This window comes from Aquarana catesbeiana, linkage group LG04, assembly GCF_042186555.1.
Source record: "Aquarana catesbeiana isolate 2022-GZ linkage group LG04, ASM4218655v1, whole genome shotgun sequence".
Classification (NCBI taxonomy): Eukaryota; Metazoa; Chordata; class Amphibia; order Anura; family Ranidae; genus Aquarana; species Aquarana catesbeiana.
Window position 1 is genome coordinate 3,900,992 of NC_133327.1, and position 72,089 is coordinate 3,973,080.

General features: G+C 43.7%; 2 long non-coding RNA genes across 3 annotated transcripts; one reads left to right on the top strand and one right to left on the bottom strand.

Annotated features, from left to right (window-relative positions):
• Positions 1 to 16,677: 16,677 nt before the first annotated feature.
• On the top strand, positions 16,678 to 54,155 carry LOC141139014 (uncharacterized). 2 transcript variants are annotated; one of them, XR_012243702.1, is made up of 3 exons: positions 16,678 to 19,124; positions 26,703 to 26,772; positions 52,133 to 54,155. It is a non-coding gene; the product is annotated as an uncharacterized lncRNA (long non-coding RNA). The 2 variants fall into 2 exon arrangements; XR_012243701.1 differs by lacking the exon at positions 52,133 to 54,155 and adding an exon at positions 29,783 to 30,041.
• LOC141139013 (uncharacterized) lies at positions 45,715 to 57,675 on the bottom strand. Its single transcript, XR_012243700.1, has 4 exons — positions 57,571 to 57,675; positions 56,191 to 56,333; positions 47,954 to 48,094; positions 45,715 to 45,850 (listed from the first exon to the last, which is right to left on the bottom strand). It is a non-coding gene; the product is annotated as an uncharacterized lncRNA (long non-coding RNA).
• Positions 57,676 to 72,089: the final 14,414 nt, after the last annotated feature.

Genomic DNA, 72,089 nt, shown 5'->3' on the forward strand with positions numbered 1-72,089 from the left:
CACTCAGCATGTTCCATATTTCTGACCCATGCACTCTGTATATAACATACTCTTGATGCATGTTACATACTTCTGACCTGTGCACTCTAAGTATCACATACTTATGACCTCTGAACTCTAAGTATTAGCTACTCCTTACTCCCTGAACTCTGTTCACTACATACTTCTGAACCCTACACTTTTACATTACATACTTTTACAGTAAACCCTGCACTCTCTACATTACATATTCCTAACCTCTGCACTCTGCATGTTACATACCCCTGATCCACACACTCTATATATAACATACTCTTGATGTCTTCAGCCTGCATGTTACATACTCCTGACCTGTACTATCTAAGTATCATATACCCGTGACCTCTACATATTCTTGGCCCCTGAACTCTGTACATCACATACTCCTGCACTGTATATAAATATATCTATATATATATATATATATATATATATAGTGCAAAAGTCAGGAGTATGCATTGTAAATAGTGCAGTGGTCAGAAATTGTTAATACATATACTTCAGAGGACAGGAGTAGGTAAAATGTATAGTGCAGAGGTCAGGAGCATGTGATGTATAGAGTGTGGGGATCAAGGGTATATAATACAAAATGTGCAACTGTCAGGAGAATGCAGTGTACATAGTTCAAAGGTCACAAGTATGTAACACGCATAGTGACCGGGTGAGAACAATGTAACATGCTGAGTGTTTACATTAAGATTATGTAAGATACAGAAGGCAGGGGTCAAGAGTATATAACAGGCAGAGTGCAGAGGCAATGAATATATAACACATACAGAGCTGAAATCAGGAGTATGCAACATGCAGAGTGTATAAGTATGATATTACATACTAATGACTGCTGCATATTACATACTAATGACTCATGCATGCTGCATATATATCATACATACTAATGACTCCTGCACTCTGCATTTTATATACTCATGATCCCCTGCACTCTCTGTAATACAGAGATGTTTGGGGTAGCTGGAGTATTATATAGAACATTGAGTTTGTTAAATATTGTATATTTGTGGATTACTGAATGATGATCAATGAACTCCAAAAAAAAGTGGTAAGACCATCCCATGAGAAGTAAAGCATCAACCTTACATAGGATTTCAGGAAAATCTTCACTTCTATATGTAATTTTTGGCTTTATGCACAACAGTAGTACACCCATCGATTGGCTATGCTTGCCTGGGATCAGCATGACAGAGGATTTATCTGATACATATGATGGGTAGGGCAGTTGCCTGTGTTGTGAACTTGTGCTGTCCCTAGAAATTGCTACTCCATGTGTCAGTAGTACACCTGGCTACTCATCAAGAAGTCCAAGAAGCCCAGTAGGATCCTAACAGAGATTCTTTCATCTTTAACTGTAGATTTTGTTTTCCTTTCTGTCCTGCCAAAGAGATTTCTGACATTATTAACAGTAAGGATGGGCGCACGGTTTGGCCAAAGCATGAGTTTGGCCAAAGCATGAGTTAGGGTTGACCATTGGCTGTTCGCACGTCAGCTGAACAACTGAATTATCAGGGTGTTCAGCCCGCCGAACGACCGCAATGCAGTGAGCTGCCGCACAGTGCATTGAAAGCCCCAATTGGCTGAAGCAATGAAAGCTTTGCCCAATCAGGGCACAGAACACTGTCAGAGCCATGATTGGACGCTGTCATGATGACTCTATCCAATCATGGCTCATTGCTGTTAGTCCTGCCCCACACTATAAAAGTATTCTTTCAATAGCGGCCATTTTCAGTGTGAAATTTGGCGTGGAGAGAGATAGAACAGGGCTCTGTTCAGTGCTATTAGACAGTTAGTGTGCTATTCTGATTCTATTGTCAGTGTAGAATATCAATTTAGTGTGAATCTAGGGATAGTTCAGTGTGAGTGTAGTGCGACCATCATCTTTACATTAGTGTGAATGTAGGGATAGTTCAGTCAGTATGAGTGTAGTGACCGTTTAACACAGTATATTTCATTGCGTTACTGCAAGTTTAACTCCGTATATTTCAGTGCGTTATGTGCCGTTTAACACATTACATTTCTGTGCATTACTGCACGCTTAATGCAGTATATTTCAGTGCGTTACTGCAAGTTTAACGCTGTATATTTCAGTTCGTTATCTTCAGTTTAACGGCATATATTTCAGTGCGTTACGTGCCATTTAATGCAGTATATTTCAGTATGTTACTGCATGTTTAATGCTGTACAGTTCAGTGCATTACTGCAAGTTTAACACTGTATATTTCAATGCATTACGTGCCATTTAAAACAGTACAGTTCAGTGTGTTACTGCAAGTTTAACCCCGTATATTTTAGTGCGTTACGTGCCATTTAACGCAGTACATTTTTGTGTGCTAGTGCACTCTTAATGCAGTATATTTCAGTGCGGTACTGCAAGTTTAATGCCGTACAGTTCAGTGCGTTACCACAAGTTTAATGTTGTATATTTCAGTGTGTTATCTTCTGTTTAACGCAGTACAGTTCAGTGCGTTACTGCAAGTTTAACTCTGTATATTTCAGTGCATTACGTGCCCTTTAACGCAGTACCTTTCTGTGCGCTAGTGCAAGTTCAACGCAGTATATTTCAGTGTATTACTGCAAGTTTAACGCTGTACAATTCAGTGCATTACTGCAAGTTTAACACCGTATATTTAAGTGCGTTATCTTCCATTTAACACAGTACAGTTCAGTGAGGTACTGCAAGTTTAACGTTGTTGTATTTCAGTGCCTTTTCTTCTGTTTAACGCAGTACAGTTCAGTGCACGCTTAACGTAGTATATTTCAATGCCTTATCTTCCGTTTAACGCTGTATAGCTCAGTGCATTTGTGCAAGTTTAACGCCGTATATTGCAGTGTGTTAACTTCCTTTAACGCAGTACATTTCTGTGCGTTAGTGTACATTTGACGTAGTATATTACAGTGCGTCAGTGCCATTTTACTGCACTATAATATACAGTAGTGTATCAGTGGAGTGTGTCTGTGTAGTAGTAAGTACTCAAATTAAAATGCATCAAACACCACTTTCAATTGATTAAAGTGCATCCACGTTCAAATTTCCACATCTATATTACATTGTGTTAATAATCACCCCCCCACACCATATCTGGGAGATCAACAAGGAGAGGCAGACATTCCCATGGCACTGTGGGATTGCCAGCAGCGTATGTGTCCACAGGCAAAGGTGGATGTGGTCAGTCCTCAGGCAGGGCATCATTTCCTCTGTTTCGTGATGTTGCCCATGCTATCCAGCCACAGCATGCAGAGGAGGTGGTGGACTGGCTTACTAAACCATCCTCATCCTCCTTCACCCAAGCAGAGACTGGTGCACAGTCCACTGCAGCTGCCAGAGTGGCTAAACCTGCCTCCTTGTCCACAGCTATTCCTGCCATAGCCCCAGCATCAGTCACTGAGGAGTCAGCTAAATTATTTGAACACAGCATCAGCCACTTGCTCCTTGATGATGCCCAGCCATTACTTGATGTTGTTGTTCAGATGTTGGTTATGAGGTTGAGGTTGAGGAAGGCAGGAACATGAGCCTACAGAGTGGGGAGAACACTGGTACACAAACTGGCAGTCATGTTCCTCCAGCTGCAGTGTATTGCCAAGTTGTCTCCAGTGGTAATGAGGATGGAGGAGATGATGATTATGAGGTCACTGACATGAATTGGGTGCCAGATAGAGCAGAGGAGGAAAGTAAGGGTGAGGCACAACCCCAAAGAGGCAGCCATCATGGAAGAGTAGTGAGCAGCCATCCTATTCCATCAAATTGTGGAGCTGTTATCTCCCGGCCCACTTCTAGCAGCTCAGCAGTCTGTCTGGGCCTTTTTTAGCACATGTGAAGCTGATCGCACTGTTGCAATTTGCAAACTTTGTCCCAAGCGCATCACGTGTGGCAAAAACACTAACCATTTGGGTAACACATGCTTGATCTCTCACCACTCAGCCCGTTTGCAAGAGCACCTGAGAGCCACACAAAAGGGCCACAAATCCGTTCCTCCTCTTTACTCACCTCAGTCTCCCCCCGCTATACCTCATGACCTCTCAGCAGCTTCCACTAACTGGGATGATGGCATAACGCAGGGTGTCCAGGTCCTTGCAGCACATCTGCCAGCAGCACACCACCAGCTGTAGACTATAGCCGGCAAATTTCTCTGCCCCATCTGCTGCAGTGGAAAAAAAAAATACAGTTCCTGTCACCCATATGCCCAACGTCTAAATGCAAGCTTGTCAAAGCTGTTGGCTCTACAACTTCTACCTTTCCGTCTGGTGGATTCTGCCACCTTCTTTGAATTTGCAGAATGTGCTGTACCACTATGGCAGGTTCCCAGTCCCTATTTCTTTTCATGTAAGGCCATTTCAGCTCTGTGTGATCACATGGAAGGCAATATTGTGGCATTGTTGGGCATGGCAGTCAGCTGCAAAGTTCATTTTACTGCTGACATGTGGTCCAGCAAGCATGGTCAGGGACGATATATTTTGTTCACAGCACACTGGGTAACTCTGCTTGTAACTGCTTGTAACTCAGAAGGATGCAGGACAGGGCTCAGTGCTGCTTGTTGTGCCCCCACGTCTCTATACAGCTAGTGGTGATGCCAGATTTGTCAGCTCTACCCCCTCCTCCTCCACCTCCATGCCCTCCTCTGCTGAATTGTTCTATGAACCACAAGTACCCCCTAAGCGTTCAAGGGCCTATTCAATGAGTCAGGTTAAAAGGTGCCATGCAGTGCTTCAGCTGGTGTGTCTAGAGGAAAGGAACCATGCCGGAACAGGATTCTTGCAGCTCTGCAGGGACAGGCCCAGAGGTGGTACACTCCACGCCAACTGGTGCCAGGAATGGTGGTGTGTGATAATGGCACAAATCTGCTGTCTGCCCTTAGAGAGGGAAAGTTGACACATGTGCCATGCCTGGCACATGTCCTCATTTTGGTGGTGCAGCGTTTCCTAAATAGGTACCCAGGGTTGGAAAATCTGCTAAAGCAGGCCAGAAGAGTAGCCATTTCAGGCAGTCATACACAGCCAGTGCTCGGTTGGCTGAAATTCAGAGGGAGTTCAACTTGCCCATAAACTGCCTGATTTGTGACATGCCCACCAGGTGGAACTTGACTTTGGCAATGCTGCAGCGGTTGCAAAGGCAGGCTCTGCTTTTTTTCCCCACGCCAATGGCTGCTCATAAAGGATGCATGCACTGTACTGTCACCATTTGAGGAGGCCACAAAGATGGTGAGCCTTGACAATGCATGCATCAGTGACACAATCCCTGTTGTGTTCCTGCTGTTGCAGACTCTGTGTGGCAATATGGACAGGGCATTCGAGGCAGAGCAGCGGGAGGAAGAGGAGTACTTCCTTTCCTCTCAAGGCCCACTTTATGCAGACACCATTGTTCCTATGACACAGAACACACAAGATGAGAGGGAGGAGGGGGAGGATGATTCTGGTAGTGTGGAGGCATTGAAGCAGAGGAGGACATGCGTCAAACAGTAAGAGATGGTTTTCCACCCTTGGGAGTAGTACATGGTAGTACGTGGCTGGGAGGAGGCAGTTCCAGATACTATAATCCTCAGTGACCTCAAGGAGTCTGCTTCTCAATCTTCTGCAAATTTGTGGTGCATGGGGTCTCTCATGCTTCAAAGTCTGCAAAAGGACCCAAGAATATGTGCCATAAAGGAAAAGGATTACTATTGGTTGGCAACCCTCCTTGACCACCGTTACAAGTCTCAGAACTCATACCGTCCCCATAGAGAGTGCAGAAGATGAAATCTCTTGAGGACGCCTTAAGGAGGAGTTTATCTAATGCTTTTCCCGACTCTGGTAAGTTAAGTGTCATGGAAAACTTAGTTTTGAGGCTTCTGTTGATCAAGAGAGGAGTGGTGGAGAAGGCGGCTGCCTAACTGATGCATTTCACAATTGTTTTAGTTCTCGTCGTCCAGGGCTGTCAGCTTCCATATCCCATCAGCAGTGTCTGCATCACAAGGTGGACGATTATCTAGGTGCTAAAAACAGAGATGGAGAGCTTCTGGATTACTGGGTCATGAGAATAGACCACTGGCCAAAACTTTCCCAGTATGCAATTGAACTGCTGGAATCCCTGCATCCAGCATGCTTTTCGAACAGGCATTCAGTGCTACTGGAGGTTTTGTTACTGATAATAGAACGCGTCTGTCCACAGACTCGGTGGACTACCTGACATTTATCAAAATTAATCAGTCCTGGTTTATAAGTAGCTATGAAGTTCCTGATGCCGATGTCGCTGATTAAGTGTTTTTGGAATGTGGAATCTCTTCATGGCTTCTATGCTGCCTAGGGTTGTGGATGTTGATTTCATCTGAAAGATTTCTTTTGGTGTAGGTTTCAAGGCCACAATTAATACCCAAAGAAAGACCAATTTTTCCGCACCTGTCATTTTTTTTTGGCTTTATAAATGCAATTATTTCTGCAGCAGCTTTTATACATTAAAAATTAAATTTTTTACAAACTTTTTTTTCATTGATACATGTCCTCCAGGGCAGTACCCAGACCCCCATAACCATTGTATGCCCGAATACTTGCAAACAAGCCTTCAAAATGGGCACTTTTGATTTTTCACATTCGGGTCCCATAGACTTCAACAGAGTTCGTTATTTGGTTCCAAACTTTCGCAATGTTCAAAAGTTCGGGTGCGAACTGAACTGGGGATCATTCAGCTCATCCCTAATTAACAAACTGAGAGGTTCTTGAATCAGAAAGCCTAGGGAAATCTTTTCAGTGAGGACCCAGATAGCAGAGACCTTATCCCTTTCCTTCTTAAGTAAACTGAAGTGTATGAGCGCTTAAACATCAAAATCTGAAGACATTATGTACGTATATTTACTCCAATCTTCAAATAACACCTACTGTATATTCTTCTTCATGTCTTAAAGGTCTGGCAATATGACCAGATCGTGAATCTTGACTGATAGTGAGAGCAAACTATGCAGCCTTAGGGCAGACTTGTGCTAAGAGTATAACTGCGGTTATAAACAAGTTCTTGCGATTTTGCATAATGATGATAATTATATGATACTAGAAAACATGCACCCATTCCAGAACTGCCAGGTTCTTAGGTGTCAGGTGTCTTAGCAGACAGTTTTGCAAGGAGAGAAGTGTGGAGTGAATGACAGTGGGCAGTGTGTACAGGAGAGGAGTGTGGGGGTATGACAGGGGGCAGTATGTACATGAGAGGAGTGTGGAGAGTATGACAGTGGGCAGTATGTACATGAGAGGAGTGTGGAGAGTATGACAGTGGGCAGTATGTACATGAGAGGAGTGTGGAGAGTATGACAGTGGGCAGTATGTACAGGAGAGGAGTGTGGAGAATATGACAGTGAGCAGTATGTACAAGAGAGGAGTGTAGAGGGTATGACTGTGGGCAGAATGTACAGGAGAGGAGTGTAGAAGGTATAACAGTGGGCAGTATGTACAGGAGAGGAGTGTGGAGGGTATGACACTGGGCAGTGTGTGCAGGAGAGCAGCGTGGAGGGTATGACAGTGGGCAGTATGTACAGGAGAGGAGTGTGGAGGGTATTATAGTGCTCAGAATGTACAAGAGTGGAGTGCGGAGTGTATGACAGTGGGCAAAGTGTACAGGAGATAAGTGCGGAGGTTATGACAGTGGGCAGTATGTGCAGTAGAGGAGTTTGGAGGGTATGACAGTGGATAGAATGTATAGGACAGTGATGGCGAACCTTGGCACTCCAGATGTTTTGGAACTACATTTCCCATGATTCTCATACACTCTGCAGTGTAGTTGAGCATCATGGGAAATGTAGTTCCAAAACATCTGGGGTGCCAAGGTTCGCCATCACTGGTATAGGAAATAAGTATGGAGGGTATGACAGTGGGCAGTATGTGCAGGAGAGCAGCGTGGAGGGTATGACAGTGGGCAGAATGTACAGGAGAGGAGTGTGGAGTGTATGACAGTGGGCAGTATGTACAGGAGAGGAGTGTCGAGGGTATAACAGTGGGCAGAATGTACACGAGATAAGTGTGTAGGGTATAACAGTGGGCAGTATGTACAGGAGAGGATTATGGAGGGTATGACAGTGGGCAGTATGTACAGGAGAGGAGTGTGGAGGGCATGACAGTGGGCAGTATAAACAGTCAGGTCTATAAATATTGGGACATCGACAATTCTAATCTTTTTGGCTCTATACACCACCACAATGGATTTGAAATGAAACGAACAAGATGTACTTTAACTGCAGACTTTCAGCTTTAATTTGAGGGTATTTACATCCAAATCAGGTGAACAGTGTAGGGATTACAACAGTTTGTATATGTGCCTCCCACTTTTTAAGGGACCAAAAGTAATGGGACAATTGGCTGCTCAGCTGTTCCATGGCCAGGTGTGTGTTATACCCTCATTATACTATTTACAAGGAGCAGATAAAAGGTCCAGAGTTAATTTCAAGTGTGCTATTTGCATTTGGAATCTGTTGCTGTCAACTCTCAAGATGAGATCCAAAGAGCTATCAGTGAAGCAAGCCATCATTAGGCTGAAAAAACAAAACAAACCCATCAGAGAGATAGAAAAAAACAAAACATTAGGTGTGGCCAAATCAACTGTTTGGAACATCCTTAAAAAGAAAGAACGCACCGGTGAGCTCAGCAACACCAAAAGCCCCGGAAGACCACGGAAAACAACTGTGGTGGATGACCGAAAAAAATCTTTCCCTGGTGAAGAAAACACCCTTCACAACAGTTGGCCAGATCAAGAATACTCTCCAGGAGGTAGGTGTTTGTGTGTCAAAGTCAACAATCAAGAGAAGACTTCACCAGAGAGAATACAGAGGGTTCACCACAAGATGTAAACCATTGGTGAGCCTCAAAAACAGGAAGGCCAGATTAGAGTTTGCCAAACAACATCTAAAAAAGCCTTCACGGTACTGGAACAACATCCTATGGACAGATGAGACAAGATCAACTTGTACCAGAGTGATGGGAAGAGAAGAGTATGGAGAAGGAAAGGAACTGCTCATGATCCAAAGCATACCACCTCATCAGTGTAGCATGGTGGTGGTAGTGTCATGGCGTGGGTATGTATTGCTGCCAATGGAACTGGTTCTCTTGTATTTATTGATGATGTTACTGCTGACAAAAGCAGCAGGATGAATTCTGAAGTTTTTCTGGCAATATTATCTGCTCATATTCAGCAAAATGCTTCAGAACTCATTGGACGGCGCTTCACAGTGCAGATGGACAATGACCCGAAGCATACTGCGAAAGCAACCAAAGAGTTTTTTAAGGGAAAGAAGTGGAATGTTATGCAATGGCCAAGTCAATCACCTGACCTGAATCCAATTGAGCATGCATTTCACTTGCTGGAGACAAAACTGAAGGGAAAATGCCCCATGAACAAGCAGGAACTGAAGACATTTGCAGTAGAGGCCTAGCAGAGCATCACCAGGGATGAAACCCAGCGTCTGGTGATGTCTATGCGTTCCAGACTTCAGGCTGTAATTGACTGCAAAGGATTTGCAACCACGTATTAAAAAGTGAAAGTTTGATGGATGATTGTTAATCTGTCCCATTACTTTTGGTCCCTTAAAAAATGGGAGGCACATATACAAACTGTTATAATTCCTACACCATTCACCTGATTTGAATGTAAATACCCTCAAATGAAAGCTGCAGTTAAAGCACATCTTGTTCTTTTCATTTAAAATCTATTGTGGTAGTGTATAGAGCCAAAAAGATTAGAATTGTGTGGGTGTCCCAATATTTATGGACCTGACTGTACAAGAAAGGAATGTGGAGGGTATGACAGTGGGCAGTATGTAAAGGAGAGGAGTGTGGAGGGTATGCCAGTGGGCAGTATGTACAGGAGAGGAGTGTGGATATAATGATAGTGGGCAGTATTTACAGGAGAGGAGTGTGGAGGGTATGCCAGTGGGCAGTATGTACAGGAGAGGAGTGTGGATATAATGATAGTGGGCAGTATGCACAGGAGAGAAGTGCTGAAGATTTGGAAATGAGCAGTATGTACAGGATAGGAATGTGGAGGGTATGACAGTGGGCAGTATGTACAGGAGAGGAATGTGGAGGGTATGACAGTGGGATGTATGTACAGGAGAGGAGTGTGGAGGGTATCACAGTGGGCAGTATGTGCAGGAGAGCAGCGTAGAAGGTATGACAGTGGCCAGTATGTACAGGAGAGGAGTGTGGAAGGTATGACAGTGGGCAGTATATACAGGAGAGGAGTGTTGGGGGTATAACAATGGGCAGAATGTACAGGAGATAAGTGTGGAGGGTATGACAGTGGGCAGTATGTAAATGAGAGGAGTGTTCAGGGTATCACAGTAGGCAGTATGTACAGGAGAGGAGTGTGGAGGGTAAGTATGTCAGTGGGCAGTATGTACAGGAGAGGAGTGTGGAGGGTATCACAGTGGGCAGTATGTGCAGGAGAGCAGCGTAGAAGGTATGACAGTGGGCAGTATGTACAGGAGAGGAGTGTGGAAGGTATGACAGTGGGCAGTATATACAGGAGAGGAGTGTTGGGGGTATAACAATGGGCAGAATGTACAGGAGATAAGTGTGGAGGGTATGACAGTGGGCAGTATGTAAATGAGAGGAGTGTTCAGGGTATCACAGTAGGCAGTATGTACAGGAGAGGAGTGTGGAGGGTAAGTATATCAGTGGGCAGTATGTACAGGAGAGGAGTGTGGATAAAATGACATCGGGCAGTATGTACATAGGAGGAGTGCCGAAGATTTGTCAATGAGCAGTATTTACAGGAAAGGAGCGTAGAGGGTATGACAGATTATTTTTATTTTATTATCAACAAATTATTCTATTATAATATCATTGATAAAAAGTCCCCAATCTCTTGATCATTCCAGTATTTGAGACTGTAAAGTTCATCATACACAGGGTCCAATACAATCCGGTCCATCTAGAAGGTCTGAGCCAATAATACTGAATATCAACCTGATCCTAGCTGGAGAATCCTTCTGTCCATCCTTCCACTGGAGGAGACAACGGGTAAGATCCACATTTACCATGAGTGTTCACTCAAAGTTCTTTGTCTGTTTAACTGGGAAATGAAAAATGTAAAATGTTAGATCTGACATATTGTCTATTTTTTGGACAAATTTATATTGTCATTATCAACCCCCACCTTGGCCCCAGCTGCCTATCTTGCCCCCTGGCCCCCCTGTAATGTTGTGTACTCTGTATGAACCAAGTCTTTCCTGGTATAACTACAACCTGCAGCATGCCCTGCCATTCACAACCTGTATGTATGGTACTATACAACTAGCATACTGGGATTTGTATCTACGGTAGCTGGAGAACCATGGGTACGGGGTGCTGCTGCCACTGAATTACAAGTTCCAACATGCCCTGTCACCCTGTGCCATACATACAGCATCTGTATAAGGCTCTGGGATAGTGAAAAAAAAAAGCTACTGAGGTTTGGGAAATTAATGGTAAAAGTTTATTCCCTGCACTGTTGCTGTTCCCTGACAACTTTGGTCCACAGCTCTGTTCCTTAATAATGTACTGACTATGTTTGAAAAACTTCTGCTATCTATCTGTTCTTGATTTGCACATATGTTATGCTAAAATGAATGAGAGTAGGAAGGTCATGGGGGACCCCTTCAAAACATTGCTATGGAGCCCCATGATTTGTAGTTATGCCCCTTGAGAACAGAAGTCATTGGGGACCACTTCAAAACATTGCTATGGAGCCCCATGATCTGTAGTTATGCCCCTTGAGAATGGAGATCATTGGGGACCACTTCAAAACATTGCTATGGAGCCCCATGATCTGTAGTTATGCCCCCTGAGAACGGAGATCATTGGGGACCACTTCAAAACATTGCTTTGGAGCCCCATGTTCTGCAGTTATGCCCCTTGAGAATGGAGGTTATTGGGGTCCACTTCAAAACATTGCTATGGAGCCCCATGATCTGTAGTTATGCCCCTTGAGAATTGAGATCATTGGGGACCACTTCAAAACATTGCTATGGAGCCCCATGATCTGTAGTTATGCCCTTTGAGAACAGAGCTCATTGGGGACCACTTCAAAACATTGCTATGGAGCCCCATCATCTGTAGTTATGCCCCTTGAGAACAGAGGTCATTGGGGACCACTTCAAAACATTGCTATGGAGCCCCATGATCTGTAGTTATGCCCCTTGAGAATGGAGGTCATTGGGGACCACTTCAAAACATTGCTATGGAGCCCCGTGATCTGTAGTTATGCCCTTTGAGAACAGAGCTCATTGGGGACCACTTCAAAACATTGCTATGGAGCCCCATGATCTGTAGTTATGCCCCTTAAGAACTGAGGTCATTGGGGACCACTTCAAAACATTGCTATGGGGCCCCATGATCTGTAGTTATGCCCCTTGATAATGGAGGTTATTGGGGACCACTTCAAAACATTGCTATGGAGCCCCATGATGTGTAGTTATGCCCCTTGAGAATGGAGATCATTGGGAACCACTTTGAAACATTGCTATGGAGCCCCATGATCTGTAGTTATGCCCCTTGAGAACGGAGGTCATTGGGGACAATGTTAAACATTGCTATGGAGCCATATGATCTTTGGTTATGCCACCTTGACAAATGTGCAGTATTGAATAGTGGTGTCACCAGTTTCCATAGTGTGGTGGGAAGTGTAATGAGCATGTTAAAGAATGGAGAGGCTGTCAAATACAGATGGTGTCACCCCCTTATAACTTACATGGCAGTATCTGCGTGCACCGGCGCCTGCACTGGTAGCAGCATTTGTATGAGCCGGGACACTGGTCGTCTCGGTGGCACTCATGGGGTGATGGTGGCTCGCTGATACACAGGGCAGGCTCATACAAAGGACATGAGCCAGACTTCGCTATGAAAAAAAAAAAATTAATGTAGTTAGATCTGGAGAAATGACCCGAAGACACTGCAGTGAACATCAGACATGTCAGGGCCCCTGTGTCAGGACCTCTGCAAGACGAGTGCTTGATATCCACAGCTAGGCTTTCAGATAGAGCTGAACTAAAATTCATCCTACACCTTCCCTTTTCATGCTTTAAAGAAGAGTGCATGGCTAATGGAGACTCCATAGAAATCTAATGTAAAGGAAAGGGCCACTACTCCAGAAATTATAGTAAAGATTTGAGATTCATCATTTCTGGAGGGCTGGCAATTTCTTCCAGTTAGGCTCCCGGACAAGACTGCATCCTCGTATATAGAGGGACCCCATCCCAAAAAGTGCAGAGGTCATGGAAGTAGAGGAAGAGGTGTAGGGTCAACGCCATGGTCCTGGAGGGGGATGTAAAGCCACAAATTCTATTTTAACTGTTGTGTTGCACTTCACCTTTGGTAGTCACTTGGAAGCAGGGCTGGGACAAGGAGTGAGCAGGAGGGATGGCTGCCATGGGCACTGCGGTATCTTGTGAGGTCAGGGAAGGGGGGGGCACAAGGATATTGGGGAGGAAAGAGGAATTTGGGGGCGTGTTGTATTGGAAGGAGGACAGGGGGAAAAAGATTTGCGCTGGGAGGGGGGAATTTGAAGTGGGGCAAAAGATGTGTACTAGGGGGGGAAATTTTTGCGGTAGAATATTTGTGCTAGGAGGTGTGATTTTTTTTGAGGGGGGGGGGGGGCATTTGAGCTGGGGGGATTTGGTGAAGGGGGGGCAAAGATTTGTGCTGAGAGGGTGGATATCAGCAGGGAGGTTGATTTGTACTTGGGGGAGGGGGAATTTATGCTTAGGGGTAAGCATGCAGATTAATGCTCAGTATTTTTGTGGGGGGATTTCTGCTGACACATAATGCTCATATATGGTATCTTGCGGGCCGGGGGGGGGTGTTTGGCATGTTTGCTCTGAACTCTAGGTGATCTTGTCCCAGCACTGCATGAAGGAACACCTAATGCCTGTAATTTAGTAATCAGATTAGAGAGTTAGGGAGTAGTTTGAAGAATGATGGGGGGTTGACTGTGGGGCCTCAGTGTTACATCCTGCCATATGAAATATTGACTATGGTACTGGATTTACACAGCAGTCAGAGATAGGCTCTTTAATAAAGGTCATCCTTCCTCTTTCCATACCTTTGAGTGTCATGAGACATTGCCTCTTACAGCCCGAAGTGCAGCATTTTCTGCCCCCCTCACAGTCCTTGTCCATCTTACACTGGTCTTCCTCCCGTTTGGGCCCACATTTTGGGTAATCCACATCTAGAGGGCATTTAGGCGGCTCCACCACCATGTACTCTGGCTCTGCAATCACAGAACAGCTCATCAGGCCTGTTACCTTTGAAAGAGAACTCTGGATGATATACAGACGTCTACATTCAAAAAGGATCCACAGCGTCTTCTAACATTACTCAGTTTCTGAAATGATTTGCTCATTAATTACTATATTTTTTATAAGACATAAATAAATATGAGCCTTTCTGAGAGTGAGGGCCCTTCAGCAGCCTGAACTAAAAACTTGCAAATCCCAGCTGACACTTCACATCATCAACCAAGTACAGGAGGCACAAATCCCCACAATGGAACATTTCATTTCGGTGCAGATACTTTGGTGTATTGTAAATATGTACTAAAAGCTTTTTAAAACTGAATTTTTGAATGACAAATGATGGACATAACCTACAGTCTCTTTCCCAACCTGTTATACATAATCTCCAAAACCCTCCAATTCCCCCACAAATGACCTGACAAAGTTTTGGAGTAAATGGCCTTATGGCCTTTTTTAGTAAAAATTACCGTAAATTAAATTAATAACATTTTAAATAACCATTAACCAACTTTTCTATATACTTTGGGGACTTTGAGGGCAACGACACACAACTTGGTCACTGCAACCAACTTCTTTTAAACTTTAGGCCTCCAGTTGCAAGCCACCGACTCAGAGACCATACTCAACCTTCGTAGTGACCTACCTTTTACCCCTTCCTGGTTAACCCCTCGTTAACCGGAAGGTACCTGAGAACCCCATACCACAGATGCGTCACAACCATGTTATATATATATATAACAGCCATCTTCTCTTCCTCCAAAGACTCATCACTGCCAGGCTGTCCTGACAGCCCCCTTTAATACCAACCAAACCTCAGGAGGGTGGGTGGGAATCTCTTTCTCCATCGCTCTCGAATGTCGTCACTTCCCCCTTCTCCTACACTTCCTTCACACCAGCACCTCCCCGCTCCAGCCACTCCCTTTTCTTAAAGGGGACAACATTTTCTGTCTATATGCATGACTGTGCAATGTCCACCCTGTCATGCTGTCCCTCCATCCATCCCTTTTTCTCCTTTACTCCGGGACTCCCTTTATAGCAGCTAACTCTCCAAACTAACGTCTATGATCCATCGCCACTGGACACAATTTTGACCACTGTGACGCTTAGAGAAATCATTCAATGGTGGTAGAACTTTTCAGTGAGTTCACACTAGCCAAAAACTATGTTTAAAGGCTTGATGGCCCATTTTTATTTAAAACAAAAGTAAAAATTCCGTAACATAACCGATTGGCCTCACAGGGTTTTCCACCATAACTTCACATGCAAACACTGCCTCCTCCACAGTATGCAAAGGAGCCTTGGCGTAGGCACTGCGGCTTCCATATATTCACTATTTTACAAAAAGTATTGGGACGCCTGCCTTTACACGCACATGAACTATAATGGCATTCCAGTCTTAGTCTGTAGGGTTCAGTATTGAGTTGACCCACCCTTTGCAGCTATAACAGCTTCAACTCCTCTGGGAAGGCTGTCCACATAGTTTAAGAGTGTGTCTATGGGAATATTTGACCATTCTTCCAGAAGCGCATTTGTGAGGTCAGGCACTGATGTTGGTTGAGAAGTCCTGGCTTGCAGTCTCCGCTCTAATTCATCCCAAAGGTATTCTATCGGGTTGAGGTCAAGATTCTGTGCAGGGTAGTCAAGTTCCTCCACCCCAAACTTGCTCATCCATGTCTTTATGGACCTTGCCTTTTGCACTTGTCCAAATCATTTTCTTTTCACTTTTTTATTGCCAGCAATGTTTTTTTTTTATTCAGCTGTCAGCGGGGAAGCCCATTGACAGCTGTTGACTAATTTGTTGTTAAGGACTCTGCAGCCAGCTTCCCGGCCCACTCCTTAACAACCAGCTATTCACTGCACTTTGGGAAAAGCTTTGCCCAATCAAGGTTTAGAATGTACTGTGCAGTGCGCAGTGCATTGCAGGGTGTTCGGCAGGGCAAATACCCGCTGAATGCCCTGCAAATTCAGGTTTTCGCTGATTGGGCGAACAGGCGTTGTTCAAGCCAAACTTTTGCTTGGCCCAAACCGTTCGCCCAACTCTACTTGTGAGTATATTAGCATGAAAATTGGTGTCTTTAGCAATATTGCGCTATGGTCCTTCATTTTTTCCTCTGAATCTTACTGCGGAGATCTGCACTTTGCAGACAGTCAGTGGACCTGGTGGGTGTGGAGGTTGTTACCATACTCTGGTATGATTTGCATTTGGTGTATCCTGCGCTAGTGATCTCTTATAATATGGAGATCCTGGTTATCTGGTAAGGGAATTCATATATTGCTTCGGCATCAAAAACAACCACAACAATTCTCAACTGCTGAAAGCAAAGTCCTGCCCCACATACAGAGAGAGATTACAGATTGTTTTTATAACTTGTATATGTTTTTCTAAAGTAAAATGAGGAAGGTAAAGACACAAGAGTCGGAGGATGCAGCAAGATACAATCACTCACCAGACAAGTAAAGGAGTCTTTGGTCAAACAAGTTTTCAGCCTACATCGTGTAGAAGACGTAAGCGGCCAGAAAACAGACAGTTTATATCCTCCACTGCTGCTTCTTGGGCTATAAATCCCAGACATCTACCCTGCACTATTAACTGGGGACGGCACAGGAACAATGCAAGTTTCCTTGGCAGTCTTGGTAGTCAATGGGAGTAAAAGAATTAAATAGAGATAAATTCTGGATGGATGAAGGACACAGCTCTTGGATGTCATTTCTTTTTTCACCCGCCGAATGCCCTGCAAATTCAGGTTTTCGCTGAATGGGCGAACAGGCGTTCAAGCCAAACTTTTGCTCGACCCAAACCGTTCGCCCAACTCTACTTGTGAGTATATTAGCAAGAAAAATTGGTGTCTTTAGCAATATTGCACTATGGTCCTTCATTTTTTCCTCTGAATCTTACTGCGGAGACTGCACTTTCCGGACAGCCAGTGGACCTGGTGGGTGTGGAGGTTGTTACCATACTCTGGTATGATTTGCATTTGATGTATCTTGCGCTAGTTATCTCTTATAATATGGAGATCCTGGTTATCTGTTAAGCATAGGTGTGCGCAGCCTATTGCATTAAGGTGTGCACTACAAAGCTCAAACCCTCTCTTTTTCGAGACAGAGAAAAGGACTGAGGACAGAGATTCCCCAGTCCATTTCTCTGTAGGTTTAGCTGCACCGGACAGTGAATGAATGGAAAGTGCTCTGTGCTGAGCGGCTTCCTGGTCATTCACACACTGAAGAGTTCACTATTCTTCAGTTATAAATAAGCACAGTGAGTGATTGATCACTCATTCTGTTTATTTAGAAAAAGAAGGGGTCGGTAACTGATATATTTACCGGCCCCTTCCCTGCTCTCCAATCTGAAATAATACCTTGCAGCATTCATTGGGACAGGAGGGAAGCCGCACAGGGTGATTAGGGTGTGCCCAGGCACACCCGGCACACCCTGTGCGCACGCCTATGCTGGTAAGGGAATTCATATATCTGTGTCCCAGGTGGTTTAGGACTGAAGCACGTGGAGCTGTAGCATTTCATTTTTTTTTACACACAAGATTCTACAACGGCCACCTAATGAAGCCCTGAAATATTCTTTTGGGAGTGGACTTTAATTTTCACACAAGATTATTTATATTGACCCCCTAGTGGATTCCTGAATATTCCTTTGGGAGTGGACTTTCATTTTCATTATAGTTACATAGTTTCAGTCAGGCTGAAAAAAGATACAAGTCCATCTAGTTCAACCAAGGAGAAAGGAGTTGAGAATCACTGTTCTATATGGATACAAGATATTTTTTCAACTTTTGCTTGCTTTGGCATCAAAAACAACCACAACAATTCTCAACTGCTGAAAGCAAAGTCCTGACCCGCATACAGAGAGAGATTACAGATTGTTTATATAGCTTGTATATGTTTTTTTAAAGTAAAATGAGGAAGGTAAAGAGCTAAATACACATGAGTCAGGGAATGCAGCAAGATACAATCACTCACCAGACAAATACAGGAGTCTCTGGTCAGACAAGTTCTCAGCCTGTATTGTGTAGAAGACGTAAGCGGCCAGAAAACAGACAGTTTATATCCTCCACTGCTGCTTCTGGACTACAAATCCCAGACATCTACCCTGCACTATTAACTGGGGATGACACAGGAACAATGCAAGTTTACTTGGCAGTCTTGGTGGTCAATGGGAGTAAAAGAATTACATAGAGATACATTTTGGATGGATGAAGGACACAGCTGTTGGATGTCATTATACAATCTATATTAGTGCTGAACGTCAGGAGTTTATGGAGAAATCTGTATGGAGAAGATAATAATGGGAGTCAATAGGAAAAGCATTGCAGGCCCCCTTTGTCCTAGAGCCATCGGGACCCATGCCATTCTAAAGCAATAACACTAAATCACATGTTTGCCCTCTTTGTATTCCAAATGATCCCTCATTAGGTATCTTTGCCTTGATAAAACATCATACAGACAAAACACACTGCCGCAACCTCACCCAACACACTAGGGACCATTGGCCAACTACTCACCATCCAGAATAACTTTGGAGTAGACCAGAGAGGGCAGAACAGAAAGGACAAACACTGGGATAATCATCAGTGCTGTGGATGTTGCTGCAGCCCCGCAGTATATGCCACTGAGAAAGACATTCTTCCTTGTACAGGTGACACACTGACAGGAGGCCCGAGGGCCTTACAACTTTCCACCTTATAGATTCCTCAAGTAAATGTCACAGTCGGTGCAAGTGTAATGTGCCCAAAGGAAGTCTGTCACAGAACACCTGGGTGACTATGCTCTGATGGAAGCAGTCTATCCCTGTGCCCTTGTGGGCTGTTGAACATACAGTTGAAAGTGTTGGAAGAGATGGAAGCGAACAGGTGAAAAAAGGTATTTAAGTGATTGCCTTTTCATAACTAATAATCAGCAGTTACAACAATGTGCTATTCCTCCTTCACAGATCAATTGTGCACAACAAAGCACTATATATATATATATATATATATATATATATATATATATATATATATATATATATATATATATACACATTTATATATATATATATATATATATATATATATATATATATATATATATAGGGTTGTCCCGATACCACTTTTTTAGGACCAAGTACAAGTGCCGATACTTTTTTCAAGTACTCGCTGATACCGATTACCGATACTTTTTTTTTAATATCACGTGACAATGTTTTTTTTTTTTTTTTAACAGTGTTTCTTTTTTTTGGGGGGGGGGGGGGTGAACAGTGTATGTGTGTGTTTTTTTTTTTTTTATTTACAATTTTTATTTTTTACAATAATATTTTTTTTATTCTTTATTGCAATATGTGGTTTTTTTTTTTTGTTTTTTTTTAATCATCCCTGTTGGGGGGCTTTGGTGAGATATCAAGGGTCTTAACAGACCTCTGATATCTCCCCCTTGAGACAGAGAAAGAGACAGAGGATAGAGATTCCCCAGTCCCTTTCTCTGCAGCCTCAGCTGCACTGAGAATGAATGGAGAGAAGACAGCGGCTCCTCTCCATTCATAAACTGACACGTCATAATCACAGGAGATTACAATGTTTCAGTTATGTGAATGGACAGAGTCAGCTGACTCTGTCCATTCACAATGGAAGGAGGGGGAGGACGGCGGAACGGAGGGGAGAGCGGAGGGGGACAGAGAAGGAGAGGGGAAGGAGGGGACAGCGGGAGAGGAATGGAGGAGGACAGCGGAGGGGGACAGAGGAACGGTGGGGGCACGGAGGAGGATGCAGTGACAGTCAGCGGTGACCGATCACCGCTGTATGTCACTAAAGCCGCTGAAAGCCGCTGGGGGAGAATCTTGTAACTCCCCCACGCGCCGATCACAGCTGTCTTCCAGGTATCGGGGGAAGCATCGGGAGCATTTGCCCGAGTACAAGTACTCGGGCAAATGCTCGGTATCAGTGCCGATACCTATACTAGTATCGGTATCGGGACAACCCTATATATATATATATATATATATATATATATATATATATATACAGCTGTGCTCATACGTTTACATACCCTGGCAGAATTTATGATTTCTTTCCCATTTTTCAGAGCAAATGAATGATAACACAAAAACTTTTCTTTCACTCATGGTTAGTGTTTGGCTGAAGCCATTTATTATCAATCAACTGTGTTTACTCTTTTTAAATCATAATGACAACAGAAACTACCCAAATAACCCTTATCAAAAGTTAACATACCCCAGTTCTTAATGCCTTTATGTTGCCCCCTTTACCATCAATGACAGCTTGAAGTCCTTAGTGGTATTTGTGGATGAGGCTCTTTATCTTCTCAGATGGTAAAGCTGCCCATAACTCTTTTCAAAAAGCCTCCAGTTCCTGTAAATTCTTGGGCTGTCTTGCATGAACTGCACGTTTGAGATCTCCCCAGAGTGGCTCAATGATATTGAGGTCAGGAGACTGAGGTGGCCACTCCAGAACCTTCACTTTATTCTGCTGTAGCCAAAGACAGGTCAACTTGGTCTTGTGTTTTGGATCATTGTCATGTTGGAATGTCCAAGTATGTCCAATGCGCAGCTTCCTGGCTGATGAATGCAAATGTTCCTCCAGTATTTTTTGATAACATACTGCATTCATCTTGCCAACAATTTTGACCAAATTTCCTGTGCCTTTGCAGCTCACACATCCCCAAAACATCAGCGATCCAACTTCGTACCTTTCATCATAGGCCTTGTTGACTCCTCTCCAAATGTAGTGTTTATGGTTGTGGCTAAAAAGCTATATTTTGGTCTCATCACTCCAAACGACTTTGTGCCCAAAGGTTTGAGGCTTGTCTCTGTGTTGTTTGGCGTATTGTAAGTGGGATACTTTGTGGCATTTGGGTAGTAATGGCTTTCTTCTGGCGACTCGACCATGCAACCCTTTTTTCTTCAAGTGCTTCCTTATTGTGCACCTTCAAACAGCCACACCACATGTTTTCAGAGAGTCCTGTATTTCACCTGAAGTTATTTGTGGCTTTTTCTATGCATCCCGAACAATTTTCCTGGCAGTTGTGGCTGAAACATTAGTTGGTCTACCTGACCGTGGTTTGATTTCAACAGAACCCCTCATTTTCCACTTCTTGATTAGAGTTTGAACACTGCTGATTGGCATTCTCAATTCCTTGGATATCTTTGTATATCCCTTTCCTTTTTTTACAGTTCAACTACCTTTTCCCGTAGACCCTTTGACAATTCTTTTGCTTTCCCCATGACTCAGAATCCAGAAACATCAGTGCAGCACTGGATGAAAGATGCAAAGGTCTGTCAGGAGTTCAGAAACTGTTTGACCTTTTAGACACACACACACTAATTACAAGCATACAGATCACAGGTGAGGATGGTTACCCTTAATAGCCATTCAAACCCCTTTGTGTCAATTTGTGTGCATGTTATCAGGCCAAAATCACCAGGGTATGTAAACTTTTAATCAGGGTCATTAGATTTAGAAGGAGTAAATACAGTTTTTTGATAATAAATGGCTTCAACCAAACACTAACCATGAGTGAAAGAAATGTTTTGTGTTATCATTTATATTCTCTGATAAACGGCCAAGAACTCATAAATTCTGCCAGGGTATGTAAACTTATGAGCACAACTGTATATATACAGTATCTCACAAAAGTGAGTACATCCCTCACATTTTTGTAAATATTTCATTATATCTTCTTATGTGACAACACTGAAGAAATGAAACGTTGCTACAATGTAAAGTAGTGAGTGTACAGCTTGTATAACAGTGTAAATTTGCTGTCCCCTCAAAATAACTCAACACACAGCCATTAATGTCTAAACCACTGGCAACAAAAGTGAGTACACCCCTAAGTGAAAATGACCAAACTGGGTCCAATTAGCCATTTTTCCTCCCCAGTGTCATGTGACTCATTAGTGTTAGGAAGTCTCAGGTGTGAATGGGGAGCAGTTGTGTTAAACTTGGTGTTATCGCTCTCACTCTCTCATACTGGTCACTGGATGTTCAACATGGCACCTCATGGCAAAGAACTCTCTGAGAATCTGAAAAAAAAATAGTTGTTGCTCTACATAAAGATGGCCTAGGCTATAGGAAGATTGCCAAGATCCTGAAACTGAGCTGCAGCATGGTGGCCAAGACCATACAGCAGCTTAACAGGACAAGTTCCACTCAGAACAGGCCTCGCCATGGTCGACCAAAGAAGTTGAGTGTTTGTGCTCAGCGTCATATCCAGAGGTTGTCTTTGGGTAAATACACATATGAGTGCTGCCAGCATTGCTGCTGAGCTTGAAGGGGTGATGGGTCAGCCTGTCAGTGCTCAGACCATATGCCGCACACTGCATTAAATTGGTCTGCATGGCTGTCATCCCAAAAGAAAGCCTCTTCTAAAGATGATGCACAAGAAAGACCGCAAACAGTTTGCTAAAGACAAGCAGACTAAGGGCACGGATTACTGGAACCATGTCACATGGTCTGATGAGACCAAGATAAACTTATTTGGTTCAGATGGTGTCAGGCGTTTATGGCGGCAACCAGGTAAGGAGTACAAAGACAAGTGTGTCTTGCCTACAGTCAAGCATGGTGGTGGGAGTGTCATGGTCTGGGGCTGCATGAGTGCTGCCGGCACTGGGGAGCTACAGTTCATTGAGGGAACCATGAATGCCAACATCTACTGGACATACTGAAGCAGAGCATGATCCCCTCCCTTCGGAGACTGGGCCACAGGGCAGTATTCCAACATGATAACAACCTCAAACACATCTCCAAGACGACCGCTGCCTTGCTAAATAAGCTGAGGGTAAAGGTGATGGACTGGCCAAGCATGTCTCCAGACCCAGTGCTGTATTTAGGCCTAGGCCGACAAGGCCCAGGCCTAGGGCGGCACTTTGCGGGGGGCAGCGAAAAAGTCGCCCCCCCCCACTCACCTCCCAGATCCCGCGGCCTTCTCCCGCAGAAATGCAGGCTCCAGCGGCCGGCTTACTGTGGTGTTATGGCGTGCCTGGCGGGGGGGAGTGACTCGCACCCCCATAAGCGGCTGGTGTCTGGCTGCATGTAATTTGGATGGGCGGAGGCGGAGCCTAAAGCTCCGCCCTCTACCCTCCTCCGTTCGGCTTTCACTGCATCGCTCGTCTCCCCAGCCAGGGGCGGGGTCTGTCTGATGACAGGACGAGGAGAAGGTGAAGGAGGAGGAGAGAGAGAGAAGCACGAGGGGAACCCCCTACTCTCTAGCCAGGACAGCAGGTAAAATAGAGTCAATTACTATTACTTCTCTTTTGTGCACATGCATGGGATCACTTTATTGCAGCCAATCTGTGCTCAATATGGAAATGAATTTACAGATCATGATATTGCAATAAAGTGATCCATGCTACAAACTCATTAAACTGTCCACCTTCAGTGAAAGTTCATGTACTGCAAACTTTGCAGTACATGAACTTTCACTAAGACCCCTTTCACACTGGGGCGTTGGCGCCGTCGGCGGTAAAATGTCGCTATTTTTCATTTTTGCAGGGGTTTTTGGCCGCTAGCGAAGCGGTTTTAACCCCCACTAGTGGTAGAAAAACGGTTAAAACGACCCACAAAGCGTTGCTTTGCCAGCGGATTTAACCCTTATTGGGCCGCTAGCGGGGGTTAAAACCGCTCTGCTAGCAATAGCGCCGACGCACGGGCACTTTCAGTGTGAAAGGGCTCTAAAGAGGTTAAGGCTGCACTGATTGCCACTGATTAGGTGGCACTCTTAAGCTGCACTGATAAAGTAGCACTGATATGCTACAGTGATGGGCACTGATGGCCACTGATAACCTGCACTGATGAGGCAGCATTGATAGGCATGGATGAGGAGGCATTGATGGACACTGATGAGACTGCATTGACAGGCACTGATGAGGCTGCATTGACGGGTACTGTTGAAGCTGCGCTCATGGGCACTTGTGAGGCTGTGCTGATGGGTACTGGTGAGACTGCCCTGATGGGCACTGGTGAGGCTGCATTGATGGGCAGCGGTGAGGCTGCGCTGATGGGCACCGGTGAGACTGCATTGGTGGCACCGGTGAGGCTGCTTTGATGGGCACCAGTGAGGCTGCTTTGATGGGCACCGGTGAGGCTGCTTCGATGGGCATTGGTGAGGCTGCATTGATGGGCACCAGTGAGGCTGCATTGATGGGCACCAGTGAGGCTGCATTGATGGGTACTGATGAGGCTGCATTGATGGGCACCGGTGAGGCTGCATTGATGGGTACTGATGAGGCTACATTGAAGGGCAGTGATGAGGCTACACTTGGTACCCACTTTTAATGTAGAGAGAGGAAGAGGTGGAGCTCTAAGATGAAAAAGTGGAGCCTAAATGGGAAGGTGTGTGGTTTACGGATGACAGGGCGGGACTTAAACTCAAAGGGGTGTGGTCTTGACAAGAAGGGGTGGGTCATATTTAAATTAGGGGTGCATGGGTTTAGTCAGGTCTAGGGTAGCACAAAACCTAAATATACCACTGTCCAGACCTAAACCCTATTGCACATCTGTGAGGCATCCTCAAACGGAAGGTGGAGGAGAGCAAGGTCTCTAACATTCACCAGCTCTGTGATGTCATCATGAAGGAGTGAAAGAGGACTCCAGTGGCAACCTGTGAAGCTCTGGTGAACTCCATGCCCAAGAGGGTTAAGGCTGTGCTGGAAGATAAATGTGGCCACCCAAAATATTGACACTTTGGGCCCAATTTGGATATTTTCACTTAGGGGTGTACGCACAATTGTTGCCAGCGGTTTATACACTAATGGCTGTATGTTGAGTTATTTTGAGGGGACAGCAAATTTACACTGTTATACAAGCTGTACACTCACTACTTTACATTGTAGCAAAGTGTCATTTCTTCAGTGTTGTCACATGAAAAGATAGAATAAAATATTTACAAAAATGTGAGGGGTGTACTCACTTTTGTGAGATGTGTATATATATAGATATCTATATACTGTATTTATTGGCGTATAACACTCACTTTTTCACCATGAAAATTGGGTGCAAATAGTGTGTGCGTGTTATACGCCAATACTTCAGTTTTAGCTGTCAGATTACATAAAGTGAGAATTTCCTGTTTACTTGGCAGCCTCTGTAATAGGAACTCCCGTCTCCTGGGCCTCCATTGGACCACTGTTCTGTCTATCATAGGAGATTCTCACTGTATGTAATCTGTCGGTGCTCGTCCCGCCCCCCTCCCTGTCCTCTCTGGGCTGCAGATGGGCATCGATCAGGCTGCATTGATGGCAATGGTGAGGCTGCATTGATGTGGACTGATGAGGCTGAATTGATGGCACTTGTGAGGCTGCAGATGGGCATTGATCAGGCTGCATTGATAGCAATGGTGAGGCTGCAGATGGGCACTGACCCTTATTTTGCTTCAAAGTTCCTTATTTAAAATTTAAGTTTTTTTCCTGAAACTTCCCTCTTAAAATGAATGTGCGTGTTATACGCCTGTACGTGTTATACACCGATAAATACGGTATATAGAGGAACTCAACCACAATCCCACACACACACACACACACATATATACACCCTCCAAACTGCATCAAATACTGGGTGTGGTCAAATTTAAATAACAGTGGGAGGGTCCTAAAGGGCCATTAATTACCAGGCGTGCATTAAGTTTGGGGGGTTACACACAGAGTACAGAGTTCAGCCTTCTTCCACAGATGCTTACCTCTGCAGTCCCCAGCCATATCTCACTTTCACCTCTCTTCAGCTCTGACCTCTGCATGCAACCCCCCCCCCCACTGACCCCATGCCCCCCCCCCTTAAAAGCTCCACTATCTTCCACATGTCTTACTTTTGTTACTGTATTAAGCTGAAGCACCCAGCTGGCTCTAGTACCTGCCTGCACACGGTAGATGGCTCTGCCTCCCTCACATGTTGGGAGATCATCCAGTGGGGATTCACACTGCACCCCAAACATCTGCATCTCCCTTGTCCCCATCCTGCACTCAGTGGAAGCCACTGAGGAGATCAGATCTGTGGGAGCCGTTGGGAGACAAGCCAGACTTCTGTGTTTACCAAAGTAATAGTGATGAGCAGGGAGCAGAGGGCCTGAGCCAGTGGTGGTGGAACTTAATTCCATCAAGTTCCATCTAAAAAAAAGCCATATATATATATATATATATATATATATATATATATATATATATATATAATATTGTCAAAAGTATTGTGACGCCTGCCTTTACACATACATGAGCTTTAATGGCACCCCAATCTTCGTCCATAGGGTTCAATATTGAGTTGGCCCACCCTTTGCAGTTATAACAGTTTCCACAGATTGGAAAAAGAGTCAACGGTGGGTTGCATTGCTAATGTCAGTTCCCATTCCCATGTCATGCAGTATGTCTCCTCTCTCTTTCTATATATACATTTATGTAATTATGGTTATGTTGTTTTTGTTTTTGATTTTATTCTTACCTTTTTTCTTCTTCTATAGAGCTATTTCTTTAATACAACGGTCATGCCTTGTTCCCCTAAGGGAGCCAATGCCTTGGCGAAACATGTAGGTAAGACCTGACCTAATCGAATATATAGGCCTGTACCACTCTGGCCCACATTCAACCTAAATTAGCTCCATTATCAATTTCTTATATTTATTTTGATTATTTGTTTTTGTGTAATTTCTGTGATTTTTGATATTATGTAATAAAAATCATATATATATTTTTAATATACTCTCTGATTGAACTGCTTTGACACCGCAATAATCCCCCTCCTTTCCACGTCCTTTTTCTGTATCCAATTTGGGATGAGGTGCCTTATCTAATCTGGACATATCTGCCAATTCTTTCCTTTTTTTTTTTCATAAATAGAGAAATACATTAAAATGTACTTCTAGGAGTAGAATGTCCTATTGATACTATCCTACTTGGTTCTATGGTGATACAAACTCAAATCGTTTCAGAGGGGTTGCTATTGGATTTCATAGTACCACTATGTTTACGGTAGAGGGGCAGCTAGCAGACCCTGAGGGACGGTTTTTATTCAATAAAGGAAGATTGTTCAATATGAAATGCATGTTTGCTAATATCTTCTCCCCCAATAGAGAACAAATAAGTTCCTAAAAAATACATTGAAAAAGTTAATGGTATTTAAAGTGGTTATGATGTGAAGTCAGAAGGTTTTTTATCTTAATGCACTCTATGCATTAAGATAAAAAGCCTTCTGTGTGCTGCAGCTCTCCTGAGCCCCCCCTTAATACTTGCCTGAGCCCCCTCTAGATCCAGCGATGTTGTAGGAATGTCGCAGCTGCCCAGAACTTCCCTCATCATTGGCTGAGACAGCAGCGCGTCACCATTGGCTCCCACTGCTGTCAATCAAAGTCAGTCAATCAATGTAAAAAGAAAGGGGGTGGGGCCAGGCCGCAGCTCCGTGTCTGAATGGACACAGGGAACTGTGACTTAGCTTAGGTGCCCCCATTGTAAGCTTCTTGCTGTGGGGGCACTCAACAGGAGGGAGGGGCCAGGAGCACCAAAGAGGGACCCGAGAAGAGGAGGATCTGAGCTGCTCTGTGCAAATCCACTGCACAGAGCAAGTAAGTATAACATGTTTGTTATTTTTACCTAAAAAAAAAGACGTTACAATCACTTTAAAGAAGGAAAATTGTTTATAGCAGGGGACTTAAATTTGTGCCTAGACCCACTGATGGATTCCTCAGGGGATTCCCCCCATTTATCAAGACAAAGCCAGAATGAGATTAAGAAGCTACTCTTATGCCGCGTACACACGAGCGGACTTTTCGACCGGACTGGTCCGACGGTCTATCCGACGGAGTTTTGGCGGAATTCCGACAGACTTTACCAACGAGCGGACTTGCCTACACACAATCACACCAAAGTCTGATGGATTTGTACGTGATGACGTACGACCGGACTAGAATAAGGAAGTTGATAGCCAGTAGCCAATAGCTGCCCTAGCGTCGGTTTTCGTCCGTCGGACTAGTATACAGACGAGCTGACTTTTCGACCGGACTCGAGTCCATCGGAAAGATTTGAAACATGTTTTATTTCTAGGTCCGTCTGACTTTTGGGAAAAAAAAGTCAGCTGGAGCCCACACATGATCGAATTGTCCGCCGAAAAGTCCGCTCGTATGTACGCGGCATTAGAATATCAGCTGATATATAGAGATTAGACACCCAGCATTCAGAGATTACTTGATCACTCAGTGGTATATGGGTCTTATTCGAGGACTGACTATATATTATTAGAACACCAACTACTAGACTCCTTGAAGGATGTGACTATTAAATCTATTACTCTGTCCGATCATGCACCCATAGTAGCTCAAATAGAATTTCCGTCGGTGACACCAAGGAACTCTATTTGGAAACTGAATGAATCGCTCATTCAGGATCCTAGGGTTATTGAAAGTATAGAATGTGAGCTGAGGGAGTTCTTCTCCATTAATGATACACTAGAGGTCTCTGCGCACACTTTGTGGAAATCTCATAAGGCCTATATAAGGGGCATATTGATGGAAATGGGAGCGCAGAGGAAGAAAGAAAAAAGGGAGAGATTAAATCTCCTTTTAAAAGAAATCCAAGAATTAGAACAGCAGTCCCGACCTAAAGGCACCCCAGAGAAGCAGGAACTAATAAGGAAAAGGGAGGAGTTAGCTGCCCCTATGGAACAAGAAACAAAATGTGCATTCCATATGGTTATGAAGGAGAAATATCAGTGGGGTAAGAAACCTGGGAAATGGATGGTTATCAGTGCCACCTATCAGTGCCACCTATCAGTGCCCATCAGTGCCATCTATTAGTGGTACCTATCAGTGTCCATCAGTGTCACCCATCCGTGCCACCCATCCGTGCCAACCATCAGTGCCATCTTATCAGTGGCCATCAGTGCCGCCTTATCTGTGCCCATCAGTACCGATTTATCTGTCCCCATCAGTGCCACCTTATCTGTGCCTATCAGTGCCGCCTTAACTGTGCCTATTAGTGCCCATCAGTAAAGCCTATCAGTGCCCATCAGTACCACCTCATCAGCGCATATAAATGAAGGAGAAAAATTACCTGTTTGCAAAATTTTATAACAAACTAATTATTAAACATGATTTTTTTTTCAAAATTTTCCATCTTTTTTTGTTTGTTTAGCAAAAAATAAAAATTCCAGCTGATTAAATGCCACCAAAAGAGAGCTTTATTTGTGGGGAAAAAATGATAAAAATTAAATTTGGGTACAGTGTTGTATGACCGCGCAATTGTAATTCAAAGTGCGTCAGCGCTGAAAGCTGAAAATTGGTCTGGGCAGGAGGGGGGTTTAAGTGCCCAGTAAGCAAGTGGTTAAATGAGCAGAGATTTTTTTTTATTTTTAAAGTGAAAGCCTAAAAATGAAAAAAATCCTTCCAATATAGTGCCTGGGAGGCCCCCTTAATCTACCTGTAAAGTGGCAGATCTGTACCATGTCTAGAATCTGCTGCAGCAATAATTGCATTTATAAAGTGAAAAAAATTACATTTTCCCTGCAAGCTGCCTTTATTTTATTAATTAAAATTATTCAATTAATTAACAGCTGGAGAGCCAGTGTGTATGATGAGGCCACAATGTAGTGCACTGGGAACAAGATTAGAAATTTTTTGGATACATGCGGACGCTATTTCCAGTACCACTGATGTCATTTCCGGTCGTACTTCCAGTCGTTTGGAACACACGTTATGAACGCACGCTAGGAACAGCGTTTTTATATGATCAGCTCCATCCTTGATGCTTGTTTGATCTTATTTTTTGTAAGTACCCATCCTTTGTTCAAATAAACCTTTTTTTAATGGTACTTCACTATTAGTTCCATTTTTTTACTTCTGGGTACGTGTTTGTCTGGCTGAAACTCTTCACCAAGGAACCCTGGATCTGATGACCTGACTTCCTATCCACCATCTTAAAGGCATCCATACCAAGCCTTAAGTGACCCACCAGACTGAAAAGCTGGGGGTCGTGTTTATCTGGTGAGTGGGGATACTGAGGGGGTGTTGTGCACCTGAATCTTCTGAAGTACCTTTCTTCTCTTCACTTTGGATTGGAGCACCTTTAGTCACTAGTTTTGGACTTTGTTTTGTTTTATCATTTATATCTTATTCACATCCATATATTCTGTTTGTGAGCGCTATATTTATATATTTTTCATGTTCTTCAAGTAATTAGCACTTTGTGTATAGCAGCTGCATCTTTTTATTTCACTGATTTTATATTATTTTTTTCTCTGTCGCTCCATTAGCGCGAGTATATATATTTAGCATTTATATTTTTTTCAAGAATTGGCCTTGCTGTAAAAAATTGCAATGATATGCACCTATCAAACAGGTGCAGAGAAATTACTCTTTGGGTGTCGGGGGGCCTTCCCACCGTAACCCTATAGAGGTACTCTTGATGAAAGCAAGAATTGGCCTTGCTGTAAAAAATTGCGATGATATGCACCTGTCAAAGAAGTGCTGAAAAATTGGTCTTTGGGTGTTAATTGTGCCCATGAAACCTATACCAAAAACAATCTGCTAGATGAAATGATTGAACACCCTCAAAGCTAGGCAGCCTTGAAATCCTGCAGAGATTCCACATCCCAAAAAGACTTAATCAGTGACATCAGCATCAGGGGCTTCATAGCTGGTAATTCAGGTCTGATTCATTTTTATAAAAGTCTCTTGACCTCTCTTGACCAACAGAAGACTTTCGAGTTGCAAGCAGTGTTATCTGGTGTGCTGTGAACGAAATATATTGTCCCTTGCTGGACCATGTGTCAGCAGTAAGGTGGCTTTTACGACTGACTGCCTTGCCCAACGATGCCAGAACATTCCCTTCCACGTGATGGTAGAGAGATGGAACGGCCTTACGTGTAGTAGCAACTGGGAACCTGCCATTGTGGTACAGCACATTGTGCATATTCACGGAAGGGGGCAGAATTCACCAGGCTGAAAGGCAGCCTACTCTAGCTATACACTAATGTCAAGATTACTGACACAGTCTCACTACACTACATTGAAACTATCTGAGCTGCCCCTACTCTAGCTGCACACTATGCAAAGCTGAATGATGGTCCTCCTCACTACACTCACACTATCCCTAGACTGACACTAAACTAATATTCTACACTGACAAACTGAAGCAAAATAGCACAGTATAGCACACTATCTAACTAATAGCACTGAACAGAGCCCTGTTCTATGTCTCTACACGCCAAAATCACACTGAAAATGGCTGCCATTGAAAGAATACTTTTATACTGTGAGGCGGGAATTAACCATGATTGGATAAAGTCATGATGACAGTGTCCAATCATGACTCTGGGAGTACTCAGAATGGTCCTATGTGGAAAGTGGGGTCCCTCAGGGTTCTGTCCTGGGACCAATCCTATTTAATTTATTCAGAAATGATCTGGAGGATGGGATAAACAGCTCTATCTCAGTATTTGCAGACAATACTAAGCTAGACAGGGCAAAAGCTTCTCTGCAGGATGTGGAAACCTTGCAAGAAGATCTAAACAAATTAATGGGGTGGACAACTACATGGCAAATGAGGTTTATTGTGGAAAAATGTAAAATAAAGCATTTAGCTGGCAAAAACATGAATGCAATCTACTCACTGGGGGGAGAACCTCTGGGGGAATCTAGGATGGAAAAGGATCTTGGGGTCCTAGTAGATGAAAGGCTCAGCAACGGCATGTAATGCCAAGCTGCTTCAAGCAAAGCCAATAGAATATTGGCATGCATTAAAAAGAGAATTAACTCCAGAGATAAAACGATAATTCTTCCACTCTGGAAGACTCTCATCAGGCCGCACCTGGAGTATGCCGTCCAGGTCTGGGCTCCAGTCCTCAGGAAGGATGTGCTGGAAATGGAGAGAGTACAGAGAAGGGCAACAAAGCTACTAAAGGGACTGGAGGATCTTAGTTATGAGTAGAGATGTGAAGGCCCGGAAAAAAAACGGAAACATTCGGAAAAAAACGTCTTTTTTTCCGTTTTTTTTTCCTGAAGGCTTTTTTGTTTTTTTCCCAAAAATTGGAAGAATTGAAAAAAGAAAAAAAAATTGTGGAATATTTTATTTTACATGATGAATAAAATATTTTAAGACAGGTTGTTCAAATATTTTCCAAATCATTTCTAAAAAAAATGTATGATATCAGATTATTCTAATTTCTGTGCACTGAGTGAGGACAAGTAAGTCCTAGGTAACAAACCGAACCCTCCAATGCAAGAACAGTATGCATTTCTTCCTTTAGGAGGTGCTGTGCTGCTATTGTAACATGCTTTTGCATGTTAGTGGGTGTGTTTGGTTTGTTCTGTCCTCTTCACTAGGCCTCAAAAGCATTGGAAGAAAATACTGAGCAACAAAAAGGACCTGAAAGTATATACTTAATTAAAAAAGGTAAGAGTTTACATTTATCTGATTCTGAATCCAGAAAACTGAATCATTTAGCTACATTAGTTTATCCTTATAAACTTTTGTGTAAATAATAATTTAATTACCAGTAATCTGGTTCTTCCCCCACCCCCACACACAACCAATAATTAGTGTCTTCTTGCAAAGTAGTCATTTTTTCTTGTTTTTATTTCTTACTCCCCTCAGAAAAATGGTGAGACCAACATCTAGCATATGGAGGTATTTTCACATTACAAGTTCTTCTGAAAGGAAAAATGTGATTTGCAAATATTGTCAGATGAAATATGCATTTCCAAATGCTACCAGGATGACAAAACACATTCTTGTATGTAACAAGTGTCCTGTAGATATTAAAAAATCCTTCATGGATCGAAGTGAAGAGGACAACAATGATGACAATGCACATAGTTTTTCCCAACGTTCTCGTAACAGAATGACTTTTAAACTTAAAAAGACAAAAAAGTGCTAATGTAGGTATTTTTTTTCAATTTTCCCGAAAATTTCAGTTTTTTTCCCAAAAAAACTTTTTTTTTCCGAGCTTCAAAATTTCCGGAAATTTTACATCTCTAGTTATGAGGAATAATTACAAGCACTGAACTTATTCTCTCTGGAGAAGAGACACTTGAGAGGGGATATGATTTCAATGCACAAATAATGTACTGGTGACCCCACAATAGGGATAAAACTTTTCTGCGAAAGGGCATTTAAAAAGACTCACGGCCATTCACTAAAATTAGAGGAAAAGCGATTTAACCGGAAACAGCTTAGAGGGTTTTTTACAGTAAGAGTGCTAAGAATGTGGAATTCTCTTCCACAAGCTGTGGTTTCAGCAGGGAGCATAGATAATTAAAAAAAACTATTAGATAGGCACCTAAACAACCACAACATACAGGGATATACAATGTAATATTGACATAAAAGCGCACACACACATCTGTATAGTTTACACTACACCACTGCGAGTCTGATGTAGACGGCAGATACCTAATCCTCTCCGTGACAATTGAGAACCAACGCCTCACATTAGTTAATCTTTATGCGCCTAACACGGCTAAAAAAAGTTCTATACAAACCTGCTTTTCAAATTATCACCCTACAGAGCTGAAAAAAAGACTTATACGATCCCTGGAGTTGCTTACACGATGTAGAGCAAGTCTACACCTTCTATTCCTATTCTCAACTATCTTATTCTCAGATCGATCTATTCCTAACTGACAAATATTTACTCCAATCAGTCATAGAAGCACATATTGGTGTGATCACATGGTCCGATTATGCGCCAGTCTCAATTAAGATCTTCAATCACAAACAAACCCCACAACACACTGTATGGAGACTAAACTCCTCCCTTCTCACCAACCCTACACATGAAGCCAAAATTATATCCGAGATTGAGACCTGCTTCAAACTTTACTCGCAATCGATTGATGATCACTCTGTGATTTGGAATGCGCACAAAGCCTTTCTCTGGGGTCTATTCATAAAGTTAGGGGTTTATGATAAAAAAGCCCACTCACTCACCACAGAGATCTTACTAAAACAAATACGAGACCTTGAACAACTAAACAAACAGGGTCAGACCCTAAAATATCACTAGAGCTGAGAGAACTCAGATACCAACTTAGCGAACACCTCCATAAAAAGTTTGACTATTACATTAAGTAACTTGCACTCCAATTCTATGCCTCGGCAAACAAACCAGGGGCATTTCTGGCCAAGAAATAAAAAGACAACTTTCTAACAAAAATATCAAATTTCTCACAAACTCCCAAGGTAAGCTTTACTAGATATAGCGAATGAGCTCAGTGCATTCTATGCTAAATTACTGTATATAATCTCATAGACACAGGACCATCAAATTCCCCTAAACATGAAGACTTTGAAGCCTTTCTCTCATCCATCCATCTCCCCTCTATCTCTTCTACCCAACTAGAATCCCTATCAGCACCTTTCTACTAAGCGAAAATACTTAAAGCCATAAAACAACTCCCACTACACAAGGAACCTGGCCCGGACGGCTTCCCCAATGCATGCATATTACAAATGCTTCTCAGACCTGATCGCCCCACACTTAGGTAATACCTTCAACCACTACTCCTCTACTTGTAGCTTGTGACAAGTTCCTGCTAATTACCATTCAATATCACTCTTAAACAAAGATACCAAATTGTATGCAAAACTCTTAGCACAACGTCTCTCCTCAATCACCCAGACCAGGTAGGATTCATACCAGGCAGACAAGCCTCGGACGGCACTAGATGTCTCATTGATCTTATACAACCTGTGGAGCACAGTAGAACGCCTTCTCTCTTCCTATCTCTGGATGCAGAGATGGCACTTGATAGGTTTCACTGGAACTACATGGAAGCAGTGCTCATAAATTTGGACTCTCAGGAACTTTTTAACCACCATTTTAAATATCTACTCTTCCCCAAGTGCACGAGTATGGACTTAGGGTATAATGTCAGACACAATCATGAATGGCACAAGGCAGGGTTGCTCACTCTCCCCCTTGATCATTGCCATGATTATGGATAGGGATGAGCTTCGAGTTTGAGTCAAACTCATGTTCGACTTGAACATCGGCTGTTCGCAAGTTCGCCGAACAGCGAACAATTTGGGGTGTTCACGGCAAATTCGAATGCTGCGGAACACCCTTTAAAAGTCTATGGGAGAAATCAAAAGTGCTAATTTTAAAGGCTTATATGCATGGTATTGTCATAAAAAGTGTTTGTGGACCTGGGTCCTGCCCCAGGGGACATGGATCAATGCAAAAAAAGTTTTAAAAACGGCTGCTTTTTTGGGAGCAGTGATTTTAATAATGCTTAAAGTGAAACAATAAAAGTGTAATATCCCTTTAAATTTCGTACCTGGGGGGGTGTCTATAGTATGCCTGTAAAGGGGCGCATGTTTCCCGTGTTTAGAACAGTCTGACAGCAAAATGACATTTCAAAGGAAAAAAAGTCATTTAAAACTACTCGCGGCTATTGCATTGCCTGTCCGGCAATACACATAGAAGTTCATTGATAAAAATGACATGGGAATTCCCCACAGGGGTACCCCGAACCAAAATAAAAAAAAAAAAATGACTTGGGGGGTCCCCCTAAATTCAATACCAGGCCCTTCAGGTCTTGTATGGATATTAAGGGGAACCCCGGCTGAAAAAACAGCCGTTTTTAAAACTTTTTTTTGCATTGATCCATGTCCCCTGGGGCAGGACCCAGGTCCCCAAACACTTTTTATGACAATAATTTGCATATAAGCCTTTAAAATTAGCACTTTTGATTATTCATGTTAGTGTCCCATAGACTTTAACGGTGTTCGCATGTTCGAACAAACTTTTTTCCTGTTCGCATGTTCTGGTGCGAACCGAACAGGGGGGTGTTCGGCTCATTCCTAATTATGGAATCCCTTGCTCAGTCCATTAAAGCATCATCGTCAATATCTGGCATCATGATAGGGAACACAAAACATAAAATAGGCTTATATGCCGACGATTTTATCATCACCCTAACCAATCCCAAAACATCTTTCAGGGCCGTCCAACATCTTCTAGAACTGTTCTGCTCAGTTTCCCTCTACAAAATCAACCACACTAAATCGATCATGTTAAATTTGGGCATTGATCCGCATGCTACTCAATCTATATCAGCACAAACCGCCTTTATATGGTCCTCCAGTTTTTCGCTACCATATCTGGGAGTTTGCCTAACATTCCCAAGCCGAACCTTATTAAAGGTAAATTATGATGACCTCGTAGAAAAGCTTACATGTCTCTCTAAAGAACTAAGCCACTTTCCTGTATCCTGGGCTGGCAGAATTGCCCAAACAAAAGTGTACTTGCTTCCACACATATTATACATATTTTGTACTATTCCCTTACCCTTTTTACCAACTCACATAAGGAAGCTACAAGGGATAATCAACACATTTATCTGGCAACACAAGCCTAAATAAATCCACTCTCCTCATCAAGGTCTCTCATGGAGGAATGGGAGCCCTAAGCATCCAAGCATACTACAGAGCAGTAGTCCTGGACCAACTCAGAGAATGATGGTCACCTAACTGTCCTGGCCCCTCCTCTACAAGTGACAACACAGGGCTAATCACATGTCTTCCTCAGGGGGATCCGAGTGATTAGTCCTGTGTCGTCACATGTAAGGAAAGGGCCAGGACGGTGGAGGAGACAGTTTCATGCTTGTTTGAGCAGACCACTGGCACATATAGGATTTGAAGCTACCTGGAAGAGGATTTTTGCTACTTTATGCTTTGTGTAGTTTGGTGCGCTGGTAGCACCATTAAAATGTGAGTACCCTGATGTTCTTTTTTCTAATTAAACTTGCAAACAAACGATAATACACTATCCACCCTCTTTCTTATTTTAACATTGTGGATATCTCTGTGGATGTAACCGTGGGATCCTGCTGAAAACTTCTTAACTCAGAGCCCAGGAGTGGTTCAATAGCTTATGTGGACCAAACTTAATTGTGCGGTCACACTGATTGAGGTGAGCGCAGCTACACGGGAGGGGGGGGGGGGGGCACGTGTGCAAAGTCACTCTCTTATTGAACAGGATTTTTCTTCACAAGAGTCACTTTATGGAGTATTATTGCACGTATGCACTTTAATATCTGAGGATTTGAAGATTACTGAGGACATTTTTTTTTGGACACATTTTATTTAATGGAAGGATTTTTTTTCACTGTGAACTTGCTTGATTTACTAATTTCCGTTGCACCATATTTTATATTCTCTTTTTGTATACTTAGTATTGATGTTATTGCAAGCATGGAAGGATTTTTTTCACTGTGAACTTGGTTGATTTTCACTGTGAACTTGCTTGATTTACTAATTTTCGTTGCACCATATTTTACATTCATTTCTCTTTTTGTATACTTAGTATTAATGTTATTGTAATAGTACTTTTTTATCATTAAGGCTATTATCGCACAGCGTTGCATTTTCTTTGCTATTTTTCTATAGGTTTTTTTCACACCTTATGGGATTGAGATTTATGCATAGCAACTGTCTATAAGCACTTGATTCACTTTCACACGGATTGTTTTAATCACACCTGAAGCTAATTGTAGCTTAGGGCTTGTTTATGGTTGCTTGCAGGATGTTTTATTATTTATATTGGATTATTGCCAAATAATATTTTGTTTAACTTTGTTTTTCACATTAGGATAACATGTCTTTGGTAAACCTTCCATAACTGCTTGTATTCGTTTTTATCTGCCAGTCCCTCCTAAACGATGTCACTTCCGCAACGCTTATAGCCTTCTTATTTAATTTCCTCCATACATGATCTGTTTAACAAAATGTAATTTAACTCATGAGGATTTGGAATAAAATATTTTCTATGATATACCCATCCAAAGCCTCAAAAGCCATGTTCCTATGTGCCAAGCCTCCATGCTCAAATGCAGGACTATTGCAGTCTAAAGCCTCGTACACACGATCGGATTTTCCGATGGGAAATGTTGATGACAGGCTGTTGGCGGAAAATCCAACCATTTTGTACGCTCCATCGAACAATTGTTGTCGGATTTTCCGCAGACAAATGTTGGCTAGCAGGTTTTAAAATTTTCAGCAGACAAATATGTGTAGTCGGATTTTACGAGCATGTGTACACAAGTCTGTCATACAAAAGTCCAAAGTACAAACACGCATGCTCGGAAACAAGGACGAGCCAGAAGGTTGGTCTTGTAAAATAGCGTTCGTAATGGAGAATTGACATTTTTGATGTGTCAAATTATGAAATCTCGAAATGCAGCGCACAATTCTCTTCTTCTTTAATGGGATAATAATGAAGCTGCTTTGCTGGTGATACTGATGGAGTGTTGCAAACAAATTTTCAAAGGCTTTTTTTCTAGTGATATCAAGAATAATATTATTATGCTTGTTATTTTTTTTTTTTTGGTGCAAGTTACCACAACACCATTATACCGTAGTTTTTAAGATCAAAGATACAAGTATGTTGGTGTCCCTTGTCAATTTTACATTGTATTTTTTAAAATGTAACTGCCTACTCCCAAAATGTCATTTGAAGTAAAACACATAGCCAAATAATATTCTCCACAATTTTTTTATTGTGCATTAAAAAAAGAAAACAAATAAAATTAGACATGCTATCTACCAATAGAACTTAACCAAAAAGTGCATTCTATGCACCCAAAAATATAGAAAATATACCAAATCAAATCATTATTCAACCAAAAAATAAAATAAAAGCCTCATCCATGTGTCCTGCTTCTTAATATAGGGGGTCAACAATGCCAAGAATTGGTGAAAGCAGGGGTCTGTCATCCAGAGATAATTCCGAAAATCATCTGGATTATTCTCCTGGAGCTCCCGCAGCAAAGGCATATGACATAATTGGTCACGATTAATAAAGCAACCAATTTTTGGTCTAAGAAATCCTCATCCACCTGTTCCTGGACTGGACTTGGGTCAAAGCAATAACTCCAAGGCCAATAATAAATAAAACGTTATCTCCTCTGATTCCGCAACATGTCTGGTTGACGAACGGCCGTTCAGAAATAAACTGAAAAGCGTGAAATGAAAAGCGCAAAATGAAAAGCCCGAATCAACACTCACCAAACTTCTACTAACACAAAATTAGCAGAAGGAGCCCAAAGGGTGGCGCCAAAGAGCTGAAAAGCTACGTAGTACGTCACTACGTTCGTCTTTGTTGGCGGACAATTCCTTGCCGTTTGAATGCAAGACAAGTTCCTGGCCAACGCCCTTTGGACAAAGTCTGAGGTTTTGTCTGCAGAAAATCCAATCCTGTGTACGAGGCTTAAGAGTTCCATCATGTATGCCAGTGGTTCTCAACCCTGTCCTCAAGTACCCCCAACAGGCCATGCTTGCAGGTTTTCCTTTATCTTGCACAGGTGCTTTAAATCAGAGTCAATGGCTTGGTATTTTGGACAACTATTTTATCTAGGAAAAATTCCCAAAACATGGCCTGTTGGGGATACTTGATGACAGGGTTGAGAACCACTGATGTATGTCACTATACATGGGACGATCAAACAAATGCAAAACGAGTCTCCCTATGAGCTGTCACGCAGGATAGCAACTGTGATGGAACTCTTATGCCGCGTACACACGATCACACATTCCGACAACAAAATCCATGTTTTTTTTCCGACGGATGTTGGCTCAAACTTGTCTTGCATACACATGGTCACACAGATCTTGATGGAAATTCCGACCGCCAAAAACACGGTGACGTACAACGCGTACGACGAGCTGAGAAAAATGAAGTTCAATAGTCAGTGTGGCTCTTCTGCTTGATTCTGAGCATGCGTGGAGCTTTGTGCGTCAGAATTGTGTACACGCAATCAGAATTTATGAGAACGGAGTTTGTTGTTGGAAAATTTGAGATCTAGATCTCAAATTTTGTGTGTCGGAAATTCCGATGGAAAATTCCGCCTAAACACGGTCGGAATTTCTGACAACAAGCTCCCATCGAACATTTTCCGTCGGAAAATCCGATCGTGTGTACGGGGCATAAGACTGCAATAGCCCTGCATTTTAGCTTGGAGGCTTAATATATAGAAACATTATTTTAGATGCTTTGGATGGGTATATCAAGAAAAATATTTTATCAGTTGCCTGAAATTTTCATGATTTAAAATACATATTAATAAAAGTGTTGATTATTTATGGAATCAATCAAATAAGGAGGCTATGAGAGTTGATGTAGTGACATTGTTTAGGAGAGATCAGCAGGTAAAAAAAGCCAGGGTAGATTTACCAAAGACATGCCACCCTAATGTGAAAAACAAAGTTAAACAAAATAACATTAATCAAAAATCCAAGACCATTTTCTGTGAAAACAGGCATATGACCATGTGAAAGTTGAATATGAGAAAATTTAAATAGAGTGTGATAAGTTAATGGAAGAACATGCAAATCCCCAAAAACAGTTGCAGAGGTTAGAGGGGGACATATATGCAGAAATAGCAGAAGGTGGAGGTCCTTCAAGAATGTCATAGATACAGAGATAGCAGAAGGTGGAGGTCATCAAACGTGATCTGTTTTTGATCAGCTGCTTTGGAGGGCAAGGGAAACATCAGGGGTCTAATAGACCCCTGATGTCTCAATAAAGAGTACTTGTCACCTGACCAAAGCTATCACAAGGGGGCTTGTTCACCCCCTTGTGATAGTAGTAAAGTTAAAAGTTAAAAAAATGTAAAACATGTAAAAAGAAGTAAATAAAAAAACAAAAAACAAACAAATTAAAAAATGCAAATGCACGTGTAGGTCCAGCACGCATACATCAACAGTAATTTTACCACCCATGTACTGTAAGTAGTGTTGCCAACCCCCCCAAAGTGAAATTTATTGGCAGGACGCCAACATTTACAAACAGCACCAATTTTGTTTCTGGCAAAATCATGAAATTTACTGACAGAGCCACATTTTTTACTGGCGCTGCAAAAAAGTACCCAAAATGGCCATTTTCAGTGCTAAACTGTGCAAATATCAATATTTAGGCTGGGTTCACACTATTGCCACATGCAGCTAACAGCAGGGGTCTGGTGCTTCTCCATTCACCGTTTCAGGTCTGATTTCAGCCTGACTTTTTGGGCTGAATTCGGACCTGAAATGGACCAAAAGACGCACAGGACCCCTGTGCAAATTTGCACTCGAGCCATAGCAGAGATATGTGAACTGGCTCCATAGAGAGCCGGTCACAGTCTCCTACCATGCAAATTGGATGTGGGGAAACCCACATTGAATTTGCATAGGTGTGAACCCAGCCTAAAACTATAAACATATAGCTAGTGCTACTAGCAATGTGTTTAAGTTAAACAAAAGTCAAAAAACATATTTCTCTATTTACATGAAGGTCAGGTTAATATAACCCAGCCAGCACAGAGTTCCCCCTTACATCAGAGTCTGCAGAATTCCCCCTTGCAAAGGAGAACTCTGCAGACCCTGATGTAAAGGACAATGCCACAGATCATGATCTAAGGGGGAACTCTGATGTAAGGGGGGGGCTCTGCGTTTCCTTTACATCAGTGTCCACAGAGTTCTCCCTTGCACTATAAGGGGAAATCCTGCAGACTCTGATGTAAAGAGGAACATCTGGAATTCTGATGGGGGGGAGCTCTGGTGACCAGAGACCACCTTCCGCAGAGTGAATACACTAAGGTAAGGGGGGAGGGTACTGATATAAGGGGGAACCTTTATATTAGTGCCCCCTTAGATTATTGTATTCACTCCCCCCTTACATCAGTGACCCCCTCCCCCTCAGACTGGCCTGGCGGCGCTGTCACTGATCTCCTCTCAGGTGCACCGTGCAAGGCTCAGTCAGACAGCTACAGATTGGTGGCTTCTATCCTATAGTCTCTTCTCCACAGTCTACACATGTCTGACTCCTCTCGTGATCCCCAATCTGGCAGCGTTCTCACTCTTGACTCCTCTCCAGGCTCCCCCTCAGAGACTGCATACATGATAAACGACAGGAGACGGACATGGCACAGGAGATTGTCAGAAGATACAGACATGGCACAGGAGATGGTTAGAGGATATGGACATGGCACAGGAGATGATCAGAAGATATGGACATTGCACAGGAGATAGTCAGAGGATACGGACAAGGTACAAGAGATGGTCAGAGGATACGGACATGGTACAATAGATGGTCAGAGGATATGGACATGGTACAGGAGATGGTTAGAGGATATGGACATGGCGCAGGAGCTGGATAGAGGATATAGACATGGCACAGGAGTTGGTTTGAGGAAATGAACATGGCACAGGAGCTGGTTAGAGGATATGGATATGGCACAGGAGATGGTTAGAGGATATGGACATGGAACAGGAGATGGTTAGAGGATATGGACATGGCACAGGAGCTGGTTAGAGGATATGGACATGGCACAGGAGCTGGTTAGAGGATATGGACATGGCACAGGAGACGGTTAGAGCATATGGACATGGCACAGGAGATGGTTGGAGGATATGGACATGGCAGAGGAGATGGTTGGAGGATATGGACATGGCACAGGAGATGGTTGGAGGATATAGACATGGCACAGGAGATGTTTAGAGTGTATGGATATGGCACACGAGATGGTTAAAAGATGTGGACTGTCTCTGACTGACCATGTACACTCGCCAGGGTCACAGGCGTGCTTGCACTGCAGGCCAGGGCCTGGTGTGTGTACGTCTGGCCACGGTGGGGTCCAAGTCCGTGCTGTCCATCTCCCGTTCCATACACACCATTTTATTCTCCAGTGTCATCAGTGTAGGCAGTCCCATTGATGTCTATTGGGACATAGTGGCTGCATTGACACAGCCACTGCTCGCAATCTGACATCTGTACAAGTGTGTGCCCCCCAAACACATTGTCACCTGCCCCTGCATTATTGTCAAATTGGGAGCAGCGGCTGTGACCTTGGAGCCGCTTCATCTGAATAGACATCAATGAGACTGCCTGCACAGGCATGCATGGAACACCTGCACATCCTCATGTGGGTTGCTCCACCGCCACACCAGTCGCAGTGTCACCAGACCAGTGCAGCCAGCAACAATGTTTCTGATTGCTGGCCACACTAGTGCCAGTGTCACCAGAGCCAGGGCAGCAATTAACAGTATCCCTGTTCTTTGCCACATCAGTACAGTGTCACCAGAGCCGGTGCAGCCAGTAAAAGTAATTCTGATCACCGCTACACCAATGTAGTTTTGCCTCTGCCTGCTGCCTGTACTGACCCTGACCTTTTTATTGATCATGTTTCTGCCTCCTGTCTGGGCCAATCCTTTGCTTGTTTGCTGACTCCATCTTTTCCTACCTCCTGAACTGACCCATCTGCCCATCCCACCGACTACATTCCTGCGGGACACTGGTCTAAGCTATCCCCGTGGACAACTGCACTCCTGAAATCACAAAATGAATTTGTTCACCCTTTGTTCAGCCTCCTGAACTTCTTCGCCAGTGAACATGACATTCCACGGGGCAGCCACGTACAAGTAGACTAGGATTGCTTGATTTATCATAGGACTGCTATGGATTAGAGATGGGCCGAAAAACCCCTTGTTTCGGTTTGCACCAGAACAGCGCGAACCTTGCAAAAAGTTCAGACCCAAACTCGGAACCCCATTGAAGTCTATGGGACCCGAACTTGAAAAATCAAAAGTTCCCATTTTGAAGGCTTATATGCAAATTATTGGCCATAAAAAGGGTATGGGGGCCCGGGTACTGCCCTGCTGGACATGTAGCAATGCAAAAAAATGTTTTATAAAAAAGTGAAACAATAAAAATGAAAAGTGTACCATGTATAGAACCTGCTGCAGCATAACTGACATTTCTAAAAAAAAAAAAATGCATTTAAATGTACTTCACAGCTACAAACTATTGTCAGCATTTGGCAATACAAAAAAATTTAAAAGGGAGTGGGGTCCCCCCCCCCAGTACACAACAGGCCATTTGAGTCTGGGAACCAGGGATTTTTTTCTCAGTAAATTGGTGCAGAAAATCAACCATGCCCCCACTGCAAACCCTTCCTCTATGACTTGGGGCCCCCCCACTGCCACTTTCACAGTGAGCCAAGATACTCCCACTGCACGCCTAGATACTCCAAGTAGGCAGGCCACACTTTAAACTGCCAGGTGAAAGTGGTTCGCGCACCCTGGTCTTCAGCCATCACAAGCCTTATTGGTGGTGCAAGAATCCACCAACACAGCCGACAGTCTGCTGTTGTTACTGAGACAGAGAGACACCCAGTGGGACTACCTGGGAATTGCAAGAGGGACTTACATGTTTTTACAAGCGCAATGTCATCTATCCCTCTTCCCTTGGGCCATTATCCATTGACACCTACGGTCTGACAGTTCTTTTGGTTTCACGCTAGGAGCTGTTCAAACATCCACCAATCAAGTGCCTGTTTGGGTTCAGCTGACATCTTGCCTTCTTAAAGGAGACATCCGCCTGTTTTTTTTTTCCAGAATTTGGTAAGGAGGCCCTCTGCGTGGTGACGGGACACTCAATGTTGCTCTTTTCACTGGGTGGCGTCTGTCTCTATAATCTTTGATTGGTCACACTGTTAGTGCTCCTGCATCTATTGTGCACAAATTTATAATTTTTACAGTATCACGCTATGAAAATTTTTTTTTTGTTTAATATATGTCAATATTTGTGGAACCAACACATACCTATGCTGAAAGGATTTTAAACGTCTTGGTTCATCTTACAAGATTTCCAACCCAGGCTGGGGTAACGGCCACCTGCACATTTGGCTTACAATTTGGTAAGCATGTATTTCACATGGTGATGTTACATTTCTATGTGATTCACTCACTGGTGAATATTCACCTTGTATCACTTGTTCAAGCAATTGGGACTTTTTTTCACATATTTATCAACATATACACACACACACACACACCTACACAGGTTGAACTTGATGGACTGTTGTTTTTATTCAACCTTACCAACTATGTAACTATGTAACTCAAGCTATATGCTGTTGTAGCATACCTGCAAAGATAAAGTCGGGGGATCCATTAGTGGCAATTCCCAGTGTTGGAATCTTTGGGAAGAAGCCCCAGGTACAGAGGACCTTCAACTTTATGGCAGTAGCAGCTGACATTGTTGTGCCCCTCCCGTTGTGCGGCTTTCTGTTCTTCTCCCTAACAGGGTTCTCTAACAGGCTCTGAACCTTTCTGCCCGGGGGCTATCTTATGGGTTCTGGGTCTCTCTGCTAGGGGACTCTCTTGCTGTTCCGGACCACTGTCTCTCTTTAACTCGTATATCATAGGACCAATGGGTTGGAACTAAAGATAACCTGCCAAAATCAAAGAACCGTGAATGGCATTAACCCTTACCCTCCCATTCGAGGCAGCACCTATTTTTACTACTACTTGAGATCCTGCCAAGAGACACTAGGAGGCAGGCAGCTTTAAAGCTGGAATTATACAAATGGGAACCCCCCACCAGGGTGTACTGCTCCCTATATCGTGCAGATTTAATGACTCAATGTACACAGCACAAAGGGGACATTTTGTAATTTTGTGTAAGTCAGATTTTCCCTTTAACAAGGAAGACATGACTAGGCATAGTGCAGAGATAAATGATTTTTTATTCTTATAAGATCGTCTGCAGGGTGAGATCTCCTAGGGACACACAAGGGTTAATACCATCGTCATCTCTCATCCACCATCTTATTCTCACACCGCTTCCCGTCTGCTGCAATCTCTGTGGAGAGACAAGGAAATGTGAATTACTGCTTCATAGAGGAGCGTCTCAGCAACACCCACCACAGATACCCATCTACATGGGAGACTAGAGAATGGCAGGGACATGATAGGGGTAGGCTATACTTATTTAACTCTAAATGTACCTCATATAGCTTTAACATATGTTATAGTGCTGTACAGAGAACACTGAGCCAGTTGCTTCAGTCTCTGCACTAGGGGGGCTCTAATGTCCCCCCACAGCCACAAACCATCATTATTACAAGGTATCTCACAAAAGTGAATACATCCCTCACATTTTTGTAAATATTTTGTTATATCTTTTCATGTGATAACACTGAAGAAATGACACTTTGCTACAATGTAAAGTAGTGAGTGTACAGCCTGTATAATGGTGTAAATTTGCTGTCCCCTCAAAATAACTCAACACAGCCATTAATGTCTAAACCACTTGCAACAAAAGTGAGTACACCCTCTAAGTGAAAATGTCCAAATTGGGCCCCAAAGTGTCAATATTTTGTGTGGCCACCATTGTTTTCCAGCACTACCTTAACCCTCTTGGGCTTGGAGTTCACCAGAGCTTCACAGGTCGCCACTGGAGTCCTCTTCCACTCCTCCATGACTACATCACGAAGCTGGTGGATGTTAGAAACCTTGCGCTCCTTCACCTTCTGTTTGAGGATGCTCCACAGATGCTCAATAGGGTTTAGGTCTGGAGACATGCTTGGCCAGTCCATCACCTTTACCCTCAGCTTCTTTAGCAAGGCAGTGGTCGTCCTGGAGATGTGTTTGGTGTCGTTATCATGTTGGAATACTGCCCTGTGGCCCAGTCTCTGAGGGGAGGGGATCATGCTCTGCTTCAGTATGTCACAGTACATGTTGGCATTCATGGTTCCCTGAATGAACTGTAGCTCCCCAGTGCCGGCAGCACTCATGCAGCCCTAGACCATGACATTCCCACCACCATGCTTGACTGTAGGCAAGACACACTTGTCTTTGTACTCCTCACCTGGTTGCCCCCACACACACTTGACACCATCTGAACGAAATAAGTTTATCTTGGTCTCATCACACCACGGGACATGGCTCCAGTAATCCATGTCCTTAGTCTGATTGTCTTCAGTAAATTGTTTGCGGGCTTTCTTGTGCATCATCTTTAGAAGAGGCTCCCTTCTGGGACAACAAGCATGCAGACCAATTTGATGCAGTGTGCGGCGTATAGTCTGAGCACTGACAGGCTGACCCCCCACAACTTAAACCTCTGCAGCAATGCTGGCAGCACTCATACGTCTATTTCCCAAAGACAACCTCTGGATATGACGCTGAGCATGTGCACTCAACTTCTTTGGCCAACCATGGTGAGGTCTGTTCTGAGTAGAACCGCTGTATGGTCTTGGCCACTGTGCTGCAGCTCAGGGTCTTGGCAATCTTCTTATAGCCTAGGCCATCTTTATGTAGAGCAACAATTTTTTTTTTCAGATCCCAAGAGAGTTCTTTGCCATGAGGTGCCATGTTGAACTTCCAGTGACCAGTATGAGAGAGTGAGAGCGATAACACCAAATTTAACACACCTGCTCTCCATTCACACCTGAGACCTTGTAACACTAACAAGTCACATGACACTGGGGAGGGAAAATTTCTAATTTGGCCCAATTTGGACATTTTCACTTAGGGATGTACTCACTTTTGTTGCCAGCAGTTTAGACATTAATGGCTGTGTGTTGAGTTATTTTGAGGGGGCAGCAAATTTACACTGTTATACAAGCTGTACACTCACAACTTTACATTGTAGCAAAGTGTCATTTCTTCAGGGTTGTCACATGAAAATATATAATAAAATGTTTACAAAAATGTGAGGGTGTATTTACTTTTGTGAGATACTGTACATTTTAAAAACTGACATATAATGCAGTGTTGTACAGAGAACACTGAACCAGTCACATCAGTCTCCACCATACAGGAGCTTTTACCACTAATATTAATGGCCCAGTATTAATGAACCTGACCAAGTGAATGGTAACATTGGTCCTCTAGTGTTGCAGACCTTCAGAAAACATAATTCTGTAGAGTGTGGAGGTTCCCTGTGATCTCTGGACTGATGTACCTTATTAATACGGGGAAAGGCACCTCCTCCCGCATGAATAGCAGCACTTCAGGTCTTGGAGACAGTCCCCATCTCTTTTGCACATAGGTCTTAAAACTACTTTGCAAGGTTCTGTCCTGACTGGGCATTTTCCAGGTTTTACTGCGGAAAGAAGACAGAGATGGACAGTCAGTAACTCGTTACACCAGTTATGCCAAACGCAGATACATGAATGTTCCTCATAGGTATTCACATCTTCATCCATGGGCAGCACATTGGCTCTAATCACATGCTTCAAAAAAAACAGCCCCCCATTGGAATTCATGCATCTGGCATCCTGCATGGGGGCCAGATGCATGGATACCACCAGAGCATGACAGTCACTACGGTACTGCTGTGTCTAGTGATCAAAGGCACTGACTGGCTGCACTGATGACACTGAGGTCCTGGATAATAAAATGGTGGATGCTGCTGCTGTATATTACCGTATATACTCGAGTATAAGCCGAGTTTTTCAGCACTTTTTTTGTGCTGAAAGTGCCCCCCTCGACTTATACTCGAGTCAAGCACTTTTCTGGTGCAAAGAATGACATTTTCTGAACTGACTTTGGGGCCAAGTATCTCGGGACCATTTGGTGTGAAATCTGGGGTTCCTAGCACCAAGTGGCCCCGAGATATGGGGCCCCCAAAATCGGCTCGGAAAATGTCATTCTCTGCTGCAGAAAAGTGCTTGACATTTTCCAAACCGACTTTGGGGCCCCATATCTCAAGGCCACTTGGTGCTAGGAACCCCCAAATTTGGTGTGCAAACCTAGTGGAAAAGCACTATAGCATATCCAAAGTTGAGGTTCCTAGCACCAAGTGGCCCCAAGATATGGGGCCCCAAATTCAGTTAGGAAAATGTCATTCTCTGCTGCAGAAAAGTGCTTGACATTTTCCAAACCGACTTTGGGGCCCCGTATCTAGGGGCCACTTTGTGCTAGGAACCCCCCTTTGGATATGTTGTAGTGCTAGTTCCACTGGGTTTGCACACCAAACTTGGGGTTCCTAGCACCAAGTGGCCCCAAGATAAGGGGCCCCAAAGTTGGTCAACTGTGTCCATCTGCAGCAATGTCATTTTGGGACCCTTTGGGTCCAGAGACCCCAAATTTTGGCTGCAGCTAGGGGGCATCTAGGAACCCTTAACTACTGAGTTTGAAGTTCGGAGGACCTATGGCTGCAAATGGGCACAGTGAGGCTGCAAATGGGCATTGTTGACCCTCTTTTCCACTTACAGTAGCTGCGCATTTCTCACCCTAGGCTTATACTCGAGTCAATAAGTTTTCCCTGGTAAAATTAGGTGCCTCGGCTTATATTCGGGTCGGCTTATACTCTAGTATATACGATAAATGCAAATTTTCAGGAAAAAAAGTCATTTTAAATTAATTCTAGTGCACACAAACACAATATAATGCCCAATTAGTATGATGTTGTGTCGAGTAAATAGATACCAAACATGTCAAGATTTAAAATGGGCGCATGGCCATGAAATGGTGACAAACTACAGCACCTAAAATTGTCTATAGGTGACATTTTATTTAATCTATTACAGGTTATCAGTTTAGAGTTATTCATGAATTATGGCCCAAAGATTACTGCTCTCACTCTGACGTTCATGGTGAGACCTCACATGTGTGGTAAAATCACTGTTTATACATTTGTGCATGGGGGGGGGGTGCTTTTAATTTGTTTTTATTATTTTTATTTACTTTTATTTATTCTTTACATTTTTTATTTTTTTGGGCACTTAACTGCTTCAATACTGGGCACTTTTACCCCCCTTCCTGCCCAGGCCAATTTTCAGCTTTCAGCCGTGTCACATTTTGGATGACGATTGCACGGTCATACAACACTGCACCCAAACAAAATTTTTATCATTTTTTTCACACAAATAGAGCTTTCTTTTAGTGGTATTTCATCACCACAGAGTTTTTTATTTTTTGCTAAAAAAAAAGTCTGACAATTTTGGAAAAAAAAACGTTTTTCTTAATTTCTTTTTTGTAAATAAGTAATTTTTCTCCTTCACTGATGTGCGCTGATGAGGTGGCACTGATGGGCACCGATAGGCTGCACTGATGAGGCAGTACTTATTGGCACTGATGAGACGGCACTGAAGGGCACTGATTAGGTGGCATTGATGAGGAGGCCCTAAAATGCAGCAATGATGGCAACTGATAGGTGCCACTAATGAGCACTGATAGGCGGCACTGATGAGCACTGATAGGCAGCACTGATGGGCACTGATAGGTGGCACTGATGAGTACTGATAGGCGGCACTGATGGGCACTGATAGGCGGCACTGATGGGCACTGATAGGCGGCACTGATGAGTACTGATAGGCGGCACTGATGGACACTGATGGGCAGCACTGATGAGAAGGCACTGATGGACACTGATGGGCAGCACTGATGAGAAGGCACTGATGGGCACTGAAAGGCAGTACTGATGTTCACACATTTGCATCACTGATGGGCACAGATTGGTGTCACTAATGGACACAGATTGGTATCACTGATGGTCACTGGCTGGCATCACTGCTGGGCACTGCTGGGACTGCACTGATGATCAGTGCCCTGATTACCTGTACAGGTCTCCCCTGTGAGGAGATGCCACTAATCGGCTCTCCTCTCCTCCCAATCTGTCAGTGTGAGGCGAGGAGAGCTGATAAACGGCGTTTAAATGTGATCGGCTGTGATTGGACACAGCCAATCACATGGGTAAAGAGCCGCGCCATTGTTGCGGCCGTGATGGCCACGTTGTGCAGCCCCCTCTGGTGTGTGAGAACGGTGACACTGGGGTGACGTCATATGATGTCATCCCAGGACAAGAGGGGATCCCGCTTGCCATAATTTTACTTTACGGCGGGCGGGAGGAGGTTAAAGTGGATCTACTCTTTATGGAGTCATCAGGGGTCTATTAGACCCCCAATGTCTCCCCTGCCCTCCAAAGCAACTTATAAAGCACAGATCTGCTTGGTTAGCTGCTTCCCTGTCTGTATCAGCCTCATAGAATGAGAGATATAGTTACACAATTGTAGTGTGTATTGTATAGTGTATAATTTGATGTCATCATACATGGGAAGATCCAATAAATGAAAATTGAGTCTCCCTTGCTATGAGTTGTCACTTAGGATAGCAACTGTGATGGGAGCCCCGTACAGACGATCAGACTTTCCGCCAACAAAACTGTGGATTTTTATTCAAAGGGTGTTGGCTCAAACTTGTCTTGCATACACACGGTCACTCAAATGTTGGCCAACAATTACAAACGTGGGAACGCGGTGACGTACGATAAATGAAGTTCAATAGCCAGTGCGGTTCCTTCTGCTTGATTTCGAGCATGCTTGAACTTTTGTGCGACGGGAGTCATGTACACACGACGGGACTTTCCGACAACAAAGTTTTGTTGGCAGAAAATTTGAGAAGCTGCTAGCAAACATTTGTTGGCGGAAAGTCTGACAGCATACACACCAGTGTTGCCAACCATCAGTATTTTTTACTGGCAGCCAGTAAAAAACAGGCATTTTTCTCCTGTCAGTAAATGCCAGTAAAAAGAAAAGGTTACCAGTAAAAAATATGGCTGTGACGCTCGGTCCGGGGCCAGCCAAGACCATACTAGTGCCTGCGAAAGTGTGTTCAGGCGGCTCTGGTGGAGGCGGTGCCTGAGCATGTCCTGTGATGTCATGGTGCAAGGGAGCCAAGCAGAGTGGCCAGAGCCTTGTGTGTGGGTCTGCAGGATGGGAGCAAGGCAGGCCAGGAGTGGGACCATCAGTGCTGTTTGGACTGGAGGGACCACTTGGCTTGGAGAGAGACTGTCACTGTGACTCAGGAGGGGACGTGTCATTGTCGGTGATCTGTACTGCTGCACACTGCTGACAGTATCGCTGTGAGAGTCAATTTCATGTGTGTGCCGCCCATTCTAATTTCTTGCCCTCCTGAGCCCTGTCCCTGAGCTACTTACTAAATCGAAAAAAAATAAGAAATATGTTTTTTGCCCTATTATCTACCTTAAATCACATTTCTATTTACACATTGTACTTGTTTGTAGCCTAAATAGTGAAATTTGTACTTAAAGTGGAGTTCCACCCACTTTTACAACTCTTCAGCATCCCTCACTAAACTGTGCACTGTAAACGAATTGGATATTTTTTTTTTTTCTCAGCACCTACTGTATATCTGCTGTATTCATGTTTCACTTCCTCCTCCCTGGCCGTGGCCCATCGCATCATTTCCTGTTTGCAATGCCTTCTGGGAAGGGGCGGAAACTTCCTCTGACACTGCCGTTGCTATGGAAACCTGACCTGAAACCTAAAAACACTGCTTGTGCTGCACTGAGCATGTGCGAGATCTGCAAGGATGAGATCCAGGAAGAAATACAGTCTGGCTTCAGATGCCCACACTTAAGATGGCCATGGCCTTCTTAACAAAACAGACTTTAGTTTGCAGACTAACTTTACTAGAATACATTAAGCTTGTGTATTATAGGGGTATTTTTATTTAAAAAGTATAATTTCGGCCAGAACACCACTTTAAAACTGAAATTTTTGAACTTTTGGAAATGCCAGTAAAAACTTAGCTGTGCCAGTAAATTCTGGGTGTGTTGTGTCAGTAAATTTCAATCTGTTAGGTTGGCAACACTGATACACACGGTCTGACTTTCCGACAACAAGCTCACATCCAACATTTCCCGTTGGAAAATCCGACCGTGTGTGCGCGGCATATGACTGCAATAGTCCTGCACTGGAGAGTGGAGGCTTGGTACATAGAAGCATGATTTGAGAGGCTTTGAATGGGTATATCAAAAGAAATATTTTATCAGTTACCCCAAATCCTCGTGAAATAAATGACATATTGTTAAAAGCTGATCATATAGGGAGGAAATCAAATAAGGAGGCTGTGAAAGTTGATGTAGTGACATTGTTAAGAAAAGATCAGCAGGTAAAAACGTATCCAAACAGCCTGGGGAGATTTACCAAAGACATGTGATCCTAATGTGAAAAACAAAGTTAAACAGTCCAACAGCCCATCAGTGTGCCCCCTTGGGGCATGCAGCGCACCGCTCCTGTGCCCAATGTGTCCACCGTATTCAACTTATTACTGTTACCAGTAATCGGTAGCCAGGTATTGGGTGATCGTTGTGATTGGTCATAGCCATCACATGATAATAATGTAAACCACCTGTCAAGAGTGGATTTCCATTCATGAACAGCTCGCTTATTGTTGTAATCTGTGACTGGCCCACAGCAATTACATGGCCCCGGCTACCTGTACCATGTGATTGCTGTAGCCAATCACAAACCACAACCATAAGCAAGCTGTTCATGCATGGGAAGCCCATCCTTAACAGCTAAAACTATTGCTTCTACAGTGATCATCACTGTAGAAGCAATAACAGTGTAAAAAAAAAAAAAAAAATCACTGATTACGCCCCCAGAGTAGGGGGGTTTAAAAATTGAATAAAAAATTAATAGTACAATGACGGCCGGGTAGGAGCATTGTTTTTTTGAAGGAGGTCATGTGACCTCCTCCCAGAACATGCCTCTCACTCGGCCGTGGGGCCGCGCGACGGCGCGACCTGTCTGATCAGTGTTCCGGCCCGCTGCCAGCACCATGTGATTGCTGTGGCCAGTCACAGCAGATCACATGACAGTTGTAAACAATGGATTGCTTCCTTTCAGGCCATCCAATATATACAATTGTGTTGCTAGCTGTGATTGGTCACCGTGATCACATGGTACAGCAGGGCCAATCACACCCCATCTATACAATGTGATTAGCTTTGGCCAATCACAGCTAATCACAACAAAAGACACTGAATGAACCAGTTTCATTCAGTAAAAATGGTTGCTTATACCAGGGATCCTCAAACTATGGCCCTCCAGCTGTTACGGAACTACACATCCCATGAGGCATTGTAAAACTCTGACATTCACAGACATGACTAGGCATGATGGGAATTGTAGTTCCTGAACACCTGGAGGGCTGTAGCTTGAAGACCCCTGGCTTATACCAATGAAATTCACTGGTATAAGCAATCATAATGTGTAAAAAAAAAAAAAAAATCCTGATCACTTCCCCAGAGTAGTACAGTGTTGTTATGGTAACACTGTATTGTTCTGGACACAGTGTGTTAGAAAAAAAAATTCTAAAAAAAGAAAAAAAAAAAAAGTATTCATTTTTTTTTTCACATACTGTGACCAGTCAGTGTCCAGACCACCAGCTATATGATAAAGGTGTATTACACTGGTAACAGAATATAAAAGAAATTGGCAGATTTTTTTTTCTTTATTTCTTCTTTTTAAAAATAATTGTGACAGAAAATTACAACTTCCAAAAACTCGCCATACCTCTTACTAAATACCACTGTCTGCTTTCCAAAACGTGGTCATTTGGGGAATATTTGTACTGTCCTGGCATTTTAGGGCCCCAGGAAATGAGATAAGCCATCAGTACCATAGATTGTGGAAGCTATAACTTTCACACAAACCAATTAACCCCTTCCCGACCAGCCGCCGCAGTTGTACTGCGGCAGGTTGGCTCCCCTGGGTGAACCGACGTAACTGTATGTCGGTTTGCCTTTTGACTACTAGGGGGCACACCCGCGGCACCACGTCAGAGCCAATGCGAGTGCCAGGCGGGCATGATTACCGCCGGGCACCCACGATCGCTTGTGACATAGCGGGAACCGGGATCTGTGTGTAAACACACAGATCCCGGTTCTCTCAGGTGAGAGGAGACAAATCGTGTGTTCATACTAAGTATGAACACCGATCTCTCTCTTCCCCTAATCAGTCCCCTCCCCCTACAGTTAGAACACACACCTAGTGAACACAGTTAACCCCTTGATCGTCCCCTAGTGTTAAATAAATAAAAATGCCATAAATTACCCCCTATTTTGTAGACGCTATAACTTTTGCGCAAACCAATCATTATACGCTTATTGCGATTTTTTTTTTTAAAAACAGAGGAAAAATTATTTATTTATTTTTTTAAATTGGGATATTTATTATAGCAAAAAGTAAAAGATATTGTGCCTATTCAAAATTGTTGCTCTTCTTTTGTTTATAGCGCAAAAAAATAAAAACCGCAGAGGGGATCCAATACCACCAAAAGAAAGATATATTTGTAGGTAAAAAAGGACGTCCATTTTGTTTGGGTACAGCGTTGCACGACCGTGCAATTGTCAGTTAAAGTGACGCAGTGTCGAATCGCAGAAAAATTACCTGGTCATTGAGCAGCCAAATCTCCTGGGGCTGAAGAGGTTAATATATACTTATTGGGATTTATTTTTACCAAAGACATGTCGCAGAATACATTTTGGCCTAAATTTATGAAGAAATTTTATTTTATTTGCATATGTTTTATAACAGAAAGTGGTAAATATTGTTTTTTTTTTTTTACATTTTCATTCTTTTTTCATTTATATAATAATAATAAAAAAAAAACAAAGCAGTGGTGATAAAATACTACCAAAAGAAAGCTCTATTTATTTGAAAAAAAAGTATATAAATTTTATTTGTGTAGTGTTTCATGACCATGCAATTGCCAGTTAAATTAGTGCAGTGATGAATAGCAACATATGCCCTGGTCATGAAGGGGGTAAAACCTTTCGGAGGTGGTTCAAGTGTAATGCCCCGTAAACACGGTCGGACATTGATCGGACATTCCGACAACAAAATCCTAGGATTTTTTCTGACGGATGTTGGCTCAAACTTGTCTTGCATACACACGGTCACACAAAGTTGTCAGAAAATCCGATCATTCTGAACGCGGTGACATAAAACACGTACGTCGGGACTATAAACGGGGCAGTGGCCAATAGCTTTCATCTCTTTATTTATTCTGAGCATGCGTGGCACTTTGTCCGTCGGATTTGTGTACACACGATCGGAGTTTCCGACAACGGATTTTGTTGTCGGAAAATTTTATAGCCTGCTGTCAAACTTTGTGTGTCGGAAAATCCGATGGAAAATGTGTGATGGAGCCTACACACGGTTGGAAATTCCGACAACAAGGTCCTATCACACATTTTCCGTAGGAAAATCCGACCGTGTGTACGGGGCATTAGACTTTTGCTGTTTTAGATAAACATACTAAGTTTGCTGAGGTCATCATTTATGATTAATTTCTAAGTATTAGACACACATTTATAAATAGAGGGAGGGAGGAATAAAAGAGGAGGGTTAGAAGAAATAGTCTTTATGGCATAGATCCACTTACTTATGTCTTCTGCTTGGAGCAGAACTGCCCCAAGAAGAAGGAAGAGAGATGCCACCACCACCTTCATGTCTTGCAGGAATATACCTCTGATTATCAGCTCTGCAGATGGATTTTATAACCAGATAATTAGGATAGGTCAGGATCTGAAATAAAAAGGTATTTTTGAATATAGCTCTCAGTTTCTCAACAGGTTAGTGACTCAGCAACGAGTGAGTATTTAAATGAATATTCCTTTATTGGTCTAGGAAAGTTGGCAAAAAAGTCAAATTTTTTTTCAAAGTCCACCAAACTCAATGTGGTGTGGAATTCCTTGTTCACTCTGAAAATTCCTTAGTTCTGCTTGTATGCAAAGGAACACTGGAACCGGTAGGATGGTTCTACGTTACATGGCATAAAAAGTCATATCAGGAATAGAATAAACTATTTTGGCAATTAGTGCCCAGCAGTGGCGTCGCAGGGGGGTGGCTTTTGGGGCTATAGCCCCGAATCTGGGGCCCATAGCCCCGAGTCTCTGCAGGGGTCCCCAAGGTTAGGGCAGGTTCTCTGGGGACCCTGATGTAAGTGGGGGGCCCTCTGAGGACCCTGATGCAAGGGGGAGGCTCTCTGGGGACTCTGATGCAAGGGGGATGCTCTCTGGGGACCCAGATTTAAGGAGGGATGCTCTCTGGGGACCCTGATTTAAGGAGGGAGGCTCTGTGGGGACCCTGATGTAAGGGGGAGGCTCTCTGGGTACCCTGATGCAAGGGGGGAGGCTCTCTGGGGACCCTGATGCAAGGGGGAGGCTCTCTGGGGACCCTGATGCAAGGGGGAGGCTCTCTAGGGACTCTGATGTAAGCAGGGGCTCTCTGGGGACCCTGATGTAAGTGGGGCTCTCTGGGGACCCTGATGTAAGGGGGGGGGCTCTCTGGGGATATATAGACACACACACAGGTATATTACTGTATAGACATGTGTATGCCCGCCCAAGCGTTTGACTTTCTTTAATATGCTGCTATGGGCTTTAGCCCCAGGCCTTTTGTAGACCTAGCAATGCCCCTGGTGCCCAGTGCTTAATTTAAACAAATTGTGATACCCAGAGCTTACCCAGTAAAAATACAGTAAATACACACCACATTGCAAAAGGGTGGTGGCTGCAATGAAATAGAGGACATTCAGGGGTGTTACTGACAGAACAATCACACTGTTTATAAAACATACATATAAACTGTGTATTTATGCTACAAAATAATTCTAACATTCCAATGACAACGTGCAGAAATCACATGGACAGTCATGCAGCTTGTTCTCTAATCACACTGTGGTTGTTTTACTTGTCACAGGACCATAAACTAAATAATTTTATTCTACCTCTATCTGGGGTCAGAGAATAATCCCTCTTACCTGAACACGAGGATATTCACCGCTCTGGGAGAACAGGGCTGTAACTGACGGGACGTTCCCACCAGAAACAGGTGACTACGTTCCCTTGCAATAATTTGCATTTACAAATATTGAGGTAGTCAAACATATAAACATCAGGAAAGAAGGCTCACAAAAAGAAAAAAAATGAATATAAATAAAAAATAAAAATCATTTTATATATACCAAAACATGAAAAATTGAGCGGTTCAAATAGTAGCACATACAGTGCCTTGGAAAAGTATTAATACCCCTTGAAATTTTCCACATTTTTTATGTTACAATCAAAAATGTAAATGTATTTTGTTGGGATTTTACGTCATAGACCAATACAAAGTGCCACACAATTGTGAAGTGGAAGGAAAATTATAAATGGTTTTCAACATTTTTTACAAACAAATATGTGAAAAGTGTGCCGTGCATTTGTATTCAGCCCCCTTGAGTCAATACTTTGTAGAACCACCTTTCACTGCAAATACAACTGCAAGTCTTTGTGGGGATTTCTCTACTAGGGATGGGGCGATTGGCACCCTGTTCGGTTCGCACCAGAACTTTCGAACACCGCGAAAGTTCGGACCCGAATAGATAAACCCCATTAAAGTCAATGGGACCCGAACGTCAATAAGCAAAAGTGTCCATTTTGAAGGCTTATATGCAAGTAATTGGGCATACAATGGTTATAGGGGTCCGGGTCCTGCCCTGGGGGACATGTATCAATAAAAAGAAAGTTAGTGAAAAACGTCTTTTTTAAATGAGCAGTGATTTTTTGATTTTTAAAGTGAAAGCATAAAAATGAAAAATTCCTTCCAATATAGTGCCTGGGGGGTCCCCTTAGTCTACCTGTAAACTAGCAGATCTGTACCATGTCTAGAATCTGCTGCAGAAATAATTGCATTTCTAAAGCCCCCAAAAAATGACATTTTCCCTGCAAGCTGCCTTTATTTTGCACAGCAACAGCTGGGGAGCCAGTGTGTATGATGAGGCCACAATGTAGTGCACTGGGAACAAAATTAGAGATTATTTGGATACATTCTGGTGTCACTTTGACTTTGTATAGAAGTAACGGGTGCGTAAAAATTGGTCTTTGGGTGTCGGTGGTGCCTTCCCACCGTAACCCTATAGAGGTAATCTTGATGAAAGCAAGAATTGGCCTTGTTGTAAAAAATTGCAATGATATACACCTGTCAAACAGGTGCTGAAAAATTGGTCCTCCTGAATTTCAGCCAACCGAGCACTGGCTGTGTATAACTGCCTGAAAATGGCTACAGACTCTTCTGGCCTGTTTTAGTACATCTTGCAACCCTGGGTACATACTTAGGAAACACTGCACCACCAAATTGAGGACATGTGCCAGGCTTGGCACATGTGTCAACTTTCCCTGTCTAAGGGCGTACAGGAGGTTTGAGCCATCATCTGACACCACCATTCCTGGCTCCAGCTGGTGTGGTGTGAACCACCTCTGGGCCTGTCGCTGCAAGAATCTCTGCTCCGTTGTGGTTCCTGTCCCCTAAACACACCAGCTGAAGCACTGCATGGCACCTTTTAGCCTGGCTCTGGGAATAGCCCTTTGAATGCTTAGGGGGTACCTGATGTTCATAGGACAATTCTGCAGAGGAAGGCATGGAGGTGGCGGAGGAGGAGCAGGAGGTGGAGGGGGTAGAGCTCACAGGTCTGGCATCATCACCACCAGCTGTATGGAGATGTGGGGGCACAACAAGCTGCAGCACCAAGCCTGTCCTGCATCCTTTCGAGTTGCAAGCAGTGTTACTCAGTGTGCTGTGAACGAAATATTTCATCCCTGCCCATGCTTTGCTGGACCACGTGTCAGCAGTAAGGTGGATTTTGCGGCTGACTGCCTTGTCCAACGATGCCAGAACATACCCTTCCACATGATGGTAGAGAGATGGAACGGCCTTACGTGAAAACTAGTAGCAACTGGGAACCTGCCATTGTAGTACAGCACATTGTGCAAATTCACGGAAGGGGGCAGAATCCACCAGGCTGAAAGGCAGAAGTCGGAGAGCCAACCGATTTGACAAGCTTGCATTCAGACGCTGGGCATGTGAGTGGCGAGGACTGTATTTTTTTTCCGCTGCAGCAGATGGGGCATAGGGGCTACAGTCTACAGCTGGTGGTGGCTGCTGGCAGATGTGCTGCAAGGACCTGGGACACCCTGTGCTAAATCCATCATCCCTGTCAGTGGAGGTTGCTGAAAGGTCATGACTCGGTATCGCAGGGGCAGACTAAAGTGGGTAAGGAGGAGGAGGGACAGATTTGTGCCTTGTGTGACTTTTAGGTGTTCTTGCCAATGGGATGAGTGGTTGGATGTTAAATGCCTTGTTAGGCATGTACCCAAATGGTTGGCGTTTTTGCCACGTTTAATTTATTATTATTATTATACAATATTTATATAGCGCCAACAGTTTACGTAGCGCTTTACAACTTGAGGGTAGACAGTACAAATACGATACAATTTGATACAGTAGGAATCAGAGGGCCCTGCTCACTTAGAGCTTACAATCTAAGAGGGAAGGTTAAGAGATACAAGAGGTAATAGCTGTGGGTGATGTGCTGATTGAGAAGATAAATGTACAGTTGTTAGGTGGGGGCCAGATAGGCTTCTCTGAAGAGATGAGTTTTCAGGGATCGTCTGAAAGTGGATAAGGTAGGAGAAAATCGGACGGATTGGGGAAGAGCATTCCAGAGGATGGGGGAGGCTCTGGAGAAGTCCTGAAGGCGAGCATGGGATGAGGTGACAAGGGAGTTTGAGGGAGCAGGAGGTCTTGGGAGGAGCGAAGAGAACGATTAGGTTGGTATTTTGTGACTAGGTTAGAGATGTAGCTAGGGGCCAGGTTGTGGATGGCTTTGTAAGTTATAGTTAGTATCTTGAATTTAATTCGGTGACTGAGTGGCAGCCAATGGAGGGATTGGCAGAGGGGTGTAGCAGACGCTGAGCGGTTTGTGTGGTGGATGAGCCTGGCCGCAGCGTTCATGATGGACTGAAGTGGGGATAGCCTATTTAGAGGTAAACCAATGAGGAGGGAGTTGCAGTAGTCAAGGCGGGAGATGACCAGGGAGTGGATTAGAAGCTTTGTGGTGTCATTGGTTAGGAAGGGGCGTATCTTGGAGATGTTGCGAAGACAGAGGCGGCAAGCTTTGGATAGTGATAGAATGTGGGGTCGAAAGGTTAGTTCAGAGTCCAGGATTACACCTAGGACCTTGGCGTGGGGAGATGGGTTGATAGTTGAGCCGTTGATCTTGACAGGGAGATCAGGGGAAGTGGCACCTGAGGGAGGAAATATCATGAGCTCGGTTTTGGATAGGTTGAGTTTGAGAAAGTGATGTGACATCCAGGCTGATATGTCTGCTAATAAGTTGGTAATGCGTGAGGAGACAGATGGAGAGAGCTGGGGGGTGGAGAGATAGATTTGGGTGTCATCAGCGTAGAGATGATATTTAAAGCCGTGGGAGGCAATCAATTGACCCAGGGAGGTGGTGTAGATTGAGAAAAGGAGAGGTCCGAGAACAGAACCTTGGGGGACCCCGACGGAAAAAGGAAGAGGAGAAGAGGAAGTAGAGTTGTAAGTGACACTGAAGGAGCGGTGGGATAGGTAGGATGAGAACCAGCGAAGAGTACAGTCACGGAGACCAAAGGAGTGGAGTTTTTTGAGGAGGAGGGGGTGGTCCACTGTGTCAAAGGCAGCAGAGAGGTCCAGGAGAAGTAGTACAGAATAGTGTCCATTGGCTTTAGCCATTAGTAGGTCATTTGAGAGTTTAAGGAGAGCAGTTTCCGTGGAGTGTTGAGGTCGAAAACCGGACTGAAGGGGATCAAGAAGTTTATTCATGGTCAGATGGTCGCTTAATCGGTTGTAGACCAGTCTTTCAAGAAGTTTGGAGGAGAAGGAGAGTAAGGAGATGGGACGTAAGTTGTTGAGATTGGTGGGATCCAGTGAGGGCTTTTTTAGTATGGGGGTGACTAGCGCATGTTTTAGAGAGTTTGGGAAGATGCCACAAGAGAGGGAGAGGTTGAAAATGTGAGTTAGAGAGCGTAGAATCGAGTCAGAGGGTGAGCGTAGCATTTGCGAGGGAACAGGATCCAGGGGGCAAGTGGTTAGATGAGTGCTAGATAAAAGTTTAGCAACCTCAGTAGTAGTAGCAGGGTTGAATGAGGGAAGTAATGATTGTATCTGTGGACATGGAGTGTTGCATGGGGGAGGTTTTTGCGCATTGGCGATCTCCTCATGAATTGTATCAATCTTAGTTTTGAAGTGATTGGCAATCTCCTGGGCAGTGAGTGAGTTGGTGGGTGGAGGCAGTGGAGGACAGAGTAGAGTGTTGAAAGTAGAGAAGAGTTGACGTGGACTGGATGAGAAGGTGTTGATGAGTGTGATAAAGTAGGTCTGTTTGGCAGTGTGAAGGCAGGAGTAGTATTTTAGGAGGGCAGATTTATATTGTGTGAAGTCTTCCTGGGTCTTAGTCTTATGCCACAGGCGCTCAAGAGCGCGGCTACGTTTTCTGAGACTTCTGGTGTCATCTGTTTGCCAGGGTTGTAGCAGTCGGGGCCTAATTCTGCGTGTAGTGAGAGGGGCCAGCTTGTCTAGGGAGGAAGACAGTGAGCTGTTGTAAACGAAAGTAGCTAGGTTGGGACAGGACAGGGGGGAGATTTTGTCATAGAGGTGATCAGTAGCAGAGTAGAGAAGAGAAGGGTTGAGGTGGCGAAGGTTTCTGCGTGTAACTGTTAGGCGGTTGGAGGGAGAAGAGGTGGAAGACAAGGAGAGAGCAAAACTAATAAGGTGGTGATCAGAGAGTGGGAGTGGATTGTTGGAAAGGTTGCACGGAGTGCACAGATAGGAGAAGGCAAGGTCAAGGGTGTTGCCATTGGAGTGGGTAGGAGCCTGTATCCATTGCTTCAGGTCAAGCGATGAGGTTAGACTGAGAAGTTTAGAAGTAATAGTAGTGTTAGTGTTGACAGGGATGTTGAAGTCCCCAAGAATAATTGTGGGGATTTCAGAAGAGAGAAAGTAGGGTAGCCAGGCAGAGAAGTCATCAAGAAAGGCTGATACCGGTCCAGGGGGCCGGTAGATGACAGCAATTCTTAGAGAAATGGGAGAGAAAAGACGAATGCAGTGTGCCTCAAAAGAGGAGAGTATCAGAGAGGGAGGTGGGTGAAGAACCTGATAGGTGCTGCATGGAGCTAGAAGGATTCCCACTCCACCTCCCTTCCGTCCACTTGGTCTGGGGGAGTGAGTCCAGAGAAGGCCCCCATGGGAGAGGGAAGCAGGAGAAATAGTATCCGATTCATGAAGCCAGGTTTCAGTAATGGCAAGTAGGTTAAAGGAATTTGTGATGAAGAGGTCATGGAGGGCGGTGAGTTTGTTGCAGACAGAACGTGCATTCCACAGGGCACAGGAAAAGGGGGGGCTGGTATTGGAAAGAGGAATAGAGACCAAGTTCTGTGGGTTGCGGCTCCTGCCAGAGGGTGTAGGGGGATGGGAGCAATGGGCAATGACAGATGATGGTGGCCCAGGGTTTGGGGATATGTCACCAGAGATTAGGAGAAGCAGGAGGGTGAGGGAGGTAATGTGGGACTGTGATTTATGTGAAGGGGCATGTTTCAGAGTACTGGAGGTTTTATCAGTGTATGGATGTAGAATGAGCGAGAGTTGGTAAGAGCAGTAGTAGGGGGAAGACAGAAGGCAGGGTGATATGTATAAGCAGGCGGGTGGAGAGGGGGGGTGAAGGTAAGAGAGTTTGAGGAGAGAGGTCAGGAGTGTCAGAAGTAGTGGTAGAGAGTGCATGTTACAGAGTGGAAGGAGAGCTTAAGAGAGAGACAGGGTCACCTGTAGTCTGTTAGCTGCTTTCCAGTGCAGATTGCTGTAATTGTTTGCTTCGTGCAATCGCTGAAGTGCAGAGAATGAAGTGCATATCACTTGTAGAAAGAATCACTTAGAGATAGAAGCCCCTGCAATGTGCACCCCCCAGCAATGTGCTGACCCCTTAAGGATGCTCAAATATATACTGTTATAGGGGTGGGGTTGAAGTTCGTTAATTAATCATGAGTGACTATAAGAGTGCCTGGCAATCAAAGTGAACTTTTTGCTTCAAAAGTCAGAATAGCAAGAGGCCAAGACAAGATCAACACATAAAACTTAGGTAAGACAGTCCAGAAAAACAAATAATGTCATGGTTGTTCGCACAGGGCAACAGATAGAGAAGGCCACATACCAGAGACACACACACACAGAGACAGCAGGCAGATTCCAATTTCAGTTAACAGTGGAAGATGTGGATGAGCTGACACATACCAGAGACACACACACAGAGACAGCAGGCAGATTCCAATTTCAGTTAACGGTGGAAGATGTGGATGAGCTGACACATACCAGAGACACACACACAGAGACAGCAGGCAGATTCCAATTTCAGTTAACGGTGGAAGATGTGGATGAGCTGACACATACCTGTAAAGAGACAGAAGGAATGATCAGGTGAGGCAGAGAATGAAGTGCATATCACTTGTAGAAAGAATCACTTAGAGATAGAAGCCCCTGCAATGTGCACCCCCCAGCAATGTGCTGACCCCTTAAGGATGCTCAAATATATACTGTTATAGGGGTGGGGTTGAAGTTCGTTAATTAATCATGAGTGACTATAAGAGTGCCTGGCAATCAAAGTGAACTTTTTGCTTCAAAAGTCAGAATAGCAAGAGGCCAAGACAAGATCAACACATAAAACTTAGGTAAGACAGTCCAGAAAAACAAATAATGTCATGGTTGTTCGCACAGGGCAACAGATAGAGAAGGCCACATACCAGAGACACACACACACAGAGACAGCAGGCAGATTCCAATTTCAGTTAACAGTGGAAGATGTGGATGAGCTGACACATACCAGAGACACACACACAGAGACAGCAGGCAGATTCCAATTTCAGTTAACGGTGGAAGATGTGGATGAGCTGACACATACCAGAGACACACACACAGAGACAGCAGGCAGATTCCAATTTCAGTTAACGGTGGAAGATGTGGATGAGCTGACACATACCTGTAAAGAGACAGAAGGAATGATCAGGTGAGGCAGAGAATGAAGTGCATATCACTTGTAGAAAGAATCACTTAGAGATAGAAGCCCCTGCAATGTGCACCCCCCAGCAATGTGCTGACCCCTTAAGGATGCTCAAATATATACTGTTATAGGGGTGGGGTTGAAGTTCGTTAATTAATCATGAGTGACTATAAGAGTGCCTGGCAATCAAAGTGAACTTTTTGCTTCAAAAGTCAGAATAGCAAGAGGCCAAGACAAGATCAACACATAAAACTTAGGTAAGACAGTCCAGAAAAACAAATAATGTCATGGTTGTTCGCACAGGGCAACAGATAGAGAAGGCCACATACCAGAGACACACACACACAGAGACAGCAGGCAGATTCCAATTTCAGTTAACAGTGGAAGATGTGGATGAGCTGACACATACCAGAGACACACACACAGAGACAGCAGGCAGATTCCAATTTCAGTTAACGGTGGAAGATGTGGATGAGCTGACACATACCAGAGACACACACACAGAGACAGCAGGCAGATTCCAATTTCAGTTAACGGTGGAAGATGTGGATGAGCTGACACATACCTGTAAAGAGACAGAAGGAATGATCAGGTGAGGCAGAGAATGAAGTGCATATCACTTGTAGAAAGAATCACTTAGAGATAGAAGCCCCTGCAATGTGCACCCCCCAGCAATGTGCTGACCCCTTAAGGATGCTCAAATATATACTGTTATAGGGGTGGGGTTGAAGTTCGTTAATTAATCATGAGTGACTATAAGAGTGCCTGGCAATCAAAGTGAACTTTTTGCTTCAAAAGTCAGAATAGCAAGAGGCCAAGACAAGATCAACACATAAAACTTAGGTAAGACAGTCCAGAAAAACAAATAATGTCATGGTTGTTCGCACAGGGCAACAGATAGAGAAGGCCACATACCAGAGACACACACACACAGAGACAGCAGGCAGATTCCAATTTCAGTTAACAGTGGAAGATGTGGATGAGCTGACACATACCAGAGACACACACACAGAGACAGCAGGCAGATTCCAATTTCAGTTAACGGTGGAAGATGTGGATGAGCTGACACATACCAGAGACACACACACAGAGACAGCAGGCAGATTCCAATTTCAGTTAACGGTGGAAGATGTGGATGAGCTGACACATACCTGTAAAGAGACAGAAGGAATGATCAGGTGAGGCAGAGAATGAAGTGCATATCACTTGTAGAAAGAATCACTTAGAGATAGAAGCCCCTGCAATGTGCACCCCCCAGCAATGTGCTGACCCCTTAAGGATGCTCAAATATATACTGTTATAGGGGTGGGGTTGAAGTTCGTTAATTAATCATGAGTGACTATAAGAGTGCCTGGCAATCAAAGTGAACTTTTTGCTTCAAAAGTCAGAATAGCAAGAGGCCAAGACAAGATCAACACATAAAACTTAGGTAAGACAGTCCAGAAAAACAAATAATGTCATGGTTGTTCGCACAGGGCAACAGATAGAGAAGGCCACATACCAGAGACACACACACACAGAGACAGCAGGCAGATTCCAATTTCAGTTAACAGTGGAAGATGTGGATGAGCTGACACATACCAGAGACACACACACAGAGACAGCAGGCAGATTCCAATTTCAGTTAACGGTGGAAGATGTGGATGAGCTGACACATACCAGAGACACACACACAGAGACAGCAGGCAGATTCCAATTTCAGTTAACGGTGGAAGATGTGGATGAGCTGACACATACCTGTAAAGAGACAGAAGGAATGATCAGGTGAGGCAGAGAATGAAGTGCATATCACTTGTAGAAAGAATCACTTAGAGATAGAAGCCCCTGCAATGTGCACCCCCCAGCAATGTGCTGACCCCTTAAGGATGCTCAAATATATACTGTTATAGGGGTGGGGTTGAAGTTCGTTAATTAATCATGAGTGACTATAAGAGTGCCTGGCAATCAAAGTGAACTTTTTGCTTCAAAAGTCAGAATAGCAAGAGGCCAAGACAAGATCAACACATAAAACTTAGGTAAGACAGTCCAGAAAAACAAATAATGTCATGGTTGTTCGCACAGGGCAACAGATAGAGAAGGCCACATACCAGAGACACACACACACAGAGACAGCAGGCAGATTCCAATTTCAGTTAACAGTGGAAGATGTGGATGAGCTGACACATACCAGAGACACACACACAGAGACAGCAGGCAGATTCCAATTTCAGTTAACGGTGGAAGATGTGGATGAGCTGACACATACCAGAGACACACACACAGAGACAGCAGGCAGATTCCAATTTCAGTTAACGGTGGAAGATGTGGATGAGCTGACACATACCTGTAAAGAGACAGAAGGAATGATCAGGTGAGGCAGAGAATGAAGTGCATATCACTTGTAGAAAGAATCACTTAGAGATAGAAGCCCCTGCAATGTGCACCCCCCAGCAATGTGCTGACCCCTTAAGGATGCTCAAATATATACTGTTATAGGGGTGGGGTTGAAGTTCGTTAATTAATCATGAGTGACTATAAGAGTGCCTGGCAATCAAAGTGAACTTTTTGCTTCAAAAGTCAGAATAGCAAGAGGCCAAGACAAGATCAACACATAAAACTTAGGTAAGACAGTCCAGAAAAACAAATAATGTCATGGTTGTTCGCACAGGGCAACAGATAGAGAAGGCCACATACCAGAGACACACACACACAGAGACAGCAGGCAGATTCCAATTTCAGTTAACAGTGGAAGATGTGGATGAGCTGACACATACCAGAGACACACACACAGAGACAGCAGGCAGATTCCAATTTCAGTTAACGGTGGAAGATGTGGATGAGCTGACACATACCAGAGACACACACACAGAGACAGCAGGCAGATTCCAATTTCAGTTAACGGTGGAAGATGTGGATGAGCTGACACATACCTGTAAAGAGACAGAAGGAATGATCAGGTGAGGCAGAGAATGAAGTGCATATCACTTGTAGAAAGAATCACTTAGAGATAGAAGCCCCTGCAATGTGCACCCCCCAGCAATGTGCTGACCCCTTAAGGATGCTCAAATATATACTGTTATAGGGGTGGGGTTGAAGTTCGTTAATTAATCATGAGTGACTATAAGAGTGCCTGGCAATCAAAGTGAACTTTTTGCTTCAAAAGTCAGAATAGCAAGAGGCCAAGACAAGATCAACACATAAAACTTAGGTAAGACAGTCCAGAAAAACAAATAATGTCATGGTTGTTCGCACAGGGCAACAGATAGAGAAGGCCACATACCAGAGACACACACACACAGAGACAGCAGGCAGATTCCAATTTCAGTTAACAGTGGAAGATGTGGATGAGCTGACACATACCAGAGACACACACACAGAGACAGCAGGCAGATTCCAATTTCAGTTAACGGTGGAAGATGTGGATGAGCTGACACATACCAGAGACACACACACAGAGACAGCAGGCAGATTCCAATTTCAGTTAACGGTGGAAGATGTGGATGAGCTGACACATACCTGTAAAGAGACAGAAGGAATGATCAGGTGAGGCAGAGAATGAAGTGCATATCACTTGTAGAAAGAATCACTTAGAGATAGAAGCCCCTGCAATGTGCACCCCCCAGCAATGTGCTGACCCCTTAAGGATGCTCAAATATATACTGTTATAGGGGTGGGGTTGAAGTTCGTTAATTAATCATGAGTGACTATAAGAGTGCCTGGCAATCAAAGTGAACTTTTTGCTTCAAAAGTCAGAATAGCAAGAGGCCAAGACAAGATCAACACATAAAACTTAGGTAAGACAGTCCAGAAAAACAAATAATGTCATGGTTGTTCGCACAGGGCAACAGATAGAGAAGGCCACATACCAGAGACACACACACACAGAGACAGCAGGCAGATTCCAATTTCAGTTAACAGTGGAAGATGTGGATGAGCTGACACATACCAGAGACACACACACAGAGACAGCAGGCAGATTCCAATTTCAGTTAACGGTGGAAGATGTGGATGAGCTGACACATACCAGAGACACACACACAGAGACAGCAGGCAGATTCCAATTTCAGTTAACGGTGGAAGATGTGGATGAGCTGACACATACCTGTAAAGAGACAGAAGGAATGATCAGGTGAGGCAGAGAATGAAGTGCATATCACTTGTAGAAAGAATCACTTAGAGATAGAAGCCCCTGCAATGTGCACCCCCCAGCAATGTGCTGACCCCTTAAGGATGCTCAAATATATACTGTTATAGGGGTGGGGTTGAAGTTCGTTAATTAATCATGAGTGACTATAAGAGTGCCTGGCAATCAAAGTGAACTTTTTGCTTCAAAAGTCAGAATAGCAAGAGGCCAAGACAAGATCAACACATAAAACTTAGGTAAGACAGTCCAGAAAAACAAATAATGTCATGGTTGTTCGCACAGGGCAACAGATAGAGAAGGCCACATACCAGAGACACACACACACAGAGACAGCAGGCAGATTCCAATTTCAGTTAACAGTGGAAGATGTGGATGAGCTGACACATACCAGAGACACACACACAGAGACAGCAGGCAGATTCCAATTTCAGTTAACGGTGGAAGATGTGGATGAGCTGACACATACCAGAGACACACACACAGAGACAGCAGGCAGATTCCAATTTCAGTTAACGGTGGAAGATGTGGATGAGCTGACACATACCTGTAAAGAGACAGAAGGAATGATCAGGTGAGGCAGAGAATGAAGTGCATATCACTTGTAGAAAGAATCACTTAGAGATAGAAGCCCCTGCAATGTGCACCCCCCAGCAATGTGCTGACCCCTTAAGGATGCTCAAATATATACTGTTATAGGGGTGGGGTTGAAGTTCGTTAATTAATCATGAGTGACTATAAGAGTGCCTGGCAATCAAAGTGAACTTTTTGCTTCAAAAGTCAGAATAGCAAGAGGCCAAGACAAGATCAACACATAAAACTTAGGTAAGACAGTCCAGAAAAACAAATAATGTCATGGTTGTTCGCACAGGGCAACAGATAGAGAAGGCCACATACCAGAGACACACACACACAGAGACAGCAGGCAGATTCCAATTTCAGTTAACAGTGGAAGATGTGGATGAGCTGACACATACCAGAGACACACACACAGAGACAGCAGGCAGATTCCAATTTCAGTTAACGGTGGAAGATGTGGATGAGCTGACACATACCAGAGACACACACACAGAGACAGCAGGCAGATTCCAATTTCAGTTAACGGTGGAAGATGTGGATGAGCTGACACATACCTGTAAAGAGACAGAAGGAATGATCAGGTGAGGCAGAGAATGAAGTGCATATCACTTGTAGAAAGAATCACTTAGAGATAGAAGCCCCTGCAATGTGCACCCCCCAGCAATGTGCTGACCGCTCAAATATATACTGTTATAAGGGTGGGGTTGAAGTTCGTTAATTAATCATGAGTGACTATAAGATTGCCTGGCAATCAAAGTGAACTTTTTGCTTCAAAAGTCAGAATAGCAAGAGGCCAAGACAAGATCAACACATAAAACTTAGGTAAGACAGTCCAGAAAAACAAATAATGTCATGGTTGTTCGCACAGGGCAACAGATAGAGAAGGCCACATACCAGAGACACACACACACAGAGACAGCAGGCAGATTCCAATTTCAGTTAACAGTGGAAGATGTGGATGAGCTGACACATACCAGAGACACACACAACAGAGACAGCAGGCAGATTCCAATTTCAGTTAACGGTGGAAGATGTGGATGAGCTGACACATACCAGAGACACACACACAGAGACAGCAGGCAGATTCCAATTTCAGTTAACGGTGGAAGATGTGGATGAGCTGACACATACCTGTAAAGAGACAGAAGGAATGATCAGGTGAGGCAGAGAATGAAGTGCATATCACTTGTAGAAAGAATCACTTAGAGATAGAAGCCCTCTGCAATGTGCACCCCCCAGCAATGTGCTGACCCCTTAAGGATGCTCAAATATATACTGTTATAGGGGTGGGGTTGAAGTTCGTTAATTAATCATGAGTGACTATAAGAGTGCCTGGCAATCAAAGTGAACTTTTGCTTCAAAAGTCAGAATAGCAAGAGGCCAAGACAAGATCAACACATAAAACTTAGGTAAGACAGTCCAGAAAAACAAATAATGTCATGGTTGTTCGCACAGGGCAACAGATAGAGAAGGCCACATACCAGAGACACACACACACAGAGACAGCAGGCAGATTCCAATTTCAGTTAACAGTGGAAGATGTGGATGAGCTGACACATACCAGAGACACACACACAGAGACAGCAGGCAGATTCCAATTTCAGTTAACGGTGGAAGATGTGGATGAGCTGACACATACCAGAGACACACACACAGAGACAGCAGGCAGATTCCAATTTCAGTTAACGGTGGAAGATGTGGATGAGCTGACACATACCTGTAAAGAGACAGAAGGAATGATCAGGTGAGGCAGAGAATGAAGTGCATATCACTTGTAGAAAGAATCACTTAGAGATAGAAGCCCCTGCAATGTGCACCCCCCAGCAATGTGCTGACCCCTTAAGGATGCTCAAATATATACTGTTATAGGGGTGGGGTTTGAAGTTCGTTAATTAATCATGAGTGACTATAAGAGTGCCTGGCAATCAAAGTGAACTTTTTGCTTCAAAAGTCAGAATAGCAAGAGGCCAAGACAAGATCAACACATAAAACTTAGGTAAGACAGTCCAGAAAAACAAATAATGTCATGGTTGTTCGCACAGGGCAACAGATAGAGAAGGCCACATACCAGAGACACACACACACAGAGACAGCAGGCAGATTCCAATTTCAGTTAACAGTGGAAGATGTGGATGAGCTGACACATACCAGAGACACACACACAGAGACAGCAGGCAGATTCCAATTTCAGTTAACGGGTGGAAGATGTGGATGAGCTGACACATACCAGAGACACACACACAGAGACAGCAGGCAGATTCCAATTTCAGTTAACGGTGGAAGATGTGGATGAGCTGACACATACCTGTAAAGAGACAGAAGGAATGATCAGGTGAGGCAGAGAATGAAGTGCATATCACTTGTAGAAAGAATCACATAGAGATAGAAGCCCCTGCAATGTGCACCCCCCAGCAATGTGCTGACCCCTTAAGGATGCTCAAATATATACTGTTATAGGGGTGGGGTTGAAGTTCGTTAATTAATCATGAGTGACTATAAGAGGTGCCTGGCAATCAAGTGAACTTTTTGCTGTCAAAAGTCAGAATAGCAAGAGGCCAAGACAAGATCAACACATAAAACTCTAGGTAAGACAGTCCAGAAAAACAAATAATGTCATGGTTGTTCGCACAGGGCAACAGATAGAGAAGGCCACATACCAGAGACACACACACACAGAGACAGCAGGCAGATTCCAATTTCAGTTAACAGTGGAAGATGTGGATGAGCTGACACA